The following is a 72,089-nucleotide window of genomic DNA, read 5'->3' on the forward strand; positions in this document are numbered from 1 at the left end:
GGTTTAAATGCCTGTGCCACCTTTCTTTCTCTGGTTCCTGTGTGAGTCACTTACCCAGCAGTAGGTGTCAAGGAGGAGACTTGCCAGGTTTGAACTTAATGTAATATATATAGACCTGGGAAGATAAGAATTATATGGTAAGACTCTTAATTGGCAAGTGGTGAGCATTATTAGATTCTGAGTCTCTGCATCAGGATATAGGGAAAAAAAGGAAAGATACAGAAATAAGGAAATATATTTTTATATATGATATATGCATGAATCTATGTGAGACATAATGTTGGCTGCCAGGCAATCCAGAATAGAAAGGAATTATAACTATGGCAAAGAATTCACAAATCAGTTGTGAATAAGCAAGCCATAGGCTGTGAGTTACTATCTCAAAGGCGGATTTCTCTGTTTTTAGGATAAAAGATGTAGGCTGCAGTGCTCCCTCAGAGCTAACATTGAACATTACTGTATCAGTTAAAGCCAACACCCAGGACAGAAAGGTAGGGGCCAAGGATGGCTGGCTGCACAGGGAGAATCCAGGGGCAGCAGCACTGCAGCCCAAGTGGTGGCTTTCACCCAGCAGCTCCAGACTCTGGCTCTTCAGGGCACCCAGAGGGGAGTATGGGTGAGCATGGTGGGAGTTCAAGATCTACTCCCATGAGGCTGCTACATACATACAGAATGTGCCAGTATGTTCATTTACAGTGAGACTCTTAACTACCACAGGGCCTGGGCCAAGTAGGTCTGCAGGCTCCCTGTGGCAAGCTCACCTGAGGAGCCACTCAAATCAGAAAGCTGCATGGAAGCAAACAGATGGGACTACAGTGACTGAAAAGCTCCCCCACGGCAAAGGAGACTATCAACAAAATGAAAAGGCAACCTGCAGATTGGGAGAAGATATTTACAAACCATATATCTGTAAAGGGGTTAGTATTCAAAATGTAGAAGGAACTCACAACTTAATAGCAAAAACCTCTATACTGTTTTCTAAAAAAAAACTAAAATGAACTGCCATATGATCCAACGATCCCTCTTCTGGGTGTATAACCAAAGGACATGGAATCAGGATCTCAATGAGATATGTGCACTCTCATGTTTACTGCAGCATTATTCACAATACCCAAGGTATGGAAACAACCCAAGTGCCCATTGATGGATGAATGGACAAAGAAATTGTGATATATATCCATAGAAATATATAGTAGAATATTATTCAGACTTAGAAAACAGGGAGATCCTGCCATTTGTGACAACATGGATGAAGCTGGAGGACATTATGCTAAATGAAGTAAGCCAGACACATAAAAATACTGATCTCATATGTGGAATCTAAAGAAGTCAAATACATAGAACAGAGAATACAAGTGTAGTTATCAGGGGTGGGGAAGTGGAGAAATGAGACGTTGGTCAAAGTGTACAAAGTTGCAGTTACGTAGGATGAACAAGTCTAGAGATCTAATGAACATGATAAGTACAGTTGATAATACTATACTGAATACTGGATGTTTGCTATGAGCATGGATTTAAGGTGCTCTCATCACACACATAAAAATGGCAACTATGTGAGGATATGATATGTTGATTAGCTTGACTATAGTAATCATCTCACTATATGTATATGTATATAAAATCATGTTGTACACCTGAAGTATATGCAATTTTTATTTAAAAAGATAAAGGAGGAACATACAGAGATAAAAAAAGAATACTGTGTGGTGAGCATAGATTGAGAGCAAAGGGAGAGAGTTGGTTTAGAGGGCAGAATATCATTGCTCTGGAAAAGCCTAATTATCCCAGTTTTAGCCAAGTGCATTCAAGTACACCTTTTCCTCCATGTCTGGACGGCTATAAATAAACATTAATAAGGTCTGTGACTTACCCCTTTTATTTTTAAATTTTTTATTGTGGTAAAATACACACAAAATTTACCATCATACCCATTTTAAGTGTACAGTTCAGTAATATTATGTACATTAATTTTGTTGTGCAACCATCACCACCATCCATTTTCAGAACTCTTTGTAAAACTTGAATTTTCTTATTAAACAATAACACACCATTCTCCTCCCCACTCTCAATCCCTGGAAATTGTGATTCTATTTTCTGTCCCTCTGAATTTGACTATTCTAGATACCTCCTTTGTCTTTTTGTTATTGGTTTATTTCACTTAGCATAGTGTCCTCAGGTTATCCATGTTTTGCAGCATATATCAGAATTTCCTTTTTTTTCTTTACAGCTGAATAATATTCCATTGTATTATATACCACATTTTGTTCATCCATTAACATATTAATGGTCACTTGGGTTGCTTCTACCTTTGGCTATTCTGAATAATGCTGCAATGAACATGGGTGTACAAATATCTCTTTGAGACATTGTTTTCAATTCTTTTGGGTACATACCCAGAAGTGGAATTGCTGGATCATAATTTTACTTTAAATTTTTTGAAGAACCACCATACTGTTTTTCATAGCAGCTATATTATTGTGTATTTCCCACCAACAATGCAAAAGGTTCTGGTTACTCCGTATCTTTACCAACACTTGTTATTTTCTGTTGTTGTTTTTGATAGTACTCATCCTAATGGATGTGAGGTAGAATCCCACTGTAGTTTTGATTTGTATTTCTATAATTATTAGTGATGTTGAACAGCGTTTCATGTGCTTATTGGCCATTTGTGTATCTTCTCTGGAGAAATGTCTGTTCAAGCCTTTTGCCCATTTTTGAATTGGATTACTGTATTTTTCTTAAGCTTTAGTTCTCTATATATTCTAGGTATTAATCTCCCCTTATCAGATATATGATTTGTATTTTTTTCTCCCATTTTCTGGGTTGCCTTTTTACTCTTTTGACAGTGTCTCTTAATGCACAGGATTTTAAAATTTTCATTAAGTCTAATTTGTCTATTCTTTTGTTGCCTTTGCCTTTGGTGTCATATCCAAGAAATCATTGGCAAATCCAATGTTGTCCCCCTTTATTAATTGAATATTTTATTCTGAGATAATTGTAGGCTAATATGTAGTTTAAGAAATAGTGGAGAGAAATCTAATGTTTCTCCCCAGTGATAACATCTTACAAAACTATGGAACAACACACAACCAGGATATTGACATTGGTACACTAAAAATACAGAATATTTTCATCATTACAAAGATGTCTCCGTTGCCCTTTGCTGTTTTCCACAGTGGCTATGTCTATTTGCATTCCCACCAATAGTGCATGAGGGTTTCTTTTTCTCCAAATCCTTAACATCCTTGTTATTTCTTTTTTTACTCTAGTCATTCTGACACGTATAAGATGATACATCTCGTGGTTTTGATTTGCATTTCCCTGATGATCAGTGATGGTAACATCTTTTCATGTTTCTGTTGGCCATCTATATTTCATATATGCTAGATTTTAGTCTTTTGTTGGATATGTGGTTTGCAAATGTTTCCTCTTTGTGTATAGTTTGTCTCTTCATTCTCTTAATAGGGTCTTTCACAGAGCAAACGTTTTTAATTTTGATGAAGTCAAATTTTTAAAAAATTAAATGTAATTTATTGTCAAATTGGTTTCCATACAATACTCAGTGCTTATCCCAACAAGTGCCCTCCTCAATGCCCATCACCCACTTTCCCCTGTCCCCCACCCCCTCCATCAACCCTCAGTTTGTTCTTAGTATCCAAGAGTCTCTTATAGTTTGCCTCTCTCCCTCTCTGTAACTTTTGTTTTCCTCTTCCCCTCCACCATGGTCTTCTGTTAAGTTTCTCAAGATCCACATATGAGTGAAAACCTATGGTATCTCTCTCTCTCTGACTGACTTATTTCACTTAGCATAATACCCTCCAGTTCCATCCACATTGCTGCAAATGGCCAGATTTCATTCTTTCTCATTGCCAAGTAGTATTCCATCGTGTATATAAACCACATCTTCTTTATCCATTTATCAGTTGATGGACATTTAGGCTCTTTCCATAATTTGGCTACTGTTGAAAGTGCTGCTATAAACATTGGGGTACATGAGCCCCTATGCATCAGCACTCCTGTATGCCTTGGATGTCTTTTTTGGAAAAGTGTCTATTCATGTCTTCTGCCGATTTCTTTAGTGGATTATTTGTTTTTCAGGTGTGGAGGTTGGTGAGTTGTAGCCCTTTATCCGATATGTCATTTGCAAATATCTTTTCCCATTCCATCCATTGCCTTTTAGTTTTGTTGATTGTTTCCTTTGCAGTGCAGAAGCTTTTTATTTTCATGAGGTCTCAATAGTTCAGTTTTGCTTTTAATTCACCTTGCTTTTGGAGATGTGGTGACTCTTAGTGTGAAACCTAAAAACTCTTTGCCTAACCACAGATCCTAAATATTTTTCCTTGTTTTTTCTAAAAGTATTATAGCTTAAAATTTTACATTAAATCTGTGGTACATTTTGAGTTAATTTTTGTATAAGGTGTGAGATCCAGGTTGAAGTGTTTTTGTTGTTGTTGCTGTTGTTTTCTCCAGTACAATTTTTTTAAGAGTGTATTTCCTCCAGTGGATTGCTTTTTCATCTTTGCCATATGTCAATGGACATATTTTTATGGGTAGGTCTGTTTTAGGCTCTCTCTTCTGTCCCCTTGATCTGTGTTTCTCTTTAGATAGCAAAACTGTAAAGTTGATTACTATAGCTATATAAGTCTTATAATTCAGTAGACCAATTCCTCATACTTTGTTCTTTTTCAAAACTGTTTTAGATATTCTAGTTTCTTAGTCTTTCTAAATACATTGTAGAATAATCTTATCTATGACTATAAAATAATCTTGCTGGGATTTTGATTGAGTTAAAAGGTCTTTCAAGAAGTGACATCTTTACTATGTTGAGTCTTTCAACTTATTTAAACTGTATATCCCTTTTAGATTTTTGATTTAGATCTTTGATTTTTTCACCAGAATTCTGTAGTTTTCAGGATATAAATCCTATAAATGTTTGATGTACCCCTAAGTATGTCGTTTTTTGACTAACTGTAAATTGTAAATGGACAGATTTTGTCCACATGTTCTTTGCTAGTACACAGAATCAGAATTATTTTAGCCTTATTTTGTATTCTGAAATTGACGAACTGATTAGTTCTTGCAGTTGTAGATTCCTTGAGATTTCTATGAAGAAAATCATGTCATGTGCAAATATAAAATGTCAAACCAGTTTAAGTACCACTGTGTGCCCATTTATAACACCATTGTCAAAAATATTTCCTCTATGTTCATTTAGAACTGCACTAGACAGTATTAGAATTTTTGCTTCAGTCAGTAGCCTAATTTGGAAAACTCAAGAGGAAAAGGAAAGGCTAATGTATTTACCCCTATTTTTGCTTATTATGGCCTTCCTTCCTTCCTGATGTCCAAGATTCCTTCTTTTATCATTTCCTTTCTATTTAGAGAACTTTTTTCAGCCATTCTTTTAAGATATATCTGCTTGAGACCGTGTCTCTTAATTTTCCTTCATGTGAGAATGTCTTGATTTCCCTTTAATTCCTGAAGGATATTTTACTGGGTATATGATTCTGTCTTTCTTTCCTTTTCCTTTTTTTCTCCCTCCGTCCCTTTTTCTTTCTTTCTTTCTTTCTTTCTTTCTTTTCTTTCTTTCTTTCTTTCTTTCTTTCTTTCTTTCTTTCTTTCATTCTTTCATTCTTGTTGATTTTTTAAAATTTAAATCTAAATTAGTTAACATATAGTGTAATAATGATTTCAGAAATAGAATTTAGTGATTCATCACTTATCATACCCAGTCCTCATCCCAACAAGTGTTCTCCTTAATTATCCTTCCCCATGTAGCCTATCCCCCCCATCCAACACCCCTCCAGCAACCCCCAGTTTGTTCTCTATATTTAAGAGTCTCTTATGGTTTGTCCCCTCTCTGTTTTTATATTTTTGCTTCCCTTCCCTTATGTTCATCTGTTTTGTATCTTAAATTCCACATGAGTGAAATCATATGATATTGGTCTTTCTCTGACTTACTTTGCTTAGCATAATACCATCTAGTTCCAACCACGTTGTTACAAATGGCAAGATTTCTTCTTCTTGATTGCTGAGTAATATTCCACTGTGTGTGTGTGTGTGTGTGTGTGTGTGTGTGTACACCACATCTTCTTTATTCATTTATCTGTCAGTGGATATGTGGGCTCTTTCCATATAGTGCAATTGCTGGGCCATAGAGGAGTTCTATTTTTAATTTTTGAGGAACCTCCACTCCATAATTTTTCTGGAGTGGCTGAACCAGTTTGCATTCACACCAACAGTGCAAAAGGGTTCTTCTTTCTCTGCATCCTTGCCAACATCTGTTGTTGCCTGAGTTGTTAATTTTAGCTGTTCTGACAGGTATGAGATGGTATATCTCATGGTGGTTTTGATTTGTATTTACCTGATGATGACTGATGTTGAGCCTTTTTTCATGTGTCTGTTAGTCATCTGGATGTCTTCTCTGGAAAAGTGTCTATTCATGTCTTTTGCCCATTTCTTCACTGGAATATTTGTTTTTTGGGTGTTGATTTGATAAGTTCTTTGTAGATTTTAGATACTAGCCCTTTATTTGTTATGTCATTTGCAAATATCTTCTCCCATTCTGTCGGTTGCCTTTTAGTTTTGCTGATTGTTTCCTTCACTGTGCAGAAGCTTTTCATCTTGATGAGGTCCTAATAATTTATTTTTGCTTTTGTTTCCCTTGGCACCAGAAGCCTGTCAAGTAAGAAGTTGCTGTGGTCAAAGAGGTTGTTGCTTTTTTTTATCCTCTAGGATTTTGATGGCTTTTTGTCTTATGTTTAGGTATTTCATCCATTTTGAGTTTATTTTTGTGGTGTAACAAAGTGGTCCAGGCTCATTCTTCTGCATGTTGCTGTCCAGTTTTCCCAACACCATTTGTTGAGGAGACTGTCTTTTTTTTTCCATTGGATATCCTTTCCTGCTTTGTGAAAGATTAGTTCAGAATACATTTGTGGGTCCATTTCTAGGTTCTCTATTCTGTTCCATTGATCTATGTGTCTGTTTTTGTGTCAGTACCGTACTGTCTTGATGATTACAGCTTTTAATACAGCTTGAAGTCTGAAGTTGTGATGCCTGAAGCTTTGGTTTTCCTTCTCAGGACTGCTTTGGTTATTAGGGGTCTTTTCTGGTTCCATACAAATTTTAGGATTGTTTGTTCTAGCTCTGTAAAGAATGCTGGTGTTATTTTGACAGGGATTGCACTGAATACGTAGATTGCTTTGGGTAGTATTGACATTTTAACAATATTTGTTCTTCCAATCCATGAGCATGGAATGTTTTTCCATTTCTTTCTGCCTTCTTCAGTTTCTTTCACAAGCTTTCTGTAGTTTTCAGTGTATAGATTTTCCACCTCTTTCCACCTCTTTGGTTAGGTTTATTCCTAAGTATTTTATGGTTCTTGGTACAATTATAACTGGGATTGATTCTTTGATTTCTCTTTCTGCTGCTTCATTCGTGGTGTATAGAAATGCAACTGACTGCTGTACATTGATTTTATATCCTATAACTTTGCTGAATTCATGGATCAGTTCTAGCAGTTTTTTTGTGGAGTATTTGGGGTTTACTACATAGAATATCATGTCATTTTCGAAGAGTGAATGTTTGACTTCCTCCTTGCTGATTTGGATGCCTTTTATTTCTTTGTGTTGCCTGATTCCTGAGGTTAGGACATCTAACACTATGTTGAAGAATAGTGGTTAGAGTGGACATCCTTGCTGTGTTCCTGACCTTAGGGGGAAAGCTCTCAGTTTTTCCCCATTGAGGATGATATTAACAGTGGGTCTTTTGTATATGGCTTTTATGAGCTTGAGGTATGATTGATTTAGAGTTTCATAGTGTTGTGGTCTGAAAAGACACAAAATACCCCTACTTTCTTGAGGGTTTTTATCCAAAAGGATGCTGTATTTTGTTCAAATGCTTTCTCTGCATTTATTGAAAGGATCATGTCATTCTCATCCTTTCTTGTATTAATGTGATGTATCACATTGATTGATTTATGGATATCGAACCAGCCTTGCATCCCAGGGATAAATCCCACTTCATGTGGTGAATAATTCTTTTATTGTATTGTTGGATATGGGTTGCTAGTATCTTCTTGAGAATTTTTGCATCCATATGCATCAGAGAAATTGGTTTGTAGTTCTCCTTTGTACCAGGATCATTGTCTTGTTTTGAAATCAAGGTAATGCTGGCCTCATAGAATGAGTTTGGAAGTTTTCCTTCCATTTCTATTTTTTGGACCAGCTTCAAAAGAACAGGTGTTAACTTCTTTAAATGTTTAGTAGGATTCCTGTGGAAAGCCACCTGGCCCTGAACTCTTGTTTGTTGGGAGATTTTTGATTACTGATTCAATTTCTTTACTGGCTATGGGTCTGCTCAAATTTTCTATTTCTTACTGTTTCAGTTTTGGTAGCTTATACATTTCTAGGAATGTGTCCATTTCTTCCAGATTGTGCAATTTGTTGGCATATAATTATTCATTATATTTTCTTATTGTTTGTATTTCTACGGTGTTGGTTGTGATATCTCCTCTTTCATTCATGATTTTATTTATTTGGGTTCTTTCCTTTTTCTTTTTGATCAGTATAGCTAGAGGTTTATCAATTTTGTTAATTCTTTCAAAGGACCAGTTCCTCATTTCATTGATCTGTTCTACTGTTTTTATTTTATTTCGAAATCATTGATGTCTGCTCTAATCCTTATTATTCCCCTTCTGCTGTCTTTGGGCTTTATTTGCTGTTGTTTTTCCATCTCTTATAGGTGTAAGGTTAGAATTTGTATTTGAGATCTTTCTTCCTTCATTAGGAAGGCTTGAATTGCTATATACTTCCCTCTTATGACCGCCTTTGCTGCATCTCAGAGATTTGGAGCTGTTGTGTTTTCATTTTCATTGGCTTCCATGTACTTTTTAATTTCCTCTTTAATTTCTTGGCCAACCCATTCATTCTTTAGTGGGATGTTCTTTAATCTCCAAATATTGTCTTCCCAAATTTTTTCTTGTAGTTGATTTTGAGTTTCATAGCACTGTGGTCTGAAAATATGGAAGATATGACCTCAATCTTTTTGTACTTGTTGACAGATGCTGATTTGTGTCCCAGTATGTGATATATTTTGGAGAATGTTCCATGTTCACTTGAGAAGAATGTGTATTCTATTGCTTTAGGATGAAATGTTCTGAATATATCTGTTAAATCCATCCAGTCCAGTGTGTCATTCAAAGTCATTATTTCCTTGTTGATTTTCTGCTTAGATGATCTGTCCATTACTATAAGTGGGTGTTGAAGTACCTTACTATTATGGTATTATTATCAATGAGTTTCTTTATGTTTGTGATTGATTTATATATTTGCGTGTTCACGTTGGGGACATAAATATTTACAATTGTTAGATCTTCTTGGTGGATAGACCCCTTAATTATGATATAATGTCCTTCTTCATCTCTTGTTACAGTCTTTATTTTAAAATCTAGTTTGTCTGATAGAAGTATGGCTCATCCAGCTTTCTTTTGGCGACCTTTACCATGACAGATGGTTGTCTATCCCCTTACTTTCAATCTGCAGGTGTCTTTATCTCTAAAATAGGTCTCTTGTAAGCATATAGATGGGTCTTGTTTTCTTATCCATTTTTATATCCTATGTCTTTTGATTGGAGAGTTTAGTCCATTGACATTTATAGTGAGTACTGAAAGATATGAATTTAGTGCCATTATGTTGCCTGTAGAGTTGGTATTGTTCTCTGGTCCTTTCTAGTCTTTGTTGCTTTTGGTCTTTTTTGTTTTGTTTCATCTTTTCTCCACTCAAACAGTCCCCTTTATAATTTCTTGTAGGGCTGGTTTAGTGGTCACAAACTCCTTTACTTTGTGTTTGTCTGGGAAACTCTTTATCTCTCCTTTTATTTTGAATGACAGCCTTGCTGGATAAAGAATTCTTGGCTGCATATTTTTCTGATTCAGCATGTTGAATATATCCTGCCACTCCTTTCTGGCCTGCCAGGTTCCTGTGCATAGGTCTGCTTTGAACCTTATCTGTCTTCCCTTATAGGTTATAAGGACTTTTTTCCCTTGCTGCTTTGATAATTCTTTCCTTGACTATGTATTTTTGTGAAATTGACTATGGTATGCCTTGGTGATGGTGGGTTTTTGTTGAATCTAATGGGAGTTCTCTGTGCTTCCTGGATCTTGATGTCTGTGTTCTTCCCCAGATTTGGAAATATTTTCCACTATAATTTGCTCACATATACCTTCTCCTTTTTCTTTCTCTTTATCTTCTGGGATTCCTATGATTCAGATGTTATTCCTTTTTAATATGATACTGAGTTCTCTAAGTCTTTTACTGTGCTATTTTTCCTTTGTTTCCCTCTTTTTTTTTCTGCTTTATTCTCCATAATTTTGTCTTTTGTATTGTTGGTTCACTGCTCTGCTTTGTCCATCCTTGCCATCATGGTATCTGAGACTGCATCTCGGTTATACCATTTTTAAATTTTGTCCTGACAAGACTTTACTTCTTTTATCTCCACAGAAAGGGATTCTATGCTTTTTTTTTCCAACCCTAGCTAGTATTCTTATGATCGTGGTTCTAAATTCTAGTTCAGACATTTTGCTTATAACTGGGTTGATTAAGCCCCTGGCTGTCATTTCTTCCTGTTCTATCTTTTGGGGTGAATTCCTTTGTTTTGTAATTTTGGAGGAAGAAAAAAATTTAAAAAAATTAAAAATTAAAATTAAGAAATTAAATACAAAACAAAAAATCAAACGAAGGAAGCTAAATCCTGTGTTTTGGTCTGCTTGTTGAAAAGGCTTGATAGAATAGAGAAAAAGGGGGAAGAAAAGAAAATTTTAAAAGTAAGAGAAATTAAAAAATTAAAAAATTATATAATGGAAGAAAATTAAATAAAGAAAATTGAATAGAATTTTAAAAACCTTAAAAAGAATAAAATATAAAGTAAAAAATAATTAAAAAATTAAAAAAGAAGGAAAAGAAAATTTCCTCTTTCTGTATCCAAGAAAAATAAAGGGGAAAAAGGAGAAAAAAAATTCAAACAAAAATAGAAGCAAAAAAACCCCAAAACCAAAAACCCCTGAATAAATGAACCAGCAAACAGAATGAAATGCGAATGAAGTTATATCCAGTTTCCCCTAGAACTGAAAGTACAAAGCATTCTATAGTCTGTACACTAAGCAGGTAGAGGGACTTGTGCTGGCCTTCTAGGGGATGTGCTTGGAAAGCGCAGTTGGGTGGGGCTTGGTGTCATGGCTCTGTTTTCCCCTAGGTGGCACTGCTTAGCTTAATGGGGTTGATTAGCATGGCATGCATGCACATGCATGGGAGAGGTAGCAATGGCTTTACCTGGTTCCTTAGTCTGTGGCACAGGAACTTCATGCTCTCACTGACCTGGGATCAAGCACCCCTCCTTTGGCTCAGGCCTCCATCCACTCCCCACCTATACCCTCTCTGTGTCCAAGCTATCTGCCTGCCAGGTGGTACCTCCCTCCAGAGTTTCATCTCAGATGGGATTGTGTTTCAAAACCCCACGCTTCAGAGACCCCTGTGGCTTGGACCCACACCAACTCTGTGGGAGGGTCTCACTAAGCAATGGCCAGGTGCCAGCTTGCCCCAGAAAATGTCTGTGTGGTCACACAATGGCAGAGGTTCAGAGATTATGACAAATCACAACACACAGCTGGGGCCAGGTTTTACCACACTCTGATGTCTTTGTCCCAATACCAGCAAATGTGGCTGCTCTCCAGAGTCTGCTGAGACCTTTGCCTATGGGGAGGCCATAAGGCGTCTACCATATACTCTTCAAGCAGGGGAACCACTTCTCCTTGTGTGGCACACAGACCCCTCAGACCCTGCTGCCTGCTCCTGGGGATTCACCCTGCTTCCTCACCAGAGCACTGCCAGGTACTGAACTCCAGAACTTCAGACTCTGTGCTCCACTGTTTATAGAATCCTGATGGTATTTAAACCCTCTTCTTTCTTCTTGTCAGTGGTTTTGGGGAACAGATTTCTTGTCCAGTCCCCTGTAAGTGTTTTCACTCTTTCTCTTTCTTTCTCTCCAGCTACTTTTGGAGGGCTGTTTTTCCGGTACTCTCCCCCTTTCTCTGTCCTTTCTCTGCAAAAACAGCTCCCTACCCTCTGTGGCTTTTCTCTCCCCCACTTCACCTCTCCACACCATGTACCTTCCAAGTTCTGTGGCTCAATTTAGGCAGATTATTGTGTTAATCCTCAGATCACTTTGTGTGTGCAAAATGGTTTGGTGTTGATCTAGCTGTGTTTCAGGGATGAGACAAGCTGAGGGTCTCCATGCTGCTCTGCCATCTTGATCACCTGGTTTCTTTTCTTTAAACACTTGAAAAATGTCACACCACTTTCTTCTCGCCTCCATGCTTTCACATAAGAATCTGCTATCATTCACATTGCTATTCCCTCACATATTGCTAAACACTTTCAAGAGTTTGCTTTGTCTTTAGTTTTTAGAAAGTTGATTATGATGTGTCTTATAGATTCCCTTGGATTTATCTTGTTTGGGAATTATTTTGCTTCTTAAATCTGTAGGTTTATGTCTTTTGACAAATTTGGGAAGTTTTCAATCATTATTGAATACTTATTCAGCCCTGCTGTCTCTTCTACTTTTGCAACACTGATGACCCAAATATTAGATCTTTTGTTATTGTTTCACATGTCCCTAAGACTCTATTAATTTGTTTTCCATCTATTTTCTCTCTGTTGTAGAGATTGGGTAATTTCTATTGTTCTGTCTTCCAGTGCACTGATTCTTTTCTCTCTCCTCTCCATCCTGCTGTTAACCCCATTTATTGAGTTCTAAGTTTCAGTTATTGTACTAGTTCTTCATGTATATTCTGTTTCTTTAATGAGGCATTCCATTTTTTTTCTGAGACTTTCATTTGTTTCACATGTGTTCATAATTGTTCACTGAAGATTTTTATTATGTGTGCTTTAAAATCTTTGTCAGGTAATTCTAACATCTCTTTCATCCTGGTGTTGGCATCCATTGATTGTCTTTCTCATTCAGTTTCATGTCTTTATGGGTCTTGGTATGAGATTTTTAATAGAAACTTAGACATTTTTATTATTGTTATGAGGTTGTGGATCTTACTTAAAACTGTTTTAGTCTCCTTATGGCACCATTCTGGCAGAGTAAAAGAAGTCTAAAGTCTAATGTACACAAATCATGTGCCAAAAGTAATTCAAATTTAAAACTTCAGGGAACAATGGACACTCATTATTACCAGGTAGGGGTAGACGTACAGGCTCCATATTTGACCTCTATAAACACCTGTGGCAGAAGATGGTCTTCTTAATACTGCTGGGTAGGTGTGAGAATTCTGGATTTTCACTAGGCCTTCCTTCATTGATAGCTCTTTTGTGGCTCCCCTTTTTCTGGCTTCAACACAGACTTTTCCCCCTTCTATCTCCATATTTTTGTTTCAGATATGTTAACAACACTGATGAGGCTATGACTTTCTTTCATGCTGAATTATGCCTTCGTTAAAGTTTTGGAAACTGAATTGCCTGCTTTGACTCAAAAATGTTCTTTTATCTGCATATAGGAATTCTTGACTATAACATTTGGATTTTTGGATTTTTCTAGCTCCCAACTTTAATCAGACCATGTTTTCCCTGGAAGTTATTGAATAGCTTACTCTGCCCTTCCATGTGCTAAATACAGTCTTCATTCTTAGGATATTCTGTTGGCCTCTCCCCTTCCTATCATTTTCTAAAAAGAAAACTAGGAACCAGTTATCCATTTCAAAGGTAAAGGAATCATAGTCATTCCATTCTCAAATTCTCAAAGTATCCATGTGATGCTCCCCAGGAAAAGCTAGTAGTAAATATAAAATGCTTAGGGATGCAATTCTATATTCCAGATGTAAATGGAATCACTACTACAGTATTTTCATCTGCAAGGAACATAAAACCTGGCTGTGCTGCATGTGAGGCAATATCCTTCCAGCCATGGGTGCTGATAGTCAAGGAGAGACTGAATTGTCTCTGACTCACTAGCACTTAGCACACAGAAGCTCAGTGAATATTGTCTACATTAACTGTTAAGGATCAGACCTTACACAGGATGGGGCAGAGAGAGCAGTGGGAATGAAATGTTGTAAAGTATATTACATAACGTATATTGTAATGTTATTGTTAATTTCCTGTGTACTTCATTCACTCATTCTCTGACCAACTATTAAGGGAATATCTACTGTGCAATAAACACTGCTGGGGTTTGGGTGTCTTTAAATGTGGTTCTCTGGGAAACAGACTCTGAGGTGGAGACTTGTGTGCAAGAAATTTGGGGGGAGGGCTTCCAGGAATATCTATAAGGGAATAAGGAAAGCAGAGGTAGGCAGGATTGCTGGAGAGAATTTGAGCTGTGATGCAGTTGCAAATGAGGACTTAGCTGATAGCACAGAGACCAGGGGCAGGGAAAACCTTCAGAGTTATCCTAAACTGAGGCAGTGAGGCTGGGCCTTTGTGTGTTCACATTGACCAGTTATTGGATAAAGGAGAATGCTTAAGCAGGGCAGCTTTGTTCAGCTGTGTGCATTTCCAGAACAGAGACTCAGCTGTGAGCTGACAGCAGACAGCAATCCCAAAAGCTAGAGAAATGGGAGCCTTGTTGTGAGAGGGAACTGGATGGCACACCACAGCACCCACAATATGAGGTTACAAATAGATGGCTAGGACAGAATTTTTGTTCTCTTGGAACTGGCAGTTGCAGTAGATGAGACAGACATGTAAAAAAATACTTATGATCAGCCATGATAATTTTAAGGAGAGTAAGAAGTTAAAAATGCCATAGGAACTCTCATCAGGGAGCAACCAACTCCTCTGGGTAGGTCAGGAGAGACCTCTCTTCAGCAGTGCACTTACTGTGCTCATTCTAGTTTTGAAGGGAAAATTCCATGTCATCATGTTTCATGGAGTAGGTAATGAATTACAAAAGCTTGAAATTCCTTTGAAACATAGGCTCTGTACTTCACCAAGTAAAGAGAAGTAAATCATGTATTAATGGAGCCGATATTTTCAGGGAGTTAGCACCACAGGCACCCCGAGCACAGATCCAGCAAAGAGATAGGAAAGGTGAGCATGCGGGTTATGTGTAATGTGGAAAATAACCTTTTAAACTTTTATGCCCCTCTCTAGGGCAAGAATGCTATTCTTTAAAAGGTTAGTCTACTACAAAAAAAAAAAAAAAAAAAAAAAAAAAAGGACTACTTCATGTTTCATTCCAGAATCAATTTTTCTATTAAAAATAAATTGCACTTTAAGTAACCTGTGATATGTTCAGCTAGAGCTAGTGGCTAGATGAAACTTTTATGTCTGCAGTCCTGGTGATTTGGAAGGACTGTTGAACTACTCAGAACAGAATGTGAATGTCTCTGATCTTCTGAAACTTGGATTGCCCCATCTAACCTTAATCCTAGTGGAATTTCACTGCTGTTTGATGGGTCTTAGGCCCCCAGTGGTTGCTTTGTGCCCAATGTTTTGTGATCATTAGGAAAATCCAGAGCTCTTCTCCTTTTTATCTCCATTGACAGAAGTTCACTGCCCTTTAGGAGTTTAGAGTTCAGTTGGAGAGTCACAGAAACATAAAACAACTGGAGAATGATTCATAGGCGATATGTAAGCAAGTGTGGGTGTACTACAGAGAGAGTCCTTGAGAAGCTTAGAAGAATATAGGAAACCAGGAAGTTCTCTTAGAGGAGGCCAGCATGAAGCCAGGTTTTGAAAGAGATGATGGACTGGTACTGAGAGGGTGCTGGAGTGTTCAGAAGGGCAGGGGCAGCTGAACACAGGCCCAGAGGAGGAAATGACTAAGATGTCTGCAGGGTCTAGAAAGCACCTCCTTTTGGAAAACAATTTTCTTTGAGAAAGAACTGAACTTGGGGGTAATGAGACTAGTCAGACCCAGGGAAGCTTGTTACTCTAACAAAGAAACCTAAATCTGTGACCTTGGACTCTTTTTATCTATTTGCTCACTTCCTGGAGAAATTATAAAGGGATCAAATGTGTGTTCTGATAAGAAGGTTCTTGGCCTTAAGAGACAGCAAATTACCAGAATGATGCCTTCTGGTTGAAAGGGACCTTAAAGGCATCTGATCTAAACATCCATCTGATACTTGAGTTTCCTTAGCAGTGAATGCCCCAATCAAGTCTTCATTTAGCTGAGACCTGAACAACCCTAGTGTTACAGAATTTACTACATCTTTTTATTCATGAAATAAGGATAAAATGCTGAAATCTGTCACCTTGTACCAGATCTGGTGGTCTTGCCAATGAAGCAACACTGAATGGACCATGGCCTCATTCTAGGCTACAAGCCATATATGTTAGGCAAATTTACATCTATTCTTTTGGTAGCAACATTACAGTATGAACTAAATTAAGTTTAATTTCAAATAAGAAGTCTAAGGTTGTAGGGGCATCTGGGTGGCTCAGTCGGTTAAGTGTCAACTCTTGATTTCAACACAGGTCATGATCTAACAGTTTGAGTTCAAGCCCCACATCGGGCTCTGCACTGACAGTGTAGAGCCTGCTTGGGATCTCTCCCTATCCCTCTCTCTCTGCCCCTCCCTTCCTATCTCTCTCAAAATAAATAAACTTTTTTTAAAAAGTCTAAGATTGTTTTGTTTGTTTTCCTCAGCTGATCTTCATGCATCTGGGATTTGTTTGGACTCAAATGAAGGACCTTATACTTGTCTGGATCATGTTCTACTATTTTAGATTATATTAATTTTGAAAACCTATGGAGTTTTTGGCTCAAAGTCTTTACTTAAATGTGTTTGCCATTTAACCTGGCTTGGTGTAATTTGAAGATTTGATGAACAGTTTTCATGAGTTACCTGATACAATTAATAATCAGGGTATAGTCAAGGAAAGGACCCTCAAACAAGTAGGAAGAGAATGTTACCTTATGTGTTCACCTAATCCTAAAGCCACAGGCGGGCCAGATACACCCCAAAGAGGGAAGTGACTGAAGGGGGTAGGAGAGTCATGGGGAGGTGTGTCCTTCTACCAAAGCTGGAAGACTTCTCAGCAAGAATGTAAGCAGAAGACGATGACAGCCATTTACTGGGCATTGATTATGTGCCAAGACAGAGCTAAGTATATTGCATACATTACAAGCTTAGAATTATCACCACCACTTTACATGTACGAAAATGATGGCTTAGCGACCTGTCATCCCAAGGTGGAAGGGGTAGGGACAAAATTCAACCTCAGGTTTGTTTGGCTCCAAAACATGTACTTCAGTTGCCAAACTGTTGGAAGTTACTGTCTAGTCACACGGAGACATAACCAGAGAACCCCTGGGAAGTCCCAGGAAATGTGAGGACCCTTGGTCTATTCATTGTGAGTGTTCTGAGGTGTGTGAATAGAGAAGGATCTCTGTTTGGCCTCTGTTTGGCTTGTGTCTTACTAATTAGCTTTTATAAGTAGAATTTCTCTGCTCCTTACTGGAAGTCCTAATTGTGTGATTGGAAATCACTCCAAATCTACTAATTGTGATGATACAAAGGATCATTTCACAGGAAGGGTCCTAATGGTGACCAAATTAGTGCCGACTATCCCAAGAAGGCACAAGGAAGCATGAACCACAGAGAAATTGAGTTCCTGTGCTGGTTTCCACGTGACTGAAGGGTCTGAAATGCACAGAGTACCCAGCATCTCCTTAGTGCCTGTGTCTTCTTGCTTGGTTGGGTCATGTCTCAGTGTACAGACTCATCTCAGGGACCCTGGTGCTTCTGTCTCATCTTGACTTTCTTTTCTGGGTCTTATTCAGAGGTTTTCCGTTGGGGAGACAAATAGCATCTCTTCTGTTTCTCCAGATTTTAAGCTCATATCCTTGGATTATGCCGAGAAAAAAAATCTTGATTGTATGAGGGTAACATTTGTAGAATGGTACAGGAGAGTGGTTGGCCTCATGTCACCTTCCTGACACACATACCCTTTAGGCAGGGCCAGCTCGCAGCTGCCTCTCCCCCTCCTCACTGTTTGATCTCAGCACTCCACCCTACAATTTCTTACCAGAGACTGACAAGTGGAAAAGATAAGAGAACTTAGGTTTGAATTCTCCCACCCCTTACTGGTTGTGTGATCATGAACAAATGATTTAATATTAGCCTGTGTCCTGATCTGTTAAAAAGCAACAATTTCTGTCTCTGTGGAACTAGACGAAGTTAAGGAAGAGCTTTCCAAAAGAGAAAAGAGGTGAGCTGAATTCTGCAATCAGCTGACTGTTCAAAGCATACCAGGCTAGGAGTGGAGAAGGGAAAGAGTTGCTGTCGCTGATCATGATGATGATGATGATGGAGAGGATGGAGAAAGACGATAGTGAACATTTCTAAATGTGTAACTGTGGGCCAGGCATTGGCCTCACGCTTTCATATACAGTCTTATTTTACCTTCACAAATTTTTTAATTTATTTACTTTTGAGAGAGAGAAAATCTGAAGCAGGCTCCAGGCTCTGAGCTGTCAGCACAGAGCCTGACATGGGGCTCAAACCCATAAACCTGAAGATCATGACCTGAGCCGAAGTCGGACACTTAACCGACTGAGCCACCTAGACACCCCCAAGGAGATGGAAGTTTTAAAGACATTCAGTAACTTTGACTAGGATCAATCAGCTATTAAAGTGCTAAACCAGAAGCCAATTTGATGCCTGGCTTTTGCTCCTTCCAAGAGAATGCTTGGTCTGCTCCTCAGCTCAGATCATTAGTGAACAACAGAACCTACCCCTACTCCCGAGCCAGTGCTGGTCCTCCGTATCCCCCAACCCCTCCTACTGATGATCTCTGAGCCCTGGGACCTTGAAAAGGGAGTCTGTATAATTTATCATAACTGTATTCCTTCATTTGAGAACACTATTTACATTCCTAAAAATATTTAATATACTGAAAATGTATAATTTACAGTTAGAAGACTGAAATCCTATTCCCAGCTTCTCCATTAACTAGCAGTGTGGCCTCAGGCAAGTCAGTCTTTTTAAGCCTCAGTTTCTCATTTGCGAAATGACAACCACATAGCTTCTAGGATCCCCCTGTGGGATTCTTTAACTCTTTGATGCTACTATGCAGTCAGGAACACTTAGCCTTAGCATGTGAAAATGACATAGAAATGCCTGAACCACAGCACACCATCCAAGGAACAAATGTTGCAATTTCCATTTTTTGCCTTGCCATTATTGTTTTGGACATTCTATACCCTATTTGGGTGACCATACAATTTATTATCCAAATCAGGAGGACACTCCGGGGAGTGAAAGCAGATGCTGTTAATAACTGCACCAGGACAGCAGGCATTAACCAGGATCCTCACATTTTCCATAGACAACCTTGCCATTGCTCCCTTTGTGGCTGCTCCGCCCCTTCCTCCTTCTCTCCTCTGGTTCTCTTCCTTGGGCTGTAACAAGAGTGAAAGGCCCCACAGACAGAGGTGTGAGCTCCCTCAGCCCCTTAATGGAGTGTTAAGTTCAAAGCTGAGGTGTGAGCATTTAAATGCTAACACTTAAGCAAGTTTGTCTGCAACAGAAACACCCTGTTTAAGGTTTATTCCCCACACTAGTTTTAAAAACCATTTTGCATTGTTAATTTCCACTCCACTCAATCAGTAACTTATTATTTCTTTCTGCATGCTCTGTTTAAAATAATTCTTTCATTTCTGTAACTGGCTTGGGGAAGACCAAAAGGACTCCCTTGGACTCCCAACAAGGAGCAAGGTCTTTAGTAATTTCATGGGTCATTTTTCCTGTGTCCTGTCTTGGTGTTTCCTGCATGCTCTGGGAAATGCTAGGGGTCAGCAAATAGATTTTGTGGTAGTCTGTGAGCAACTCAAAGTGATTCTGTTTACAAATATAGTTCCTGTGAACATTTTGTTTTTGGAGGGAAATGTTGGTGAGCTCAGGGTCACGTATCTGCACTCTGTCTACTGACAGTCAAATTGGCCCCCTTTCTGAGGCCACCAGAATCCATGGCTTGATTCCTACTTACTCTAAAAGTATTTTTAAAAATAGAAGATGGAGCTAATGAAATTCCAGAGTAAAAAAAATGCTATTATTATCAAATACTGTATCTAAGTACCTCACAGTAACTTTAATATACTTTTGTTGAACTGAATCACCTTTTAAAACAATTCTATGTAGAACTTGGCCATTTTAGGTGAATGAATGATGAAAATTTTAGCAAAAAAGTAAAAGATAGGTCTTTTTGCTATTAAAATAGTTTAGTGAATACAGTGCTTGGTGACTTGTGTAAAAAAGTCTTAATCATTTTTGCAGTGCTCAAATAAAATTCTCTCACTTAATGATATTTTCTACCATTAAAATCCTCTCTACATGGTTACTATTATTTAAAAGTATGATTTATTGTCAGTGTTTGAACTGTAAAACTGCCTGTGAGATAATTAGTATTTCTGCAACTGTGAAGAGAAGATTGTTGTCTCTATAGTTTGTAAGCTGACGGGTCTTTGTTTTCAAATGGTTTCCTTTGCAGTTGTGGGGAATGTGTACTTTTTAAAATGCAGTTTTAGCCAGCTGCCAGAGGGCCAGGTAGAACAGGAGTTGATACAGTGTAAAATTAATAGCTTTAAAAAGACTTAACGCTCAAATCTTTTTCTTCGGTAACTCTCTGGGAGAGTCTGTGGGTGTGGGGGGGCCCAGGGAAAGGTGGAACCTGATCAATGCTTGATCATCTTAGTCTCTTGTCCATTGTTCCTATCACAGTGCCAGCTGCCTAAGTCACAGGGCTCTCTCTGCACCTTCCCCACCACTGCCGTCACCCGTGTGAAATGGCACTACTTCAGTCTCACAAGAGAGATGCTGAAAACAACATTTTGAAAGCTTTATTTAAAAAGCTTTTTAAATGTTCGTTTATTTTTGAGAGCAGCATGAGTAGAGGAGGGGGAGAGAGAGAGGGACACAGAATCTGAAGCAGGCTCCAGCCTCTGAGCTGTCAGCACAGAGCCTGATGTGGGGCACAAACCCACTAACTATGAGCTCATGACGTGAGCCGAAGTTGGATGCTTAACCAACTGAGTCACCCAGGCAACCCTGAAAGCATTATTTTTTTATTTTTATTTTTTATTTTTTTTTTGGTTTTCTCTTTTTTTTTTCAATATATGAAATTTATTGTCAAATTGGTTTCCATACAACACCCAGTGCCCATCCCAAAAGGTGCCCTCCTCAATACCCATCACCCACCCTCCCCTCCCTCCCACCCCCCATCAACCCTCAGTTTTTTCTCAGTTTTTAACAGTCTCCTGAAAGCATTATTTTTTAAAATATTCACTAAACTCCCTCATCTCTTTTTTTTTTTGTTTTTAACTGTGAGACTGATTTACATGGGAAATATGAGTGAAGGTTACTCCACATGAGCACACATTCACTGACTGCTAATCTACCCATACCACCGCCTTCCCCTGCAATGAAACCTATAGTGCAAGTACAAAAATAATGTCACTTCAGGAGGGTGGGAAGCCACTAGAGCCGAGCACCTGGGGCTCCCTTGCTGGGTGTTCATGAAATATGGTCTTCAGTTTTGTGTATCCAAAAATTCTCAAACATCATTGTCCCTAGAGGTAATTGGTCTCTTGAGGCTGCTCTCCAATGACTGGATGCTCTAGAAGTTGCTGTCCGCATCAGAATGCAAAACGAGTAGTTTACATCAAGAATTATAATCCTACTGGCAGGTCTAAACAACATGTCAAATTATGACCAGAAGGTTGGGGCAAGCAAGGGAAGTGAGAGCTTAATAGCTAAGTCCAGGTTCCAACCCCATCCAACTCCAGGGTCCCAACTTCCACATGACCTTGAGAAGTGACTTGACCACTCTGGGATGAAGTCAGTGCATCTGTAGAATGGGTAAACTTATGGGGATAGGGTGAGAATCAAATGATATTTTTGTCCAAATGCCTAGGAAAACGGTTGCAACATGGTAGGTACTTAATAACCTGCTGACTAAAATATTTGACTCAATAGGAATCATATTGGTGTTTTGTTCAGGACAGTGACTTCAGTAACAAAGGAAGGGTTCATTCATCCCTCTCACCTGTCATCAAATTTGTTACCAAATTTGGCCAATACCAGTACAGTTCATAACCACCACAAGAACACAGGGCACTCACAGTGTTAATTTATAAAAGTTGAGCCCGAATTTTCTGGCTCTGGCTGCCTCTATCAGTGATGGCATTTTAACAGACAGAGAGCTAATGGTGTTGAGAGCAAATGGGGAATTGTCTGATCCTGATGTTTCCTTCCAACCTATTCTAGTTTCTTAGCAGTTATCTTTACAAATTAGACCCATGTAAGAAAGTCTTGGTTTCTTTTTCATGCTTGATTTCACACATGTTCACAAATCTGCCCCGAGAGTTAGGCTTTTTATTCAGTGGCTCCAAGACCTCAGAGCTGGGCTCATTACCATGACATGCAAAGCCTAACATTATCCAGTCAGGACCAGGAGGGTTTGGGTACAAGCAAAAGTCAATGTAGTAGATGTGCCCTATCTGGTACACTAATCATTCACACTCTCATTTCTTCAACAAATATGTATTGGACATTGACTGTGTACGGCTTTTTTTTCTAGAAGCTGAAGATTCAGGGGTTGACAAGGGAATCTTGCATTCTGGTGGGGGTTACAGACAAGAAATGAAGAGAGAGAGGAAATGAAAGAAATCAGTATATAAGAGCTACATAGGGAATCAAAATAAGGTGAGGGGATGCAGAGTAAAGACTTTAGATGAGGCTGTCAAGGGAAGTTCTCTGTGAAGTGATACATAAGCTAAGCTGTGAATCAAAAGGAGGACACAGACATGCAGTGAGTGTGAAGGAAACTGAGGCAGAGGGTGCCATTCATGCAGAAGCTCCCAGGTGGGCACTAGCAGGTGGGTCTGGTGAGGACCAGACCAAAGTCCAGAGTGGCTGGGAGAGGGCAAGAGGAGGGTATAGAAGAGGTAGTCAGGGTTGGTCAGCGACGGTTTTGTAGCCAGAGTAAGGAGGTTGGAGTATTTGCTTAATGTGATGGGAAGCCATTGGAGGGTTTTAAGCAGAGGAATGACAATATTGGATTCATATTTAATAAATAAGCCACTCTAGGTGCTATGTGTAAAAGAATTATAGCTAATAAGAGGAAGCAGGGGGACTATTACAGTATCTCTGGCAGTATATAAGGATAGTGGTAGTGGAGGCAGCATCCTAAGGACTTGCTAATGGGCTGGATGTGGAGAGTGTGGGGGAAAAGAGAGAAATCAAGGATGACTCCTATGTTCTTGGCCTGTGCACCTGCATGGAAGGTGCCATTTCCTGAAATGAGGAAGACAGGAGGAGGAAGGGGTTTATGGGAAGAAATAGCAAGTAATTGCTCTGAGAGCACTCTTGGAGATTATTCATGAATCCTGGGGGTGAATTTTCTATTGCCACCTCTCCACAAGTATGCACTCACTTCCAGGCATACCCTATCTTGTTTTACCTTGAAGCCAAAAATGCATGGAAGACACTCCCCAAATTCGAAAACCCTCAGCTGTATTTAGCCTTTAGGTGAAAGAAGAAACGGAAGAACAAAATCAGAAAATGAAGTTTTATTTTTAAAGCCAGTTTCCATTTTTAATGTTGGGTCACATGCAGTTTAAGTCATGATTTAAATCCGTCAACTTTAAAATTGTACCTCTCTGTGTGTGTATTTATGACAGAAGAAATACGCATACACACAAATATGTCAACCAAAACCATGTCACCTATTCCTTTTCATTATTAACTCATTAATATTTTCAGTTGCCTTTACCTTTTGATGAATTTAGCCAAGCTATGAACAATGGAGGGCAGAATTAGAAGGGGTGAGGCCTTTTTCTTTCTTTGATTAATCTTCAAGTGGTAGGATTTTAGATGTTTTACTTTGTGTTTTTCAATATTTTAAAATACATTCTTTTGGCTCATTTTCTTTTATTTGAGTATAGTTGATGCACAATGTTCCATTAGTTTCAGGTGCACAACAATGTGATTGACTCCATGTTATGCTGTGCTCACCATAAGTGTAGCTACCATCTATCACCATACAACAGTATTACAACAACACTGGCTATATTCCCTATGCTTTACCTTTTATTCCCATGACCTATTCATCCCATAACTTGAAGTTTGTGTCTCCCACTCCCCTTCATCCCTTTCGCCCATCCCCCATAACCATCAGTTCTCTATAACAGTCTCATTCTGCTTTTTCTTTAATCATTTGTTCTGTTTTTTAGATGCCACATATAAGTTAAATCATATATTTTTATTTTTCTGGTGTATTTCACTAAGCATCTGTGATCCATCTGTGTTGCTGCAAATGGCAAGATCTCATTCTTTTTTATGACTAATGGTCTATTTTATATATATGTGTATGTGTGTGTGTATACACACACACACACACACACACACACCTTCCTTATCCATTCATAACACTTGGGTTGGTTCCATATCTTGTCTATTGTAAATAATGCTACAATAAACATAGGGGTGCATGTATCTTCAGGATTAGTGTTTTCATTTTCTTCAGATAAATACACAGTAGTGGAATCATAAGGTATTTCTCATTTTTGGAGAAACCTCCATACTGTTTTCCATAGTGGCAGTACCAATTTACATTCCCACTAACAATGCATGATGGTTCCATTTTCTCTACATCCTTGCCAACCCTTGTTATTTCTGGTCTTTTTTATTCTAGCCATTCTGACAGGTATAAGATGATATACCTCATTGTGGTTTTGATTTTCATTTCCCTGATGATTAGAGATATTGAGCTTTTCACATGTCTGTTGGTCATCTGTATGTATTCTTTGAAAAAATATTCAAGTCCTCTGCCCATTATTTTGATCAAATTATGATTATGATTATGATTACTCTTTATATATTTTGGATATTAACCCCTTATCAGATACATCATTTGCAAATATCTTCTCCCATTCACTAGGTTGCCTTTTTTGTTTTGCTGACAGCTTCCTTCACTGTGCAAAAGCTTTTTATGCTGGTGTAGTCCCAATAGTTTGTTTTTGTTTCACTTGTCTTAGGAGACATTTCTAGAGATATGTTTGACATTCGCTGTAGAAATTACTGTGCTTTCTTGTAGGAGTTTTAGTTTCAGGTCTCACATTTCGGTCTTTAATCTATTTTGGGTTCATTTTTGTGTATGGTATAAGAAAGTGGTCCAGTTTCATTCTTTTGCATGTAGCTTTCCAGTTTTCCCAACACCATTTATTGAGGAGACTGTCTTTTCCTCATTGTATATTCTTGCCTCCTTTGTCATGGATTAATTGACCGTAAAAGCATAGGTTTATATTTCGGGTTCTTTGTTCTGTTGATTTATGTGTCTGTTTATGTGCCAGAACCATACTGTTTTGATTACTGCAGCTTTGTAGTATACCTTGAAATCTGGGATTGTGATGCCTCCAACTTTGTTCTTTTTCAAGATTGCTTTGGCTATTTGGGGTCTTTTGTGGTTCCATACACATTTTAGTAATATTTGTTTAATTCTGTGGAAAATGTTATTTTGATAGGGATTACATTAAATATGTAGATTGCTTTGGGTAGTGTGGACATTTTAATATTCTCCCAATCTATGAGCATGAAATATATATTATCAATGTATTAGAGTTTTCAGAGCGCAGGTCTTTTACCTCCTTGGTTAAGTTTATTCCTAGGTATTTTGTTCTTTTTGATATAGGTGAATTTTTTTTAAATTTCTCTTTCTACTACTTTATTTGTGTATACAAATACAACCAATTTCTGGGTATTAACTTTGTATCTTGCAATGTTACTGACTTTATTTATTACTTTTAATAGCTTTTTGGTGGAGTCCTTAGGGTTTTCTATGTATAGTATGTCATGTGCAAACAGTGAAAGTTTTGCTTCTTCCCTGCCAATTTGGATGCCTTTTATTTCTTCTTCTTATCTGATTGCTATGGCTAAGACTTCCAGTATTCTGTTGAATGAAAGTGGTGATACTGGACATCCTTGTTTTGTACCTGACCTTAGGGGAAAAGCTCTCAGTTTTTTACTATTGAGTACGATGTTAGCTGTGGATTTTTTCATATATGGCCTTTAATATGTTGAGAGGTATGTTTCCTCTAAACCTACTTTGTTTATCATGAATGGATGCTAAGTTGTGTCACATGCTTTTTCTGCATCTACGTAGATATGATTTTTATCTTTTATTTCATTAATGTTGTGTATCCTATTGATTGATTTGGGAATATTGAACTATCCTTGTATCCTCAGAATAAATCTCACTTGATTGTGGTGAATGATCCTTTTAATATGTTGTCTAATCAGCCTGATAATGATTTGTTGAGGACTTTGCATCTATGTTGATCAAGGTTATTGGCATATAATTTTCTTTTTTGTGTGTGTGGTGTCTTTGGTTTTGGTATCAGAATAATGTTGGCTTCATAGAATGTATTTGGAGGCTTTTCTTCCTTTTATACTTTGGAATAGTTTGATGAAAATAGGTATTAACTCTTTTTCATGTATTTGGTAGAATTCACCTGGACTTTTATTTATTTATTTTGGTAGATTTTTTTGATTACCAATTCATTTAATTACTAATAACTTCTCTGTTTAGATTTGCTATTTCTTCCTTATTCTGCTTTGTAAGGTTATATACTTCAAGGAATTTATCCATTTCTTCTAGGTTGTCCAATCTGTTGGCATGTGATTTTTCATAGTATTCTCTTACATTCCTTTGTATTTCTGTGGTGTCAGTTGTTACTTCTGTTATTTATGATTTATTTGGGTTCTCTCTCTTCTTGATGAATTTGGCTAAAAGTTTGGCAATTTTTATTTATATTTTCAAAGAACCGGCTCCTGGTTTTATTAAGACTGTATGCCTTTTATATTGGCTCTGATCTTATTATTTCCTTCCTTTTACTCCTTTTGGGCTTCGTTCTTTCTTCTTTTTCTAGTTCCTTTATGTGTGAAATTGTTTATCTGAACTCTTGCTTGTTTCCTGAGGTAGGCCTATATCATTATGTATTTCCCTGTTATAACTGCTTTCACTGTGTTGCAAAGATTTTGGACTGTTGTGTTTCAATTTTGATTTGTCTCCATGGATTTTTTTTATTTCTCCTTTCATTTCTTGGTTGATCCTTCAGTTGTTTAGTATCATGTTATTTACATTCTACAAAACACATTTGTGTGCTTTTTTCCAGTTTTTTTCTTAGAACTGATTTCTAGTTTCATACTGTTGTGGTCTGAAAAGATGCATGATAGGATTTTAGTCTTCTTAATTAATTTATTGATACTTGGTTTGTGGCCTAACATGACCTATCCCTGGAGAACATTCCATATACATTTGAAAAGAATGTTTTTGGATGGAATATTCTGTATATATGTGTTAAGTCCATCTGGTTTAATGTGTTATTCCAAGCCACTGTTTCCTTATTAATTTTATGTTTGGAAGATCTATCCATTGTTGTAAGTGGGGTATTAAAGTTTCCTACTCTTATTACTGTCAATTTCTCCCTTTATGTCTGTTAATATTTGCTTTATGGATTTAGGTGCTCTCATGTTGGGTGTATAGACATTTACAATTATATTTATGTAATGCTCTTCTTGGTCTCTTGCTATATATAGTCTTTGTTATAAGCATTGCACCCCTGGCTTTTTTTTCCACATTGATTTGCATGGAGTATCTTTTTCCATTCCTTGACTTTTAGTCTACATATGTATATAGGTAGAAGTGAATCTCTTGCTGGCAAAATATAGATGGGTCATGTTTTCTTATACATTCCCCTACCTGTGTCTTTTGATTGGAGCATTTAGATCATTTACATTTAAAGTAATTGTTGATAGGTATATACTTCTTCCCATTTTGTTAACTGTTTTCTAGTTGTTTTTGTAGTTCTCCGTTCCTTCATGATTGATGACTTTCTCTAGTGTTAACTTTGGCTTTCTTTATTCTGTATCTATTATAGGTTTTGGGTTTGTGGTTACCATAAAGTTCATATACAACATCCTAAGTATATAGCAATCTATATTAAGTTGATGATTATGTAAGATCCAACATATTCTAAAACAAAGACTACTCCTTCCTCCATGTTGTTTGTATATGTTGTCATATTTTACATCTTTTTATTCATAATTTTCTTACATCTAATTATGGCTTTCTTTTTTTGTATTAAAATAAGTCCTTTTAATGTTTCTTGTAAGGCTGGTTTAGTGGTGATTAACTTCTGTTTGGGAAACTCTCTCTCCTTAAATTCTGAATGATAACCTTGCTAGGTAGAGTATTGTCTGTTACAGGTTTTTTTCCTTTCAGCACTTCAAATATATCCTGCTTCTAGCTTGAAAATTTTCTGCTGAAAAATCAGCTAATAGCCTTAGGGAATTTCCTTTGTATTAACTACTTTATTTTCTGTTGCTAGCTGTTAAAATTATTTGTCTTTATCTTTGACATTTTAATTATTATGTGTCATGGTGTGGCTCTCCTTGGGTTTATCTTGTTTGGAACTCTGTGCTTCCTGAACCTGAACGTCTATTTCCTTCCCTATGTTAGGGAAGTTTTCTGGCCATTGCTCTGTTCTTCTTCTTGGACCCATATAAAGAGAATGTTTGTGCTTGATGTTGTCCAAGACATTTTTTAGCCTACCCTCACTTTTTTTTTTCTTTTTTTGCTATTCAGCTTCAGTGCTATCCATTATCCTGTCTTCCAGATCACTGATCTGTTCTTCTGCATCTTCTAATCTGTTGATTCTCTCTATTGTATTTTTCATTTTAATTATTATATTATTCAACTATGATTTTTTTTAAAAAAATGCTTTCTTTGTCTTTGTTGAAGGTCTCACAGAGTTCTTCCACTCTTCTCCCCAACCTGGCAGGCACATTTATGATCATTACTTTAAACTCTTTTATCAGGTATACAGCTTATCTCCATTTCATTTAGTTCTTTTTCTGAGGTTTTTTCTTGTTCTTTCTTTTGGAGTATACTCATCTTTGCTTGACTTTCTGTATTTGTTTCTATGAATTAGGTATAACAGCTGTTCCTCCTATATGTCCATTATATCATCTACTAAAATTTACTAAATACTTATTTGATAAAGTAGACTCTGGGTTCAAGGGACCAAAACCCATCATTGCAGAACCAGCACCTAGTCTATATCTGGCCTATACGGGGCATTCAAACTGAAAAATGGAGAAATTAATGACATCTTTGTCAGTCCATAGTTAGGACATCTGTAAGAATATCCTCAAAGTTAAGACTATGCTTTGGCATTGAAGGAGATATGTGACAAGTTAGGAGTAGAGCCATAATTCAATTAGATTTAAACATTTAGTAAGGGCCTCCTATATGCCAGATGCTTACTAGGTATTGGAGATACAAAAAAGAATGGAATATGGTTCCTCCATTAGTGACCTATTCATGCAGCTCACAAATAGGCAATTCAAAGAAAATGCTCCAGGATGTCTGAGAAGATGCTCTACCTGGATGGGGAATATACTAAGTCTGCTCTAGGGATTAGAAAGGGGGGAGCCCAAGATAAAATAAGAGGTGAACAGAAAAGGATTCAGTGAACCCAGAGTGTATGCTCAATTGTTGCTGCATGTGTGGCCTGGGAGTCTTTGATGGGACAAGGTCTGTAACATTTAAGTTACCTTAGCCTATCCATAGTGTGTACTGCATATCTGTAATTATATGGTAATATAATCTGTAATTATATTTAACCTCACTTATCTGAAAATTCAAATAAGAACACATAACGGTTGATGAACTTCACTGATTTATTAGTGTCCATCTACATAACGGCAGGACTTTGACCTTCCAAATATTTTTATTCTCTAAGGGGAGTCCCACTGCCCATGGTCTTCTACCTCTCTCCACTCTGTGGACCTTTGGAAGGAGCTCTCTTCACCATGGCTGCCCCAACCCTTTGTGGGAACCTCCTCTCTGACTCCCTGGTGGACACAGTGGGCACTGCAGCCATGTGTTGCTGCTCCATGGTCCTCCACTCTTCCAAGTGGGGTAAAAGTCTTTCCCACTTTGAATAACACTTGATTATATGGGTGCAGAATCAACACTATTCATGTCCAAAGTGTAGCTTGAAAAAGTCCCTCAGCTTTGTTCTACAGACTCTCTATAAAAAATCAGACTTAATTTTTTGGCCTGATTTTAGTGTAGACATCGCAGCGCTCCTTCTGAATCCAGCCAAACATCCACACACACATATTGTTCTTTCCCCAAAACCAGTTCACCAACATCATTCCTCCTAGCTTATGCCACGATAACCACAGGCCTTGTGCCTATTTCATAGTACAAGTTTTTGTTCCAGCCTCCAGCTGGCTTCTGATGGGTCTTGTCTCCTAGTGTTCACTTCCTCATGCAGTCATCACCCATATTATGCCAGGGTCAGTCTGTGTGAGAAAGCACACAGAAGATGTGATCATACGCCTTGCCAAAGTTAGGTTATAAAGGAAACTCTTTCTCTTAGATCACCTGCTCTAGGAAAAACTAACTGCCATGTCCTGAGCCTTGAAAAGAGGTCTTATTGATGAGGAACTAAGGACTTTAGCCAACAGCCATGTGAGTGAGTCTTCTTGGAAACAGATCTTCCAGCCCAATCAAACCTTCCAGGGATGTAGCACTGGCTGACAGCTTTACTGCAGCATCATGAGAGACCTGTTTCAGAACCATCCTGGCTAAGCCAGTCTCGGATTCCTGACACTCAGAACTGTAAGATAATAAATATTTATTGTTTTAGGCTTCTATATTTTGGGAAAATACATAATACAGTGATAGATTAGGGGGGCCAATTATAGACCCCATATACCTACTCTTCTAAGGGTTCGGCCAGGACCAGCCTGTTCAAGTGATATAAAGTATTTTTAGTTGCTTACTTCAAGGAACATTGCTAATGTATTGGGGAGAAAGAAGGCAAAATGGCTGAAATACATTGCTTTCAATAAAAATGCTCTTGCTACTTAACTATGATCATGGTGATAACAAGAATGCCCTGTCATATAATGGGGTAACTGATGCACACTTCCCACCATTTCTGAAGGTTAACACAAAACTCATAACATGGATGGTTGCCTCTAAGGATGCTGTATAAATCCAGCGTGCTAGTTTTTTCCATTTTTAATGTGAATTGACAAGGGCCACTTTAGCCTGTTAGCACTTCTTTTCTGAAGAAGAACCCCGACATCTTTTAGTGCCCCCAGCAGCAAATGACTTACGCCAAAGCCTATTCTTCTTCTTTAGATAGAAACCCTACTGACACCTGCTATATTGTCTATTAGATAAAGAAGATCTTATAGAATGTGGGTGAAGTGGGAGATTTGCCAAGCAGAAGAAATGCAGGCTATAGGCCTTTCTTTTGTCAGCCAAAGAAAAATTGTGGTAGTCAGGAAAACAGTTGTGAATGCCTGCTTCTCACAGAGAAAGACATCTGTGCCAACTGAAATGCCAGGTTACCTTTTCCTTATTCTCAGCTCTGCAGACACAACTTCATTAGTACTGAGTCTATTTTATGAAGCCTTTTTATAACTGCAGGTTGTCATTCCGACTTAGTTACTAATCCTGGTCACATATTAAGGGCTTTGATTAAGCAATTTGCTTTTTTTCCTTCCTCTCTTCCATCTCATTGAAAGATTACAGAGTTTGAGCATGAGGTTAAAGGATTACATCTGAATCCTGAGAGTCCCGCCACTGCTCCAGCTGCCTGTCATTTCCTGGAGTGGTTACTTATCTGTCAATATTTCTTCCCTTTTTTCCCAAGTCCCAGGCCTACTTGATCTTGTCCATTTGGCTCGGCTGGTGGAGGAATAACAAGGGTCTTCCCATCATGCAACATTCTGGGATACATCATGACAGAGAAATCTCAAAGCCCAGGTCAATTATAACAGAAGATGTGCACCACCTCTGCCCCTGAACGTCTTCTGGGGCTGCAGTTGTTTAAAACTAAGTCACCTGAAAAATGCAAGGAAATGTGTGTCGGGTTCCTGGCTGGCTTTCTGCTTGTTTAGCAGGATACAAATAGCAGAAGACTAATACTCCGTGTGTGTGGTTTGTGGTCAGGAAGAGGGAATAAAGTTGGCAGCTACCTTATTGTGCTGTAATTACTTTTTAATTAGAATTCATTGAATACAGATGGATTCTTCCTGTTCTTTCGCCCACTGATGTTTTTAATATTCCCACATCAGATATTATGAGGCAGTAGCCAGCAGTGAATTACATAAAATAATCCTGTAGCTGGTAGTGGCTTACAGAAAGTAACCAACTTAACCATTTGTCTTAGATGAGAAATGATCTTACACCTTTTTGTGGATTCTATTGCTGGTTTGTTGATATAGTGTTTGTTTACTCTCGTTCCTGCAGGAAAAAAGTACCATAGTTCTTGTATCAAATTACTGTAACTGACTGGAACATTTTTATTTCAAATAATGTACCATCATATTTTTTTTTCATGGTGACATTGATAAATTTGCCGGATTTCTCATTTTTTTTCTCCCTCCTACCAATGAATAATTTGAACCCAAACGTGATTGGAATGTACAATTTCATGCTGTTATAAAAAATCATTGCTCATCACATTCTAATTGTAACTAAGTTTGAACCTGAATAGCTATTTGCAGTATTTTGATAGAAATAAGAAGTAATTTCCATTTTTTTGCTCCAGGGTCTCTCTACATGAACTGACATATGATGCATTTTTGAAGTCACACTTAATAATTCTCTTTTCATTATAAACAACCGCACCCTTGTTGAATAGTAAACCTCAAATTAGGCTTACACAGGCCTATGTAATATACCTAAGAAACATGATTTATTCTAATGTAATAATGGCAGAGATTTATAAAGCTTGACTACTCCAATGCTCCTCGTTATGGTTGTAAAATATTTGTGGCCGCCGTGGGATTTTCTAGATCATTATTTTAAAAAAGGAAAAACCCATTTTGACAGATGAACTGGGGCCATTCTGAGCAAATCACAGATACTTCATATAACAAGGCCTCCAAAGAGGGGAGCATACACTTATTACTATGGCAACCTGGATCAAAACACTATTTTAGTGGAGAGTTTCCAGTTTTACAATGCAATGATGATTGTTTATAGTACCACTGAAACCAGATTCAGCAAAGGTTTAAGAAATGAGCTGACAAGAGGAAAATCATTATAGATAAACTGGGGATACCTGAATGGGATAGCATGGAATCTGCCATTATTTGATCAAATACTGAAATTTATTGCCCAAGACAATAGAAACAATGGAAGAGGATTGAGAAGATGAGGAACATCCTAAAGTTTCTTCTGTTATAATGGTTTAGACCAAGATCAGTCCTATCTTAGGTTAAAACTTTGAAAGCAAAGATTTTTTTTTAAAGGACATATCTTTCACATCCCTTATTTTTCTATCTGCAAAATACCTACTTGTAACTTTAAAGTTGTGGGCTAACACTTCTTTTCCTAGCATATTCCATTTGACAGAGTGTAACATGGCACAACTCAAGAACTATGCTCATCACACAGGGCCGTGTGCTTGCACATGTCGACATGATGTGACAGCTGGTTGCAGTCCTGCTCCGTTATTTTTATATAAATGGAATTTTTACACAGAAAGAGAAAAATTTTCTGGATCATGAGTTGTCCACTTTGCTAAATCTGTCTTAAAATATCTAAAGATACCACTGGGTGGACAAAGTACATTGAAGTGAAGGGTTGAATAATCATTTATTTGTTTAGCAACTATTTACTGAGCATCTCCGGTATGCCAATTGGTGGGTATATGGGTGTGCATGCTGCTAGGTGTGCTGTGGTAAGAGAGTGTGAAAGTGAGGGTTAAAGAGAAATATTGAAAAATGCAGAAATAGAAAATTACTGGACAGGAATTGAATTTGGTTCCATTCCAGTATTTGTTAACCAGAATAGTCTTTCAGTCTTTGAAGGGAGAAAGAAGAACCATATTTACTGAATTTCTGCTCTATGCAAAGCTCTGTGCTAGGAGTTCTACATACTATTATGTCATTTAATATCCTGGGAAACTGTAGATATTATTGTGTTTATTTTTCAGATAAGTAAACTGAAATAAGAAAGCTAAAATAAAAAAGTCAAGTACATTGAGCGAGTACATGTGTAGCACTAAAAAAAAATTATGCATCAGGCACCGTTTTAGCATGTTAACAAATTTTAACTCAATTCATTTAATCCTTGTAGTAACCATGTAAAGCAGTACTATTGTTATTCTCGCTTTACAGATATGGAAGAGGTTGAATAACTTGCTTCAGGTCACACAGCTAGTAAATGGCAGAGGCAAGATGTGAGCCCAGGAAGTATGCCCTGCTACCACTGCGCAGTGGAGGCATGTGCTGAACCTAATCAACAATCTGTAAGTAATCAATAGCTTAAGTAATCAACAACACGATTGTGATCTGAGCCAGGTCTCCTGATTTACCACACACTTACTTGTTTTCAGCTTCTTTGCACAGATACACACTATAACTACCAAATATTTTAGGTATCAAACATATATTACATTTGTTTTATTCACATAACTGTTCCTCTTCAAGTATAAAGTAATGCCTCAAAATCATTTCGAAGATTTTACTTTGCTTGAGTAACGAAGATCACAAAATTACAATTTGGTTCTGAGCAAATGATGAAATCCATAAGGTATTTCATAATGTCAGAAAATTTTGAAGACCTTAAGTAGCCTCATACTGTGTGAGGTAAATGGCTATAAACTATACCAGCTTTTGTTCAACTGAATGTGTGCATGTTTATAAATAAATAAATTTGTGATTTCAAATAGAGAATCATCTGTCTATACTGATGTGACATTATTGGAAATGTGTGATGAAAAGCACCATTGTTTGGCCACCAGCACCTGTTTTCCCCTTGCTTTGATAGTGGTACCCTGAATTTCCTGTGGAGAAAAACCTTCATACCCCGTCTATCATTTTTTCATGTTGATGTATTGAAAATGGATTCAAGGCTGTGTGGTATTTTCTGTGGAGAGAACCTTTTTCTCTTGGACTTGTTGATATGGAACTACTGACTGTCCCTTTACCACCACATGGGGGTTTTGAAAATGAAGGCTGCATGGAGGGAAGCAGAACCAAGAATAGGAAAAAGGTCAAGTCTGATAACATCATTTCAGGCCCAGAATAAAGTGGCATCTCATTTTAGATGTATCTCAGGACTTTTCAGTTAAAGCAGCAGGTACTTTTGCTTTTTTGTCAAAGCCAGTTTGAGTTTAGAACTGGTATCATTTGCAATCTATAGAGTCCTAATTAATACATTACTTCCTCTCATTCCCCTAAGATCAGTAGCCTCTTCCTGCCTATCTTAGGATATACTTTAACATCCTTAATAATTGCTTTGTGGTCCTGTGTGGTCTGCCTCTATCTACTTTCTGGGCACAGATCTAGGCCATGGGTCCCTTCTTTTCTCCACATTACAAATAGGTTTTGATTTCAGTTTTCAGCTTTAAAAATTCACCTTTGGGAGCCTGGGTGGCCCAGTCAATTGAGCATCCAACTCTTGATTTGGGCTCAGGTTATGATCCCAGGGTCATGGGATCAAGCCCCACATTGGGCTCCATGCTGAGTGTGGAGCCTGCTTAAGATTCTCTCTTTCTCTCCCACTGCCCCTCTCTCCCAATCACTCACTCTAAATAAATAAGTGATAGATGATTCTTCATATTCATTATTTCCTACCACTTTTCTCTCATGGTTCCAACTTTATTTACTCAGTCACAACTTTGTAGACCATCTTTAAATAATCCAAGTGGTAAGTCTTTGCAGATTCTTTGTCAAAGGAGTTCTTTGAAACAAGACCCACTTCCCACCTCCACCTGGTGGAATGTGTGGGGAAATACAACAGGGCAATTAAGTACATTTGGAGTTGGAGTATCTCTTAGCTTTCCCAGAATCTCTTCTCCAAAGTAAAAGTGCATTTCAAAGCAGTATGCAGATTCTTTGGGCACTGTCTTATCTTTAGGATTTTCTTCTTAAAAGTTCCATATTTCACTATTTTGGGGGCCTTTTGTCTGCTCAGTCGTTTGCTTCTTTAGAGTTTTGTTCAGCCCTTCCTCTGTTTCAGGATGCCTGCTCTTCACACTCATCTCTGTTCGTTTCACTTGCTGCTATTTTGTTTGGATCACAGCCTCTTTTTGCCTTTCCTCTTCATAGTGTTAATTCTACTCTCGGTGTTTTCCTGTCTTTAGCCTGGGGGTTCTCTTTCCTTCCCCCTCTTTCCATGTTAGCTGATTTGTTTGCCCTGAAAGGGAACATGTGGTCTCTTAGCAACTCTGATGAAGGCTTGACCAAAGTATCAAATGTAGATTTTTGTGATATTTTTTATCATATTTGGGCAGAACCTGGGAATACCCCAGGTTTTCATTTCAGAATCAAATCCCTTATCCAGGAGTATGAAATGTGGTCATGTTAATCAGTAAATAGGTGAGGGCTGATTACAAAGTATATTTTTGTGCTAGAAAAAAATGAGGGCTAGATAATATAATTTTTGTCTCAAAGACTTGGGAACAGGTAGCATCATGCTCTGGAAAGACGACTTGCTCAATATTTGGGATATCTGGCTTTTAAGTGTAGACATAGATCATGGGCTTTGGTGCCATGCAGGCTTGGGTTCAAATTCCAGATTCCAAATATTAGCTGTGTGTCCTCCATTTTCAACTGTGAAATGATGGAAATGATATTTCTTAAAGGAAAGTATGTAAAGCATTGCCTGGCATATAATAAGTATTAATTTAATTTTTATTTCCTCTTTTCTAATTTGCCTGATGTATCCAATTTCTATGGGCCTCAGTACTTATATCTGAATCTCAGCAGTTTGGATGATTTCTGAGACTAAACTATACCAAAATTCTTTTCACAGTTTGGTAGTAAGTCAGTGACAGTCAGAAATCTATAATAGGTATGTTCACAAAAAAAGAAAAAAGGAATCCAAGCATAACGCTAAAGAAATCCATCAAACCTGAAGGGAAGAGAGCAAGAGAAGAACTACAAAAACAACCACAAGTAAGTAAGAAAATGGCAGTAAGTACATGCCTATCAATAATTACTTTGAATGTAAATGGACTAAATGCCCTAATCAAAAGATCTAGGATGACTGAATGAATAAAAAAGCAAGACCCATCTATTTGCTGTCTACCAAAGACTCACTTCAAACCTAAAGACAAATGCAGATTGAAATTGAAGGATGGAAAAACATTTACCATGCAAGTGCAGTTAAAAGCTGGGTAGCAATAATTAAATTAGACAAAATAGACTTTAAAACAAAGACTATACCAAGAGAAAAAGAAGGGTATTACATAAGAAAAAAAGGAACAATCCAACAAAAGGATATACCAATTATAAATATCTATGCACCCAACATGGAAGCATCTAAATACATATAACAGATATTAATTAATAGATATAAAGGGAAGAATTGAAAGTAACACAATAATAGTAGGTACTTTATCACCCCACTTGCATCACTGTATTGATCATCCATACAGAGAATCAATAAGGAAATGTATCGTTGAATGACACATTAGATCAGATGGACCTAACAGATATATACAGAATATTCCATCCACAAAAGGCAGAATATACACTTTTTTCAAGTACACATGCAATATTCTTCAGGACAGGTCATACATTAGGCCACAAAACAAGTCTTACTCAGGAAGACTTTATATTTTGCATCCTTCTCAACCACAATGGTATGAAACTGGAAATCAATTATAAGAAGAAACCTAGAAAGAACACAAATACATGGAGAATGTGTAATAATACAACTTGCTACTAAACAATGAATGAGTCAACCAAGATATCAAAGAGAAATTTTTAAAAAATACATGGAGATAAGAGGAAGACCTAAAATGTTGGAGTAGTAGGAGGACCCTAGGCTTACCTTTGAACATAGCTAGATAAATATCAAGTCATTCTGAATACCCAAGAAATGGATCTGAGGGCTGACAGAACAAACTGCACAAGAAGAGGGAGAGAAGAAACCACATTGTGGATGGCAAGAGGTGTGGAGATATGGCTTGGGGGAGAAACAGATCATGGGTGCTGTGGAGGGGAAGGAGCTCTGGTGGTGGAGAGAGTTGAGAGGGAGAGGAGCACACGGGGCACTGCACAAGGAAAACATTTCCCCATAGTCATTGACTAGGAAACAAGAGGCATTTATTTTCATGAGATCTTATAACCAGCAGGGCCCAAAGATTAGAGTTGTAGAGGTCCCTAGCATGGCTGGTATAGAGCCCTAAGAGCACTGCAGTGCTCCTAGAGAGAAGGCAGCAAGTAACCCGGGGGCAGATGTCATGATCTGAGGGTCACCTGAGATGCACTGGGGGGGGGTGGGGGGACAGTTCCCCCTTCTTGGAGTGCATCTGAGAGAGGGGCATTGCCTCTCCAGGGACAAAGCCAATGGGCACCATTTCCGTTCCCAGCATGGTGCAGAGACACCTGCTGAGGGTGGCTAACCTGGACACTGGCCCTTTAGTGTGCTTGCTCCAAAACTCATGCTCCTGTGCTCTGGTGCAACTGTTCTTCTGGTCAAACTTGCATCAATCCTAGCACAGTGAGACCCTTTCCCAGAAGACCAGGACAGGTCCCCACCACATCAAGTCCCTGAAGTTTAGAGTTTTAAAAATCAGCCAACACGGCTGGATAGAGCCAAAAGGATACTGCACTGCTCCAGGAAGGCAAGCATCCCAGACACAGACAGTTTGAAAACAGTGATCTGAAAAACACCTAGGATGCACTAGGAAAAATTATTCATTCTTCTGGGAGGGTTTCCCTGACAGCTGTAAGCAGGTTCCCCTCTCCAGGGAAAAAGGAGCTGGCTGGTGCCATTTCCCTTCCCTGCCCCTCAGCATAAACTAACTTCAGTAAACAGTACAGCCCCAACATTGGCTGCCTAATCTGTCCACACCAAGCTCCCCGCAACACCCTGTGCTCTGCTTGTACTGCTTTTCTTGGGCAAGGTGCATGAGACACAGTGCAACAGGCCCATCCCCCAGAAGACCAGCACAAACCCCCACATGCACCATATGTATTACCATATGTATTGACCATAGAGTTCTGCAAAGCTTCAGCTCTAGTGGAAATAACATCAGGTCTCTTTTAACAAGCAGACAAGAACACACCTAGTTAACACTCTCCACACTCTGCCCAAGGTCCAAACACTCTCTACTGCAGGCAAGGAGAAACTCTGCAGAGGACTGACCTGAGGGACAGAGCACCCATAACACAGCAGCACAGTGCATGCAGCACACACCAGAGATATTTCCTTAAGTGTCAGGCCCAGGACATTAATGCCTTTATGAAGAAGAGGTCATATAGTTTCAGGAGCATGAAATATAACAGGCTTCCCTGACACACAGAAGAAAACAGGCCTAGACAAAATGCCAAGACAGAGGAATTCATCCCAAAAGCAAGAACAAGAAAAGGTCATGGCCAGGGATCTAATCAGAACAGATATAAGCAATATGCCTGATCCAGAATGTAAAGCAACAATCATAAGAATACTAGCTGGGCTTGAGAAAAGCATGGAAGACATTAGGGATATACTTACCACAGAGATAAAAGAGCTAAAAACTAGTCAGGCTGAAATGAAAAATGCAATAACTGAGATTCAAATCCGACTGGATGTAATGACCACAAGGATGGGAGAAGTAGAGGAAAGAATAAGTGATAAAGAAGATAGAATTATGGAAAATTATGAAGCTAATCAAAAGAGGGAAAGAAAAATCTTGGATCACAAAAATAGACCTAGTGGACTCAGTGACTCAATGAAACATAATACATTCATATCATAGGAGTCCCAGAAGAAGGAGAAAAGGGCTCACAAGGTTTATTGGAAGAAAGTATAGCTTAAAACATCCCTAATCTGGGGGAAAAATGGACTTCCAGGGGCGCCTAGGTGGCTCACTCAGGAGTCCGACTTAAGCTCAGGTCATGATCTTGCGGTTTGTGAGTTTGAGCCCCGCATCGGGCTCTGTGCTGACAGCTCAGAGCCTGGAGCCTGCTTCTGCCCCTCCCCTGCTCATGATCTGATTCTGACTTTCAATAATAAACGTTAAAAAAAAAAAAAAAAGAAAATGGACTTCCAAATCCAGGAGGCAGAGAGAACTCCCATCATAATCAAAAGCAGGCCAACATCAAGACATGTTGTAGTTAAATTCTAAAATATAAAGAAAAAAATCCTAAAAACAGCAAGACAGAAGACCCTAATTTACAAGGTTAGCAACAGATCTTTCCACAGAAACTTGGAAGGCCAGAGGGGAGTGGCATAATATATTCAACGTGCTGAATGGGAAAGAGCTACAGCCAAGAATATTCTAACCAGCAAGGCTATCATTCAGAATAGAAGGGGAGATAGTTTCCCAAACAAAAACTAAAGAAATCTGTGACCACTAAATCAGCCATGCAAGAAATATTAAAGGGGACTCTTCAAGTAGGAAAGAAAGACCAAAAGTGACAAAGACTAGAAAGGAACGGATAAAATCTCCAGAAACAATGACAAAACAAGTAATAAAAAGGCACTAATTCATATCTATCAGTAATTACTCTCAATGTAAATGAACTAAATGCTCCAATCAAAAGACACAGAGTGTCAGATAAAAAAAAAAAAAGAGAACCATCTATATGCTCCTTACAAGACTTATTTTAGACCTAAAGACACCTGCAGATTGAAAGTGAGAGGATGGAGAAACATTTACCATGCAAATGGACATCAAAAGAAAGCCAGAGTAGCGATACTTATAATCAGACAAACTTGATTTTAAAACATAAATGGTAACAAGACATGAAGAAGGGCACTATATCACAATAAAGAGGGCTATCCAACAAGATCTAACCATTGTAAATATTTATGCCCCCAACTTTGAGGAACTTAAATATGTAAAAGTGTAACAAGCATAAACTCATTGATAACAATACAATAACAGTAGGGGATTTTAACACCCACTTACATCAATGGACAAATCATCAAAGCAGAAAATCAGCAAGGAAACAATGGCTTTGACACACTGATCAGACAGACTTAACAGATATATTCATAACATTTCATCCTAAAGCAGAATACACATTCTTTTCAAATGCATACGGGACATTCTTCAGAATAGATCACCAACTAGGTCACAAATCAGTCCTCAACAAGTACAAAAATATTGAGATCACACCATGCATATTTTCCAGCCATAACACTATGAAACTTGAACTCAACCACAAGAAAAAATTGAGAAAGACCACAAATTCATGCAGGTTAAAGAACATCCTACTAAAGAATGAATGGGTCAACCAGGAAATTAAAGAAGAAATATGAAAAAGAAAACATGACAGTCCAAAACCTTTGGGATGCAACCAAAGCAGTCATAAGAGGAAAGCCTACGGCAATACAGGCCTACTTTAAGAAGCAAAAAAATCTCAAATAAAGAACAAATGAAGTCTAAGGTCAGCAGAAGGGAAATAATAAAAATTAGAGCAGGAATAAATGATACAGAAAGAGACAAAAAAAAAACAGTAGAAAAGATCAATGAAACCAAGAGCTGGTGCTTTGAAAAAATTAATAAATTGATAAGCCCCTAGACAGACTTATCAAAAAGAAAAGAGAAAGGACCCAAGTAAATAAAATCATGAATGAGAGAGAAGAAATCACGATCAAAACCACAGAAAAAATACATGGAAACAAATGAAAATGAAAACACAGCAGTCCAAAATCTTTTGGAAGCAGTTATAAGAGGAAAGTTTACAGTAATACAGCCTCGCCTCAAGAAACAAGAAAAATCTCAATTCAACAACCTAATCTTAAACCTAAAGGAGCTACAAAAAGAACAAACCCCAAAGCCAGTAGAAAGAGGGATATATTAAAGATTAGAGCATAAACAAATGATATAAAAACTAAAAAACTTAAATAAAACCAGGAGCTCGTTCTTTGAAAGGATGCACAAAATTGATAAGCTTTTAGCCAAATTCATGAAGAAAAAAAGAAAGGACTGAAAAAAAATAAAATCAAAAATTAAGGAAGAGAAATAATAATGTCCCCCACAGAAATACAAAGGATTAAAACAGAATATTATGAAAATTATATGCCAACAAATCAGACAACCTAGCAGAAATGTATAAATTCCTAGAAACATATAACCTCAGGAACTGAATCAGGAAGAAAGAGAAAATTTGAACAGACCAAATTACTAGCAATAAAATGCAATTAGTATTAAAAAAAAAAAACAAACCCACAAATCTCCCAACAAACAAAAGCCCAGGGCCAGATGGCTTCACAGGTGAATTCTACCAAACATTTAAACACAAGTTAATGCCTATTTTTCTCCAATTATTGCAGAAAATAGAAGAGGAGGAAAACTTTCAAATCCATTCTATAAGACCAGCATTATCCTAATACCAAAACCTGACAAAGACACTACATAAAAAGAAAACTACAGGCCAATATGTCTGATAAACATATATGCAAAAATCCTCAACAATGTATTACCAAACCAAATTTAACAATACATTAAAAAAATCATTCACCATAACCAAAGTATTTATTCCAGGAATACAAGTGTGGTTCAATATTTGTCAATCAATCGGCATGATACATCACATCAACAAGAGAAAAGATAAATAATCACCTCAATAGATGCAGAAAAAGCATTTGACACAATACAACATCCATTCATAATAAAAAATCTAACATAGGTTTAGAGGGAACATATCTCAACATAATAAAGGCTATATATGAAAAACTTACAGCTAACATCATACTGAATGGTGAAAAACTGAGAGCTTTTCCCCAAAGGTCAGAAACAAGACCATGATGATGACTCTCACCACTTTTATTCAACACAGTATTCGAAGTCCTAGCCACAGCAGTCAGAAAACAAAGAAGAAAAATTATACTATTTGCAGATGACATGATACTTTATTTAGAAAACCCTAAAGACTTCACCAGAATACTACTAAAACTGATAATTGAATTTAGTAAAGTTCCAGGATATAAAATCAATGTACAGAAATCTCTTGCATTTCTGTACACTAATAATGAGGCAGAAAAATTAGGAAAAAAATCCCATTTACAAGTGCACCAAAAACAATAAGAAATCCAGGAATAAATGAACCAAAGAGATGAAAGACCTATACTCTGAAAACAGTAAACATTGATGAAAGAAACTAAAGACAACACAAAGAAATGGAAAGACATTCCATGCTCACAGATTAGAAGAACAAATACTGTTAAAATTTCTATACTACCCAAATAAATCTACACTTTTAATGCCATCCCTATCAAAATACCAACAGAACTATAACAAAAATATCAAAGAACTAGAACAAAAGTCCTAAAATTTATCTGGAACCACAGAGGACCCAAATAACCAGAGCAATTTTGAAAAAGAAAAACAAAGCTATCAGTATCTCAATTCCAGACTTCAAGTTATACCAAAAGCTGTAGGAATCAAAACAGTATGGTACAAAACATACATATAGATCAGAACAGAACAGAAAACCCAGAAATAAAAGTATGATTATAAGGTTGATAAAGCAGCAAAGAATATACAATGGGAAAAAGTCTCTTCAACAAATAGTGTTGGGAAAACTTGTCAGCTACATGCAAAAGAATCAAACTGGACCCCTTTCTGACCCCATCCAAAAAATAAAGTGGATTAAAGGTCTAAATAGGAGACCTAAAACCATAAAAATCCTAGAGGTGAGTACAGTCAATAATGTCTCTGACATCAGCCATAGCAACAGTTTTCTAGATATGTCTCCTGAGGCAAGGGAAATAAAAGCAAAATCAAAATAGAAAGTTTCTTCACAGGGAAGGAAATAATCAACAAAACTAAAAGGCAACCTACCAAATGGAATGAAAGAAGATATATGCAAATGACATATCTGCATATCTGATAAAGGATTAGTATCCCAAATATATAAAGAACTTATATGATTCAACACCCAAAAAACAATCCAATTAAAAAATGGGTAGAAGATATGAACAGACATTTCTCCAAAGAAGCCATCCAGATGGCTAACAAACACATGAAAAGATGCTCAACATAACTCATCATCAGGGAAATGCAAATCACAACTACAATGAAATATGACCTCACACCTGTCAGTATGGCTAAAATGAAAAACACAAGAAACAACAGATGTTGATGAGGATGTGGAGCAAAAGGAACCCTTGTGGACTGCTGGTGGGAATGCAAACTGCTACTGCTACAGCCACTGTGGAAAAGAGTATAGAGGTTCCCCAAAAAGTTAAAACCACCTTTTACAACCCAATAATCGCACTACTGGGTATTTACCCGAAAAATGCAAAACACTAATTCAGAGGGATACATGCACCCCTACATTTTATAGCAGCATTATTTACAATAGCCAACTTATGGAAGCAGCCCGAGTGTCCATCACTAGATGAATGGATACAGATGTGGAATATATACACAATGGAATAATTTTCAGCCATAAAAAGGAATGAAATCTTGTTATTTGCAATGACATAGATGGAGCTAGAGAATATTATGCTAAGTGAAATAAATGAGTCAGAGAAAAACAAATACCATATGATTTCACTCATATGTGCAATTTAAGAAGCAGAACAAAGCAGCAAAGGCAAGAGAGAGAGAGAGAGAAACCAAGAAACAGACTCTTAACTATAGAGAACTGATGGTTACCAGAAGGGAGGTAGATGGAGGGGATGGGTGAAACAATGATGGGGATTAAAGACTGCACTTGTTGTGATGTGTGGGGAATAAACTTAGAAATTTCCTGGGTTTACACCAATAGGTTAACAAAGCATAAAGAAGTACAAAGCCATAGGATGCTCACACCCAAGTTTGGGTAAACAAGATTAGGTAAATAAATATACAGAAGGCAGGGCACAAGCCCCAGTATAGAATATATGAAATAAACAAGATTAGGTATTCAGGGTGGAAGCGGCCCCCAATTTAGTACTATAGCAGAAAGCTGCTTTCACCAGAAGGAAGTACCAACTTAGGTAAACATAAATAGGGCTATAGACCACCACTGCAGGTGAAGCAGCCCAGACCAGAGATGATTAACAAAAAGAAGGTGCCTTGTTAACCCTGAGGTCACCTGTCCTATGTCTCATCCCCCAGGCTAGCTAAGATAACTAGAGGTGGTGCCTCATGTCTGCTGTATAACAACCTCCCACCTGGCTGCCCAGCTCTAGGATTTTGTTTTGTATTAACCCAAACCCCTAACTCCAAATATCTTCAAGACCCTCTTTCCCTCACGTCCATGAATTAATGTTCACAGATTCATTGTAGCTTTGTGCACATCCATCACCATGTTTGTAAACCTTCTGATCCTAATAAAAATGTGGCAAGGACCCGGACATCAGCCATCTCTCGCTTTTAATCCTGCTTCCCTCTCTCTTGCTAGACAAGAGAGAACTTTAGACTTAGTGATGAACACTGGGTGATGTATGGAATTGTTGAATCACTGTATTGTACACCTTAAAATAATATAACATTATGTTAACTATACTAGAATTAAAATAAGTGGAATTATTATATACAATGGAATATTACCCATAAAAAAGGATGAGATCTTGCCATTTGCTACAACATAAGAGAAATAAGTCAGAGAAAGACAAATACCATATGATTTCATGCATATGCAGATCTAAGTCAAAACAATTGAACAAACAAGGAAACTGTGACAAAAAAAAAAACACCCAAAAAACCCTGGTCAGAGGGGATGTACGTGGGGGATAAGTGAAATAGATAAAGGACATTAAGAGATACAAACTTCTAGTTATAAAATAAGTCATGAAGATGAAAAGTAAAGCATAGGGAATATAGTTAATGATATTGTAATATCATTGTTTGGTGGCAGAGGGCAACTACACTTATCTTGCTGAGCACTCAGTATAGAATTGCTGCATCATTCTGTTGTAAAGCCGAATATAACACTGTATGTTAAACTTCAATAAAATCAATTGCCTTATTTTTCTAAGCTGTTTCAAGTTGAGTTTCTGTCACAACTAAAAGAGACCTACATGCTTTTGCTTCCCTCAATATGTTGGCTTCATTCCCTCCAAGTAGAGTTCCCTATGAGATGAGACCTACAGTCACAGGCAACTCCTACCTATTTAATTTATTCCAACTCTACCACCAGTTAGAAAGTTGTTCTGTTTCCTTAGTTCCCAGGGGAATAATACTGGAGAAGAGCTCTGATTGGTCAATCTTGGGTCATGTGCCCTTCTGTGGCCAGGGGGATAGGGTTCTAAGATTAGAAACCACCCTAAAACCTTAAGACTTGGTGCAAGTAATGGTTCTATAAAACTGAGAGAAATGTTCCCCCCAAAAGGCAAGGTGTACTGGGCAGACAATACAATTGGTGTCTCCCACACCTATACTTACCTATCTAATTCTGAGGTTTATTGAAATGATGCATGTGAAATACTTGGAAAATACTGCAACATAAAATCTTATTATTGTTTATTTTTATTTTGAGAGAGAGAAGAGAGAGAGAGCACACACGAGAGCTGGGGGGGGGGGGAAGAGAGAGAGGGAGGGAGAGAATCCCAAGCAGGCTCCACACTATCAGTGCAGAGCCTATTTCAGGGCTCGATCTTACCAATAGTGAGATCATGACCTGAGCCAAAATCAAGACTCAGATGCTTAACCGACTGAGCCACCCAGGTGCCGCTGTAAAATCTTATTCTAACTTATTACTAATTGGGACTATATAGATGACAGAAACTCAAATGTATCAACATAATATTTTCTCCTGAATATATTTTTTCAGACCACAATATTGGCCCCAAATAGTATTCGTATTGCTCCACTTGCCCACAGAGAATTCTCGTTTATAATAGAAAACTGGGAATTACTCTGACACTCACATCAACTACAGAGCAATTCTCTTATGAGTCACACAGACTCTGTTAAATGCCAAATTCTTCCTTTCCCACTCATTCACTTTCTTGTGCCTCCCCTAGTAGGATATACAGGTGATTTCAATGACCTCGTGTTTTCAAGGCCACCAAATAGCTGCCACTGTCCTTGAGAACTCAAGGAGCAGAGATGTCTCAGTCTGGTTGTGCAATGCACTCTTGACCCTTGACCCAGTAGCGTTTAGTTAGGTTGGAAGGGGCAAAACAAATGTCTATGAAAAAGTCACTTATTAGACAAATATGGAAGTGTACAGAGTGAAAATATGTAGTCCTTGCCCCTTAACTGGTCCACAGTCCACTACAGAACATTAATAAGCACACGATTCTAACAATGGAATTATTGCCACGTTAGAGCAGAATTACTGTGTAAGCTCTCAGAAGGGGCAGTGTCTTAGTCGGTTCCAACTGCCATAACAAATACAATAGACTAGGTGGCTTAAACAACAGAAATTCATTTTCTTGGAGTTCTGGAGGTTGGGAAGTCCAAGGTGAAAATGCTGGCTGATTTGGTTCCTGGTGAGGCCTCTCTAGTTTACAGACAGCTATCTTCTTGCTGTGTTTTCATGTGGTGGAGAACATGGTGTCTCTCAAGGGCAGTCATCCCATCATGAGGGCCCCAGCCTCATCGTCTCATCTAACCCCAATTACCTCCCAAAGGCCCCATCTCCAAATACCATCACAGTGAGGGTTAGGGCTTTCTCATAGGAACTTGGAAGGGAAATAATTCAGTCTATAGCAGGCAGCAATTTCTGCTAAACGTTTCTGCAGAAGATGGTTCAGGATAACATAATAAAACCATAAGGCCAAAAACATTGCTAAAAGTATTCAAGGTTGCTGCTTCTAGGTAGGTGGATTTTACACATGTGTATTATCCAACTCTAGGGGGCACCATTAAGTAGACTGTTGCAGACTTGTGTGTTTACCATGATTTTGTGTGTGTGTGTGTGCAGAAGTCAATTGTTTTAAGGAGTACGTTTTCAAATAGAACTGAACATAGTAAAAATAACAGCCTTGAATATGACTACTTATAGTTGGCAACATTTATTGTAGCTTATTGTGTGCCAGGGACTATGTGAGATCCTTTATATATTTTATTATTTCACAGAATGTCAGATAAGTATATCCCCATTTTACACCTAAAGAAACTGAGACCTAACAGAACGAGGCACACAGCTGCTAAGTACTGGCTGAGCAGGAGTTTCCATGTAATGATCCTACCTCTCACCTGTAACTGTAAGCCACTCTGCTCTCCTCTCCATGCCTTCCTTTGCTGGTTGACAAACCTTTCACCCATCCCTGAACTGGGTGCCAAGTCACACAAACAGACTTGGGTCCCTTTCCTGCTGCTGGACCAAATTTCCTACTGCAAGGGACAAATCTCTGGCCATGCTACCCCTGGCCCATCGTATGCTACCCTGATGCAGAGTGTGCCTGGAGCTGTCAGCATGCCAGGAAACATTTAGCAGGGCGAAAGGAAAGGGGAAATAAGTACAGTGTATGTGTGTTGCCAGTTATTTAAAATAGGCCAATTACCTCAAACTGTAAAAACATACTCAAGTTTAAATACCTACAAATCACTTTAACAAATTTAGTAACAGAAAATTCTCACTGCTTGCTCTATTTGTGCTGTAGCAAGTGCAGTTTGTTTGAGAAGCATGTGGTTGAGTAACTGTGGGTTATATTAGCAGCACTTTCTCTCTTAAGTGTGTATTCATAAGTTCTGCAAAAAAGGCCAAAGCAGTTATGTTTGTGCCACCCACGTGCTGTTATCTTGTGAAGACTGGAAATAAATCTCATCATTTCCTAATCTGATTTTCTACATGTTTCTGGGTGGCATTTTTATTCATGAGTTTTGGCCCTGAGTGACCAATGGGAGGTTTGTAGGTACAGAGGGGAGATTCTCACTGAATCCACAGGAGCTGCAATGTCATAGGTCAGGGAGTGGCCTGCCAGCAAGCCACAGGAACACCCAGGCCGCTAGAAGCCAGTCATGAACATAAATGGAGTACTACATGGCAAGGACCATGCAGAGGTCAAGGAGAAAGCGGCCAACCCACAGCAAACAGTTCCTCTTCTGCTGTAGCCCAAGGGGAATCAGTAAGGGGGAGGGGTGAGCTTCAAAACAATTACGCTGTGCTCATTCTAGAGTTATTATTCCATTTGGGGGTTAATTGCTGTAGTGTGAACCCAGACACTGTCTAATTAGGAATAAGCTTGTACTCGGGAACAATTACCCAGCTAATTGGTCTAGTGCACGTATAACTCTGAAGACCGGGTGGAAGAAACAATGGTGAGAGACAGAGTCCTTCCGAGTCTGGGGTGTTTCATAGAAATAGCACAGAATGTCAGGGTTGGAAGAAACTGTAGAGATCATTTGAGTTACAGGCTCATTTTGCAAATGAGGCCCAGGCACACAGAAGGTTGGTGGCAGAGCAGTGCTAGAATGTAGTTCCCTCCTGTCTCTCAGCCCACTACTGGCTGGCTGATACCCACACTGTTTGACTGACAGGATCCAAATAAGTAGAAACAGTGGTATCAAGTGGAGGTTGGAATCCAGGCCCTACACCAGGAGAGTTTTGAGAAGCAAGGGTGGGTTGCATGTCAGTGCATCACCCACCCTGTCCACCGGATTCCAAATTCTCTGGAAGATGTAAATGAGCAGGGGCCCACATCTACCCAGCACTTCCAGTTCTCATCTTTTTCAACAAAACCATTCATACTCTGACCATTTACTGGGCCTCTGTTATGTGCTCCGCCATGTGCCATGCCCTAGGCTAGGTGCTAGGGGCAAACTTAAGATGTAGTCCTACTCTCATCTACAAAGACAAGGGTCAGGTGGGAAGCTTCTAGCACAACTGGCTTCCATGGGATGTGGCAAATGGACAGATTCCTAGACTATTTTCAGAGGAGAACACTGTTTCTCTGTCCATATTTCCTCTACTACTCATGATGTTTAGCAGAGTCCCTTGTAAGGGGGGAAAAGTGCTTATGAATCCACCTGTAGAAGTTAGGGAGAGTTGAAATGCAGAAAAATATCTTCTGGCTCAGAGAAAGCCAGTACATTTTCTTATATTTTCAGAATATATTCAGTACTACCATCCTGCAATATATATACATAGATTTTATTTCAGCTTGCCTGAATGAAGAGAAAATAGACTCAAAGTTATGATAGGTCCTTTTAAGTCCCTTGGCCATTTGAAGACAAGCTATTCTTTATTGGAAAGAAGACATTTTAAGAGTATTTGTTTTTTTCTCGGGAGACTAAATACTTATAAAGGGACTTTTTTCCTAGGAATTTTTGAACCTTACATAGCAACTGCATATATATTTCAAGCGTGTCAAAATTAAATGTCTGCTGAGAGAGTAAGGGAGGAGGTGTGGAAGGTGTAGAGGGGTGAACAATGGAAAGTGACAGTTGATTAGTTTTACAAAAAACTACTTGCTTAGAATGACAACACGCACCAAAAGGTAGCCTTCATAGGCTGGCTTGTGTGTTAATACATTGCTTCCTGATTCATTCAACAAATATTTGTCAAGTCCTTAAATGTGCCAGGCCTTTTGCTAGATGCTGAATAAAGACCGCAAAACAAAGCACAATCCCTGGTTTCATGAAATGGATGGTACAGTGGAGAGAAAATATTACATAAGCATATGTATTGGTCAACCTAGGTTAAGTTATGCTGCAGTAACAAGTAACCTCCACATCCTAGTGACCTTTTGGTTTACTTTTTGTTCACATTAGGTCCATTGTAGCTCTGCATCCTGCCCTCTTCATTTTGGACCAAGACTGAAGGAGCAGCCCCTGAGACATGCCCTCTTGTGACAGAGGAAAAGAGTGATGGCCGAAACCACACAATGGCTCTAGCATTTTTTCCCCAGAGCACACTCTTTTGCCCAAAGCAAGTCACATGGTCTAACTTGATGGCAATCAGGTGGGGAAGTTTAATCCCCCAAATAGAGAGGGGGATTAAACATTTGAGCAAGTAATGTAAGTGTACCAAAAATTACAAGTAAAAATGTTAATGATAATAAAAGCTCTGGGGACAAGAAGAGAGGGCTGCAATGGAGAGTAACAATGGAGAATGATTTAGACTGATGGTGGTGGTGTTGGCAGCTCTGGAAAGGCTTTTCTGAACAAGTAACATCTCAGCTGAAACCCAAGAGATAAAGAGAAGTTATGCAATACAAGGGTTGAGAGAAGAGTAAGAGAGGAACAGCATGTGTAAAAGTCCTGAGGCAGAGAAGAGTTTGGCATGCTTGAAATGTTGGCAAGAGGCAGTACCATGTATTGGCCAAGAGTGGAGGCATCCTGGATTTCAATCCTAGGTCTATCCCTTACTAGGCATGTCTAACTGACCTATCTGTGTCTCATTTTCCTCATGTGTAAGTATTGGGTGTGCTTGGCTCATGACAGTCATTATTACTAATGGAAAGAAAACCCTGGTGGCTGCAGTGTGATGACCAAAAAGTAAAAGAAATGAGGCTGGAGGGTACCCACATCTGTGGGGACCTGTACATCTTGGAAAGATTTGAATCTTAGTCCTAGAAGGTACTTTAAACTAGGGAGTGACTTAGTTCAGTGTATACTTTATATTTTCCTATCATATTCTGGGGAGATATTCTCCATCTAAACAACTATCTGTTGTTGGAACATAATGAAATCCTAGTGAGACCCTGATGGACAAAGGGAGGCAGGGGTGGGGTGGAGAGAGAAATGAGCTTCAGACCAGGAAAGAATTGAGAGAGGGATGAGAGATGGGAGAAGAGAGCTGTCCCTCTCCCCAGTCTGCCTGATATGAGAAAGAAGGCATTTATTTTAACAAGCATGGGGAGAGGACAAAAGGGAGGCCGAGGGCTATTCTTGTTAAGGCCTCAGCAGCCGAGCAGCAGGCACAGTGAGAGGCAGGAGACTGATGGGGCGAACTGCAGCCTGGCTCAAAGGGGGTCCCCTGACCTCCAGAATGGTGAGGGGAGAAGGGGGCTCACCACTGCTCCAATGACACCTCTATGGAGATGCTTTAACACTTCCAGACAGTCTTATTGCAAGTGGCCTGGTCCTCTGGCTTCCTCTGAACCAGTGCATCCTCAAACAGCCTTCCCACCCTGGGAGCCATGGGTGCTGCTGGGACACGGGGGGTGAGGGGTTGGACAAGGCTCCAGAAAGTCTTGCACTGCAGTGCTTCCGGGGAGATGGCGCCGCTGCATCAGCTGGATGACAAAACACTGTTAATGGCACCAATAAAGAAGTGTGAATGTAATTTTCTCCTTCTTGTTATTTCCACAGTATTTGGCATATTATTTAACAGATCAACTGGCCAGTCACGATCCCTTCTGAAGCCAAGTCTTTCTTTTTTGTGCTGGAAGATTCCTAAAATGCAGGGCTGCTCAGCTATAAGCTCATCAGTTGGAAATAGGCCATACACAAATGGAGCACATGACTAATACCAAATGAGAAAGTGATTGAGTTCACTCCAAGTTCTGAAAGCTTTCGAGGAGAGTAGTTATAGCCTTTGAAGTACCAGTGCTTTGGAGGAAAGAGCAGCTAGGGAGGAAATGCAGAACTCTACATCTTATGCCACATTAAAATATATATGTATGTTAAGTTGGAGGAAGTATAAAGCTGAGGATATATGTGATGAGAATAAAGGCAATATTTTGGAGCTTTAGAGTGAGAAGTCTGGCTATGGTCATAGCTACCATTCCTAAGAAATTATTCTGAACCAGGAGCTGTTTGGACACTGCTATATTCAGTCACTTAATGCTCCCATCTGAGCACTCTGCTTTCTAGGTGAATAACTAAGGTGATTTACCTAGGGTCATACAGTTTATAAGCTTGGGCAATCTGGCTTCAAAATCTAATGTTAGCGTCACACACATATCCTGTCTGATATACAAAATGATGAAGAGAGGCAACTCGGACCTGAGCACTCACATCTGAATATACCCCTTAAATGCAAGGGGATAGGAAAGATACACACATAACTTTTTACGTATATAAAAAATGTTATATATATATAATTTTATATATAGACATGGACATTTTCAGAAAGGAAAAACAAACTCTTATCTTTGCAAAGCAGTGTGAGGTGGGTGGGCTTTTCATCTTAATCTGTGCAGTTATAATTTTAGCCATGGCCATGTTTTACTACTGTGATTAAACATGTTTGGGTTTTTTTTTTAAGATCTAATTTTTTCCCCTAATTTTATATATGTACTAAGCCATAAATAACTGGAGGGTTGTTGATTAATTTTCAACAGAAAAAAAAAAACAAACTTGAAAAGATATGCTGATACATCATTTCCATGTGTGCTCATTTTTAAACAACCAAGATGGAGGTTGTAATTCCCAAAGCAGGGTGTTACAGCTTTGAAGTTTCAGGGTTGTCTGTTCATTAATTTCTCAGGGAGCAGGAGAAAAAAGATATTCAAGCCTAACTTCTCAAAGCTTTAGGATATATTCCTCCCTTTGCTTTTTTCTACATTCTGTATCCAACCCTTTGGCTTCAGTCTTGCCTAGTACAATATTTTAATTTTTTTTTAAAGTCAAGATTATTTGAAGCTAACTTAGGGGTAAATCTAATAGAAAAAATTATGTTTGACAACTTTATGAGTAATATTAAAAATGATGATGCATGAGGGGCGCCTGGGTGGCTCAGTCGGTTGAGCGTCCGACTTCGGCTCAGGTCATGATCTCACGGTCCGTGAGTTCGAGCCCCGCGTCGGGCTCTGTGCTGACAGCTTGGAGCCTGGAGCCTGCTTCAGATTCTGTGTCTCCCTCTCTCTCTGACCCTCCCCTGTTCATGCTCTGTCTCTCTCTGTCTCAAAAATAAATAAACATTTAAAAAAATGATGATGCATGTATAATCAAATAAAAACAAATCCATCCATAATCACTTTCCAAAAATACCAGGAAAAGTGATAGAAAAATGGACTCCGTAAAAACATATTGTCATCCATGTTGCCAAATATAATTTCATTGAGGGCACTGTTGGATCTCTTTTATGCAGATCTTCCTTATACCTTTGAAATCAGTCCCCTCCTCTCTACCTGTGGCCAACGAGATGGAGACCAGAGCAATTAGCCAGCTTAATTTGACAGTTATTTTAAAAATTGGCTCTTAAATTAGGAGACAGCCCTGCCTAGGCATGTGGTTACTTCACAGGGGAGTTTTCCCCCAGTGTTTACTTGTCTATGTGATTCCTGCTGTGAAACTAGTTGCACTGTTGAGTTGGGCCAGATAATAAGTCAGATTTGTTTTCCATGAAGAAAACTGCAGCAAGATTCGGATCATCCTAAGCCAATCTATGAGCTAAATGCACAAATTACCACCTAATTGTTCCAGTCTGAATAAAACTGACAAATCCACTCCCATGTTGCCAATTAGGAAGACAAGTCCATGCTGACAGTATCAAACATTACAAATAATCTTCGAAATTAATTTTCTATCCCTAATCTATAGATTCACTCACAGCCACCAATATATTTATTGAGTTCCCATAACGTGGCAGCCCCACTTATAGACACTGGCTATTCAAGGATGAGTCAGACATGAAATGCCTTGTAAGTCTTAGAGTCTGTGTGCTGTGAGTATGGACCATGGGGCACAAAGGAGGAAGAAATAAACATCCTTGGGCCAGGTGCTCTGCTATAAGCTTTAAACTGACTCTCATTTAATCCTCCCCCACAATACTGCCAAGTGGGTTTTATTATCTCTCCATTGCACACACACTTAGAAGGCAAATAACTTTCCCAAGAGCACACAACTGAAATGGGATTTGAACCTAGTGCTGCCTGACTCCTTGCCCACTAGCTTGTATTTTATGGTCCCTTCACAGAGAAAAAGTCCCCTTTCCTTCTGGTCATTTCACAACTTTGCACGCTTATGATTTCCTTTGTTTTTCACAATATCCTTCTGAGGTTGGCAGGTATGGTATTACAATTTCCATCGTACTTCCCAGGAAGCTGGGCCTTGGTGATGCTGAACAAGGACCTGAAGGCCTGAGGCCAGTAGGGAGGAGGACATGAGATTGGAATGAAAACCATTTCCTACTTCCTCATCCAAGGCTTTCCTCAGCATGCCAGACCTGGATCTTACGCTGAGCTGAGCACGGATTTGAGTTCTAAGAAAGCAAAAATAAAAACATACAACCCAGAATTGAGAAATACCCATAGGGAGTAAGAGTTATCAGCATTCTTGTTAGCTAAAAGCCACTGTTGATAAGTGATATACTGAACTGCAGTGGAATTTCTAGTGTGCATTACACGTTTATTCAGCTGAAAAGGAGGTGAGGTGGGGGATAATCAGAGGTTAGGGAGAAGGACTAAGAGCCAAAAATCAGTGGGTTGAATGCTTTACACCCCCATGTAAATGCCTTGACCTCCTTGTCCCTCTGTGTGACCCTGTACAAGTCCCTTAACTTCCTTATCCATCTCAGCTAGGAAATGTGTTTGTGAGGTGTGTGTGTGTGTGGCAGCGTGTGGGAGATATGTCACCATACATCAAATGCTGTGGTTGAAGTGAGCTCCTTGGGGAAAATGTATCGCCATCCCCTTGCCCCCACCAGAAAGATTTTCTCACAATGTGGCGAAAGGTGCCACTTTTTAATAACATCATTGGAATATCAGCTTCTTGCAAGATACAGTGGGACAAACTGTGGCGTGCCATCTTGTGACATGATAAAAGAAGAGGCTTCAGTGTGAGCTCCCAGGCAAAGTCCCTTCAGGAAGGAGGGCCTGGTCCTGCTGGGGTCACGTGAACCAGGGGAGACAAACTGGTGAAGGAATGGAGACAGGAAGCTTGTCATACTGTAGAATACAAGCACAGACCTCTTGCAGTATGAAATACCTTCACTTTCCATACCTGGGGGTAAGTTTTTACTCTTTCTCTTTGAATTATCCCAGTGGTCGTCAGAAAGGTGGGGGAGCACCTCTATGAGCTGCTGGAGCCAGCCGTCTCCTTTCCTAGCTCAGAGTGCTGCCATTGCAATTCAAACAGTGAGGCATCCCCAAATGGAGGAGGGCAAGGGCTTTGTTTACTCTTCTTCCCTTGGGGCAACAGCGGTATCTGACATCTGGGTAGATAGGTATGCATTGTTAGCCAGATGATCACGTACAGTTACAGCCTGCATGCCAGCCACTCACACAGGCTCAGGGCTATGAGCTGGCCAGGAAGATGGGAGAGGGTGGCACGGTCTCTGGGGCATCTGCCCCTGATGGCCGGAAAAGAAGATTGCACTTTCCTGTGGTCAGCGTGGTATGTAGGGCAGACAGGATGGAACCTGATATAGAAGGTTGGGTTTTCTCTTTATACGGGACCACAGGGTAGGTTTGTGGGCAGGTAAATGCCTCTTTCCTACTCTCGCCACCAAGTGCCACATCAACAAGGCAGACTGGTTTAAGACAACTCTCCAAACGAGGAGGAACACTCTGACATTCAGGAGCACTTTATCCCCTAGAATCCTGGAACTCCTAACCTAGCTTTTAGCTCTTTGTTGGAATTCTGGTTCTGCCTATGGGATCTTAGGTGATTCACTTAGTCTCTGAGCCTGTGTCCTCATCATAAGGTAAGGATAAGAACACTTGTCCTATCCAGTTGTAGTAAAAGGATCATTTGAGATGATATGTATGAAAGTGCCTGACAAACTCTAAAACTCAGTGTGCAAATGTAAGGGATTCTTAGTATGTTTTTAAAAAGTGAGGGACTGAAAGGGAATGGAGGCTGCCATAAACTAGTTACTACTTCTGCTATTGGCTGAGCCCCCAGAAAGCATTGCCTGGCTTGTGCTGGAGGTTCTTAGGGCCCTATACAGACCTCAGCACTACCAGAGTTCCACTTCTCTGTCTACTAGATGCTAAGTGCCTTACAATCACAGGAAATCCAAATTGCAAGGGACTTTAAGGTCATCTGGAACAAGTCCTGTTTGATGCTTCACTCGTCTCTACAAGTCAAAAAGCACGTATATCCTTTACTCCCCACAGAATCTCACAGGGAGCTCAGCAACATGCCAATCGTAGAAAAGATATTTCTTGAATGAATGGTTCAATTAATTAATGAAATAGGGTAAAGAATAATGCTGGCCAGAAATTCTTTACACATACCCATAGAGCATGTGGCTACATAGGAAGATAGCTGTGCGAATAAATGATAGTGCTAAGCCCAATAATCATTTTAAACACTGAGTGCATATCATATCCTAGGATTCATGCTAAGAACTTTACAGAAAGATTTCATTTAATTCTTAGCAGACCCCACTGAGGTAAGCACTATTATCCTCTGCAGCTGAGGAAACTGAAGCACAGGGAAGTTAAAAAGTTTGTTCAAGGGGTGCCTGGGTGGCTCAGTTGGTTGAGTATTTGACTCGTTTTTGGCTCAGGTCCTGATGTCACAGTTTCCACACAGGACGTGAAGCCTGCCTAAGATTCTCTCTCTCCCTCTGCCCTTACCTCTCTCTCTGATTGATACACACACACACACACACACACACACACACACACACACACATATACATATATATACACACACATATATATATACATATACACACACACACCTATGCATACATACATTTTTATAAAATAAAAATGGTGTCTGGCTCTTGATTTCAGCTCAGGTCACAGTCTCACAGTTCATGAGTTCAAGCCCTGCCTCAGGCTCTGTGTTGACAGCGTGGAGCCTGCTTGGGATTTTCTCTCTCTCCTCCTCTCTCTGTTCCTCCCCTGCTTGTGCTCTCTCTCAAAATAAATAAATAAACTTAAAAAAGAATCTGGGTATTAAAAAAAAATCATCCAGCCGGTAAGTAGAGGAGCCAAGATTAAAAATCCAAGCCTGGCTCCTGTGTTTCTCCCACAGGTCTTCTTTCACTAAAACTTACTTCCTGTAATGTCCCTCTAAGACATCAGAATTCTTTTTCTTTCTTGGTTCCTGGATCATTTGAGTCAACTATACCCTTTGCTTTATTGCCTAGAGAGCAAAGAGAAGAGGAGATAACACCACGTAAACTTCAATTTTATTCATGAGAATTTTGTCTCAACTGATCCTTGGTCATGTGGTCAATTATGAACTTGACAGAAGTGTCCAAATTGTCACAACTATGGTTACACAGGCAAAACAAGTGTGATAATTCAGGAAAAGCCTCCCTGGTCAGGAAGGAATGGGAATTGTGACCCAAAGGAGCTCATATTCTTCAATGTCACCTTTTTAGAAACCTTCCCTAACCACCTATATAGAAGAGCACACTGTCTCTTGCACTCTTGATCCCCTCCCCTGCTTTATTTTTCTTCACAGCACCTATCACCACCTGAGAGGAGATAGGATCCTCATTGCCCTTGAGAAGATGGGCTCCATTAAGGTAGGAACTTTGTTTTGTTCACCACCATATCCCTAATGTCTAGAACAGGGCATGGAATATAAGAAACACTCAGCAAATGCTTGTTGAATGAATGTACTGAATTGTTTTAGAGAAATATATAAAGACTTAGGGTAATGACTTTGTTCTTTATGGATTGGATTGTGAAATACTTGAAACAAAGATTCTTCTGGCTCTTTTCATTTCCCTGGTGCCTGATGACTAGGGTTTCTTTTTGCACAACCTTCAAAACCAGCTTCACTCTAAGTTTCCTGACATGCTGGTTTGTCTCAACATGTGTAGTGCCCCATGATACCCACAATTTGACATTTAGATTATTTCTTGCAAATAGTTTGAAACAGCATCACACATCATGGGGTGACAGGACTTCCCCCAGAGTAGCTGGAATGTGGGAGATACAATGAGAAATTCTCATTTGATCAGCTACATTTTCCCCACTTCTGGAGATTTACCATCACATGCCCTGGAACTGGTCATACAAAGGTTTACTTCCCACTCACAGGCACAAGGCCAGCCAAAGATGGGAACAGTGTTCACACATGCCTCCAAAGGAAGACACTGCTTTAGGTTAAGGGTTATACATGCTTTGCTAGAGGAGCTGGAAAACAAGGATTTTACGGGCCACAGTGACATCTCCCTGCAAATGAATTGGTGATGTTAATCTAAAGGTTCATTAATGAGATACAAATATAAAATAACTGTAGCTTCTTTACTAGTTACTGTCTCATACCACTTGTACCTAATTATAGAAAGGCTTGTTAAAACAACATGAAAACCCTAGAAAGTTCAATAGTCAGATAGTCAATTAAATGGATTGCTTTAAGGCATATGGAAAATGTAATGTGTTTCTCCCCAAAGTTGAATGGATCCCACATTCCTATGCTTCAGTCACTACTGATAACAGCACTTCCAAAAACCAGCTTGTGCCTCTTTAGAACCAAAGGTATATAGAGAATAGTTTTCTGTAAGATAAGCCACACACAAAAATTAAAATATTAGTTTCTACATTTCTTCCATAATTCTCTTCTTTTTTCTCCCCCAACATCAGATAGACAGAGTTCTTATAAATTGAAGGTAATAGTGAGATTGGATCATTTGCAGAAATCAACAGACCCTTTTGGATTAACATTTTTTCATCCTCCCCCCACCCCACCCAAATCTCTTAACTCCATAAGCAGGTCAATTGTTACAAAAGACAACGGCTCATGTCTTTAGTCTGGATTAAAATCTCTATCCTAAGAAAATAGACTATTTTGTCCTAAATGAATCACAAAGTCAACAACTACTTTCAGAGTGCCCATCTAGTTTGGTAGCTAGATGCTGCTGAGGATACACAGGAGGTATGACACATGGCCTCTGCTTTCAGTGTATTTGAGTGACGATTAGTCACCTTTCCAGAGCTAAGCTGTACAGTACTAACAAGACTATTAGTTAAAAGCTCATGGAACTGTAGAACTGTGACTCAGAAGAGACTTAAAATAATAAGGATGCTTAAAAAAAGAAAGAAGTTACTGCAAATTGTAGTTCATGGTTTCCTGGTGCTTACTTAAAAATACCCATAAGCAAAAACCCTTCAAGCCTCAGTGAGGTTGTGTGGTTTTCAGCTTCCCAATCAGCTTGGATATCCATGGATCCCGCAGAGGGTTGCAGGAGGAGCAGCCACAGATATAAACAGAAGTCTTTGCTATCACATGGCAAGTAAGTGTCGCATCTCTTGAGCATCCCAGGTATCTGGGGCAGCCCCCTGACAATGGTTGAAACGATATCACATCCAGCCAGAAAACAACCCAGCAGAAACAGTGAGATGACACATAAACCCACAAGCTCGGCTTATAATGTGAAGCAACAAGACATGAGTGCACTGTACTTCTGCAGCCACTCTAGAGAAAGAGAGAGAGTAAAATGTGTGAGAAAGCCACAGTTAAATTACTCACTATTAGCCCCTATAGTGTGCTTCCAACCTATGCAGATATGTGTGTGTGTATCTACACACACACATGCACATGCACACACACACACACACACAAGAATATCACAGTTAAATTTTTTACTAGCATAATGAGGAAAGAGACCAACAGAAGGAGCTCCCTGAGCTAATTTCCTAGCCAGCAGCCACTGCAATGTTCCCACTAGGAAAGTGAGAAGGAGTGAGAGCAAAGTATAATAAATAATGACTGGCTCTGCTGGTCAGGAGAAATTATCACTATGCTTGAGGGATCTGAGCATATGCTCATCCAGGAAACAAATCAGAGGTGGGTGGAGACTGAAGAGAGGGAGAAAAGAAAACCCAGAATGGTTTGGACATATCTTTAGGACATATTCATTTAAATTAAAAAGAAAAATTTTGAAACCAATAGCATCACCAAAAGTTACATATGGCCAAACCTAAAACTGTCCAAACATTGTAGTCCTCCCAAATTTAAATTGCTTTTTAACTTGTAGCTTTATATGGCTTTGTAGGAGGAAACCAAGCTATTTTACATTTCTCATAGGCATCTGCTCCAATCCATTATATTTCCTTTGTGTCCGCTTCTATGTCTTAGCACAACAAAAGACTCAGAATCCTTACTCTATGCTCACCTACAGAGATCTGTTCTGTGTAGCAGGAAAATAGGACCTAGAAAATACAGGGAAATGCAGAGGCAAAACATTACCCAGCTCAGGAAAGTCGGTTTTGCCCAGGTTTCAGGGCTAAAATTTACTTTGATGTGTCAGAAGCAAATAAGTCAGCATCAAACCAGGGTGGGCTTGAATGTTCATAGGATAAAAGGAAAGGCTAGGCATTATTCATCTTATACGACTTTCCTATAAAATGAAGAAAACAAAACCTATAGGTTAAAGGATTTTTTTTTTACCTAATTGATAGTCTGTGCCCAGTGTGTGACCATGTGTCTTGCATATAAAGAGACTCAGACATACCAGTAATATATTCCTCAACAGCCAGAGGAGTAATAGGGTCTGGGTTTACACTGCTGCCTGAAACAACTGAAACAAATGAACAAAAACAAGACAATAAGACACTAGATATTAAGCAGTGAAGGAGAGGTGAACCCTATGAGGGCCCAGATTAGAATTTGGAAGGGTTTCTTGGCTACAGTACAGGGAGGAAGGGTATCCAAGATATCACTTGATGGACTTCCTGATACAAAGCTGGGAGTCTAGGGGTAGCAAGGCAACTATTGCTTGCAGGGCAGAGTAGCAGAGGGAGAGCTGTGTAGAAAGCAAGTCCAGGACATCTTTGAGGTTTTTTCTTAAGTATTCAGCTAAGTAATGAAATATTAGAAGGAATAATATCTTAGTTCATACAGGAGCAGGGATAGTGCCTGTTACCAGCAACCAGATAATGTTGAATTGAAGAATTAGAAGGGGAGTAGTACTTTTGTAGTGGGAAAGAAAAAATTAACTCTAGACTTGTTCTACCTAGGGCTTAAAAGCAAGGTAAGAAAGGATCAAACTGTCTGCAAGTGACTTAACCAATCCTTAAAAATGCTCAAGAAGATTTACAGGAATACAAAATATACAGCACCTAATAAGACAAAATTCACAATGTCTGACATCCAATCAAAAATTACCAGGCATGAAAAAAGCAGGAAAATAAGACATAACAAGAAAAAGCAATGAATCAAAACTGACCCAGAAATGACACAAATGACAATATCAGTATACAAGAAATTAAAATGATTACTATATCTCAGTTTCATATGTTCAAGAAGCTAGAGGAATGATTGAACATAATAAGTTCAGATGGGGAAGCTACAGAAAAGTTTCATAGTAATTAAAAATACACCATGTCTGACATGAAAAATACACTAGATGGAATTAACAATGGATTAGACATTGCATAGGATTAAGGAACTAGAATGCACAGCATTAGAAACTGTCCAAAATGAAACACATTTCATTTTGAAAGGTGAAAAAAGACTAAAGCAGAATATCAGTGAACTGTGATATAGCCCCATTTTATTTTATTATCTCAGCGGGACAAGTAAAAGGAAGACAGAAACTGAAGAAATTAAAGGCAATATGGTCAAAAAATCTTCCAAATTTGATGAAAACTTTAAATCCACAGTTCCAAGAATCTCAGAGAATCCAAGCACAAGAAACATAAGTGCACATCATAATCAAATTGCTTAAAACAAATTATAAAGAGTAAACCTTAAAAACAACCAAATAAAAAAGACAGTGTTTATGGAGGAACAAAGATAGTGATGACAGAACATTTTGCATCAGAAACAAATCAAAATAGAAGACAGTGCAGGTAGATTTTTTAAAGTGATGAAAGAAAAAATCCTCAACCTACAAGTCTTTACCCACTGAAAATATCTTTCAAAAATGAATGTGAAAGTTTTTAGTGTTTCTGGAAATTTTGTACAGAGATGAATAATGAATAAACAAAGTTTGGTATAGAAAAAATGTGAAAAAAACCTTTTTACGACATGCAAAAGCTGAAAGAATTCATCACCAGTAGACATGTACTACAAGAATTGTTAAAGGAAGTCCTTCAAGCAGAACAAAAATGACACAAGATGTAAATTTCTATCTCAAGAAAGGAACGATGGGCATCAAGAAAAGGGACTATGTAGGTAAATACAATCTCCTGTATGCTTTATAACATATATTAAAGTGAAATGTGTAACAGCAATAGCTGAAAGGTCTGGAGGGGGAAATGCAAGTACAGTGTCATACAATTCTTAATTATATGGGAAGTGGTATAATATCACTTGAAAATAAATTGTGAAATGTTAGAGATGTATACTCTAAATGCAAAACTATCCTTTAAGATAACCAAAGGGTTATAGCTAATTTTCCAAAGAAAGGAAGTAAAATGGAATAATAAAAAAATTCAATCCAAAAGAAAAGAGAAAAAGTGTGAAAAAGCATCACAAGCATGGATGACTAAACAGAAAACAGATAGAAAAACGGTGGTTTTAACCTGACCATATTAGTAATTCATATTAAATGTAAATGATCAAAATACCTTTCAATGTCAGAGATTGTCAGACAGAATAAAAGAAGCAAGACCCAACTATATACTATCTACAAGAAACCCACTTTATTTTTATTTTTTTTAATGTTTACTTTTGAGAGAAAGAGATAGACAGACAAAGTGTGAGTGGGGGAGGTGCACAGAGAGAGGGAAACACAGAATCAGAAGCAGGCTCCAGGCTCCGAGCTGTCAGCACACAGCCTGACGCGGGGCTCAAACCCTACAAGCGGTGAGATCATGACCTGAGCCCATGTCGGACGCTCAACCGACTGAGCCACCCAGGCGCCCCAAACCCACTTTAAATATAAAGACAAAAATAGGTTAAAAGTAAAAGAAAAGAGAAAGAAATAAATTTTAAAAAAAAGCTGGAGTGTCTAGATTAATATCAAAGTAGATTTCTGAGAGGAAAAAAAAATATATAGATATATTATCAGGGATGAAGAGATTTTTTTTAATAATAAAAAGAAGGCCAATTCATGAAAAGTTCATAAAGTATTAAATGTTTATGCACCTAATAAAAGGAAGGAAAAATTGGTAAAACAAAAAGGAGAAATAGATAAATCCACAATTCAAGTGGTCTGTTTCAACACCCCTTTCAACAATTAGAATAAGCAGACATAAAATCAGCAATGATATAAAAGACTTAATGCTATCAACTAATTTCAGCTGACATTTACAGTGCATTTCACTGAACAAGTAAATACATATTCTTTTCAAATGCATATGTAACACTTACCAAGACAAACCAGATTCTGAGCTGTAAAATGTCTTGATAAATTCAAAAGAATTCAAGCAATACAGAGTATGTTCTCTGACTGAAATGAAATTAATAATAACTGAAAACTTCCTGGAAAATCTCCCAAATATTTAGAAGTCAAACAACACAGTTCTACATTACTCATAAGCCAAGGAAGAAATCAAAAGGGAAATTAGCAAGTATTCTGATTTAAGTGAGAATGAAAAGACAATATTACGATTTGGGGGATGCAGCTAAAGCAGTATCTAAAGTGAAATGTGTAACACTAAAACGTCTACAGTAAAACATAAGAAAGGTATCAAATAAATGATCTCAGCTTCCACCTTAACACCTTTAACTTAAAAATATCAGTTAAATTAATTCCCAAAGTAAGCAGAAGTAAAAAATAAATATAAGAGCATAAATAAGTGAAATAAATAACAATAAAAGCAGTAGTCTGTTCTCTGAGAAGATCAATAAAATTAATAAATTTCTATTTGGCCTAATCAGGGAAAAAAAGAAAAGACACAGATCGCCAGTATGCAGAACAAGAGAGATGACACCTCTGCAGATTCTACAGGTAGGAAAATAGTCATATTATAAACACTTTCCCAATATATTCTATTCCTTAAAAAAGGGGGTGGGCTAACGCTCTGGAGATGTATACTACTGAATAGGTGCAAAGTACCAAGAACTACAAAACCTGAATATCCTATCAATTAGTAGTGAAAAACTACCCCACAAAGAAAACACCAAGCTCAGATACTTCACTATTCTACCAGAGAACTAAGATGGAAATAATACCAATTATAGGCAAATTCTTCCAGAAAATCAAAAAGGAAGGTATGCAATCCAACTCATTCTAAGAGGTCAGCATTACTCTAATATTTTGATAAACCAAAGATAGTACCCACAAGAACACAGATGCAAACATTCTTAACAAAATACTGGCAAATTGAATTCAATAATACAGAGATAAATGATAGAGCATCATGATCAAGTGGCAGTTCACTCCAGAAATGCAAGATTGGTTTAACACTAGAAAATTCTTCTGTGGACTTTCCCATATTAACAGATCAACTCAATATATGAAGAAAAAACATTTGACAAAAAAACATTTATTCTGACAAAAACTTTGTACACTGCGAACAGAAAGGAACTTCCTCAATCTGATTGGGACACCTACAAGAAAAAAAAAAAAAACAAACCTATAGCTAACAGCATAATTCATAGTGAAAGAATAAATGCCTTCCCCCTAAAGTCAGGAACAAGACATTTGTATTTGACATTATGTGGGAAGGACAGATGGCAAAAGGAACACAAGGAAAATTTTTAGGGGTGATAGAAATGTTAATTATCTGGATTTTGGTGACAGTATGGGTTCACAGGTATATATGAATATGTCAAAACTTACAAAATGTACACTTGAAATAAGTGCAGCTTACTGTATGTCAATTTTACCTTAATAAACCTGGGAGTGGGAGAAGAAGCAAGCCACATAATGACCATCATTACTGTCAGATAATCTGTTTCCATAAAGCAAAAAGCTTTGCTTTTGTGAATCAATAAAACATAGTAAATTCTCACATACACACATCTACTCTGTAGAATATTGCTTCTGTGGGATATGAAATTATTTGTTTTGGACAATTAATTTTGGAAATTCCGAATTGCACACAGTTAAACATGTTTCCCTAATACAAGACTTCTCAGAGCCCTTAAATATTTTACACAGTGAAACTTATAAAGAGGAGGAACTAGTGCACAGTGTTTCTTAAATGTTTGCCCATATAATCTGTTTTTCTACGAGTAGTTAAAATAACTAGTGATCAGTAGATCACATGTGGAGAAATATTTGGATAGACTGGTCAGTTACCATTAAGTACAGAAGACCCAATTCTGGAGAAGTCACATGTGAACTGTAGTTTCAAATGTCAAGATAGTTTTATTTTAACATCCTAGCACCAAATTCAGCCTTCCTTATGAATTTCTGCTTTGGATACAACCTCCAAACTTTTAAAACCTTTAAAAGTCATATCCAGATTATCCTAATTATTACTTATAAAAATATTTTAGATACATTTGGATAAAAATCAGTCCATCAGTAACACAACTCCCTTCCTTTATACTTTTTAAGGTGTGTGAGGAAATTAATACCCCATTAATAAAGGGTATGAAGAATCTTAACAAATAGGTAGCTTGTTCATCTTCTATTTTAAATAAATATTGAAGACAAAGTTTTTTAATTATTCACAAACCACTCTCCACAATAGAATAGTACAAAAGTAATGACAAGTATCATCATTATATAATAAAAGTAATAATAATAATTGCTGTAGCATACAATGGGTTAAAAAAAACCCTTTGTACACAGCACAGGGAATAAAGTCAATGATGGTGTAACAACACTGTATGGTGACAATGGTAGTTACACCTGTGGTGAGCACAGCAAACACAGAACTTGTATACCTGAAACTAATGTAACTAATGTAACATTCTGTGTCAAATATACCCAAATAAAAATGTTTAATCATTTCTAATTTAATAAAACTTGCTTAATTTTTGCCCAAATACTTTATCTGTGTTCAGGTATACAGAAAACTCAACATTATTTTCTTTAATTGCACTATTTGTCTGCTTAACAATAAAGAGCTCAAAAGACAATACCAGAATGGAATTGGTTTGGCCGTAATCAACAACAAACTAACCAAAGATTTAAGTACCATAATTTTCCCTTAATACAGGAGAAACCCTGGTCTGCAATAAAAACTCTTCCAAGAGCTTTTTTGCATGGCATAAAGAGTTCTTGCCAACAACTTTATATGAATGTATAAGTTAATTTCAGACTTCTAAAGTTGATCCCTACTGGGTAGATTAAAGTTGCATGAATTTATAATTAAAATACCTCTAGGCCTAACTCTTTATGCTCATAAATGCATGGTGTGGGCCTTATAATTGCCAGTTTCCTGGGTCACATGCATGGCATTCTCAGGATCAAGATCTATCTCTATTTAAAGCCATTTAATAACCCTTCTACTCAAAATATCTTCCCTTTTACTTTGATTTGGGTACTGTGATTGCTTTCTGACCATGACATCTTAATTTGTATGATATGTGCTTTAGGATTAGGACATATTCCTGACTTGACTTATACCTCAGTTCCCCTGTTCTGGATTCTCAAAGAGAACTTCAAGCATATACCACACAGTCAATATTTTAAATAAGGTCATTCCATGTTGACAGTCATTTTCATTGCATGGAACTTTGACCTAGATGATGGTGAGTCTAGATTCTGCTAGTTTTGGTTTGTAGCACTTTTTTTTCCCTCAATTTCCTCTGGTGGAGGGAAGGCAAAGTCTATGTCTCTGTTCGGAAAGACTGCCCTGCCTTTGTTTCACTTAATGTCACAATAGGGAGAGTAGAATGCAGTTGGTTACCAAATGGCTTTGCTCTAGGGCAATCACTACGATACATTTTTAAAAAATATATAATCAATATGCTAAGAAGGGGAAGAAAATGGAATCATATAAAATGCTAAATTAGAACCACGAAAGGCAGAAAAAGTGTGGAAGACAGAGGAACAAAGAACAAGGGCAACAGTAGAAAACAGTAAAAAATATGGTAGATATTAATCTACATATATTAATAATCATCTTTAATGTCAGTGGTCTAAACACATCAATTAAAATACAGAGATTGTCAGAGTAAATAAAAAACAAGACCCAAATATATGTTGTCTACAAGAAAACCACTTTAAATATAAAGACACATAGATTAAAAGTAAGGGGATGGGGAAAAATATACTATGCTAACATTAATCAAAACAAAATGGAACTAGTTATATTAATTTCAGTAGGAAAGATTTGAGAGCAAAGAAAGTTATCAGGGATAAAGAAAGCGATTACATAATGATAAAAGGCTACATACTCCTAACAATCTTTAATGTGTATGAACCAAACAACAGAACGTCAAAATACATGAGGCAAGAACTGATAGAACTGCAAGGAGAAATAAATGAAACCACTATTATACTTGGTGACTTGACATCTCTCCATTACAAACAGATAGATTCAGCCAGCAGAAAATTAGTAAGGACACAGTCAATCAGCTGGATGTAATTGACATCTGTAGGCTACTTAATTCAACAATAGCCAATTACAGTCTTTTCTTTTTTTTTTTTTAACATTTATTCATTTTTAACAGTGAGAAAGACAGAGCATGAGTGGGAGAGGGACAGAGAGCGTGGGAGAGACAGATTCAGAAGCAGGCTCCGAGCTGTCAGCACAGAGCCTGATGCAGGGCACAAACTCACGGACTGAGAGATCATGACCTGAGCTGAAGTCTGATCCTTAACTCACTGAGCCACCCAGGCGCCCCTGTTACACAGTCTTTTCAAGCTCTCATGGAAAATTCACCAAGATAGACCACATACTGTTCCATAAAACACACCTTAACAGATTTAAAAGAACAGAAATCGTCCTGTCTGTTCTAAGAACACAATGGAACTAGAAATCAACAACAAAAAGATAGCTAGAAAATCCTCAAATATTTGGATATTAAATAACACACAGGTCAAGAAAGGAATCTCAAGTTTAAAAACATTAAAAAAATTTTAATTTTATTTAAATCCAAGCTAGGTAACATATAGTGTAATAATAATTTCAGGAATAGAATTTAGTGATTCATCACTTACATACATTACCCAGTGCTCATCTCAACAACTGCCCTCCATAATGCCCATCACCCATTTAACCCATCCCTCCAACCAACACCCCTCTAGCAAACCTTAGTTTGTTCTCTGTATTTAAGAGTCTTTTATGGTTTGCCTCTCTCTTATTTTTTCTTCCCTTTCCCTATGTTCATCTGTTTTGTTTCTTAAGTTCCATATGAGTGAAATCATATATTTATCTTTCCCTGACTGCCTTATGCTTAGCATACTACACTCTAGTTCCATCCCCGTTGTTGCAAATGGCAAGATTTCATTCTTTTTGATTGTCAAGGAGTATTGCATTGTATATATATACCATATCTTCTTTATCCATTTGTCAGTCAATGGACATTTGGGCTCTTTGCATAATTTGGCTATTGTTGGTAATGCTGCTATAAACATTGGGATGCATGTGCCCCTTGAATCAGCATTTTTGTATCCTTTGGATAAATACCTATTAGTGCAATTGCTGGGTCATAGGGTAGTTCTATTTTTTATTTTTTGAGGAACCTCCATACTGTTTTCCAGAGTGGCTGCACCAGTTTGCATTCCCACCAACAATACAAAAGGGTTCCCCTTTCTCCACTTCCTCACCAGCACCTGTTGTTTCCTGAACTAAGCCATTCTGGCAGTTGTGAGGTGGTATCTCATTGTGGTTTTGATTTGTATTTCCCTGATAATGGAATGTTGAGCATCTTTTCATGTGTCTGTTAGTCATCTGGACGTCTTCTTTGGAAAAGGGACTTTTCATGTCTTTTGCCCATTTCTTCACTGGATTATCAGGTTTTTTTGGGTGTTGAGTTTGATAAGTTCTTTATAGATTTTGGATACTAACCCTTTATTTGTATGTTACTTGCAAATATCTTCTCCCGTTCTGTCAGCTGCCTTTTAGTTTTGTTGATTATTTCCTTTGCAGGAGCTTTTAAAAATATTTTTAACTAAATGAAAATGAGAATAGAATTTACCAAAATTTGTGGGATGCACTCAAGGCAGTGCATAGAGGGAAATTTATAGCACTGAATATCTAACACTAGAAAAGAAGAAAGATCTACAATCAATAATCTAAGCTTCCACCTTAGGAAGATAGAAAAAGAAGATAAAATTAAATGCAAATTAAGCAGAAGAAATAATGAAAATTAGCTCAGAAATCAATGAAATTGAAAACAGGAGATCAAAAGAGAAAATCAACAAAACTAAAGGTTGGTTCTTTGAATATATTGGTATAATTGCTAGGTTAACTAAGAAAAACAAAAGAAAAGACATAAATTATTAATATCAGGAATGAAAGAATGGATATCCTTGCAGATCCCATGGAAATTAAATGGATAATAAAGGAATATTATGAACTCAATGCCCATGAATTTGATAAACTAGATGAAATGAACCAATCCCATGAAAGGCACAACCTGCCAAAACTCACATAAGAAGAGATACACAATCTGCATAGACCTATATCTGTTAAGGAAATTTAATCAATAATTAATAACCTTTCGGGGCACCTAGGTGGCTCAGTTGGTTAAGCATCCGACTTCGGCTCAGGTCATGGATATCACAGTCCATGAGTTCGAGCCTTGCGTCGGACTCTGTGCTGACAGCTCAGAGCCTGGAGCCTGTTTCAGATTCTTTGTCTCCGTCTTTCTCTCTCCTCTCCTGCTCATGCTCTGTCTCTCTCTTCTCAAAAATAAATAAACGTTAAAAATTTTTTTTTAAATAATAACCTTTCAATACAGAAAGTGCCAAGTCTAGATGGCTTCACTGATGAATTCTACCCAACTTTTAAGGAAGATATTATACCAATTCTCTATAATCTCTTTCAGAAGATAGAGGCATAAGAATACATCCTACCTCATTCTGTGAAGCCAGCATTATCCTAATGCCAAAACTAGACAAAAACATTACAAAAAAAGAAAACATCAGATCAGTATATAATATAAACATAGATGCAAAAATAATAAAACGTTAGTAAATCAGATGCAACAATGTATAAAAAGAATTATATACCACAACCAAGTGGGATTTATCTCACTTATTCAGAGCTGATTCTACATTCCAAAATCAATACACTCTGTCACATTAATAGGCTAATGAATAAAAATTCCATGGTCACAGCAATAGATTAAAAAAAATCCTGAAAAAATCTAGTGCCCATTGATGATACTCTCAGAAAATCAGGAATAGAGAAGAACTTCCTCAACTTGATAAAGAACATCTACAGAAGTCTTAGAGCTACAGCTAACATCGTACTTAATGATGAGAAACATGAAGCTAGGATAAAGAACAAGGCATAGATCTCCCTTCTTGCCACTGCTTTTCAACATTGTAATGGAAGTCTTGGCTAATGTAATAAGATGATAACTGGCAATAAAAGCTAGAGAAATTGAGATGGAAGAAATAAACTTCTCTTCACAGATTACATAAGTAGTATATGTAGAAAATCCAAAAGTGTCAAGAAAATGCTCCTGGAACTAGAAAGCGATTATAACAAGGTTGCAAGATGCAAGGTCAATATACAAAAGCCAATGACTTTTCTAAATTCAAGAAATGAACAAGTGGAATTTCAAATTAAAAACACAATTCCATTTATATCAGCACATAAAAAGTGAGAAAAGTATGAAAAATATGAAAAAGACCTCTATGAGGAAAACTACAAAACCCTGATGAGAGGTATCAAAGAACTAAGTAAATGGATAAATACATATGTTCATGGATAGGAAGACTCAATATTGTCAGTTGTTTGTTCTTCTCAATTTTATCTATAGATTCAGTGCAATCCCAATCAAAATCCCGGCAGCTTATTTTGTGGATATCAACAAATTGAGTCTAAAGAATAGCCAATTAATATTTAAGGGCAAGAACAAAGTCAGAGAAGTGAACTTCATGACTCACCCTAAAACTACATTAATTAGGACCCTGTGGTCTTGGAGAAAAAATAGACAAATAGATTCATGGAATACAACAGAGAGCCCCAAAATAGACCCACATGTATATAATCAACTGATCTTTGATAAGGGAGCAAAAAGCAGTACAATAGAGTGAGGATCGTATTTTCAACAAATCGTGCTGTAACAACTGGACATCTACATGCAATCAATCAATCAATCAATCAATCAAAACAGCAGCTAGATAGAAGCTAGACACAGACCTTACACCTTTCAGAAAAATTAACTCAAAATACACGATAGATCTGAACATAAAGTGCAAAACTACAAAACTTCTAGAAGACATTACAAGAGTAAACCCAGATGATCTTGGGTATCTGTTTTAGATACAACACTAAAAATCCAATCTATGAAAGAAAGAATTGATAAGTTGGACTTCATTAAAATTAAAAGGTTTCATTCCACAAAAGACAGTGTGAAGACTTAGAAGACAAGCCACAGACTGGGAGAAAATATTT

General features: G+C 38.1%; 1 long non-coding RNA gene across 1 annotated transcript; it reads left to right on the forward strand.

Moving 5' to 3' along the window:
* Window positions 1-11,223: 11,223 nt before the first annotated feature.
* LOC128313923 (uncharacterized) lies at window positions 11,224-50,854 on the forward strand. Its single transcript, XR_008295042.1, has 3 exons — window positions 11,224-11,885; window positions 34,217-34,347; window positions 50,638-50,854. It is a non-coding gene; the product is annotated as an uncharacterized LOC128313923 (long non-coding RNA).
* The last annotated feature ends 21,235 nt before the right edge of the window (window positions 50,855-72,089 follow it).

Source organism: Acinonyx jubatus, chromosome C1 (genome assembly GCF_027475565.1).
Source record: "Acinonyx jubatus isolate Ajub_Pintada_27869175 chromosome C1, VMU_Ajub_asm_v1.0, whole genome shotgun sequence".
Lineage (NCBI taxonomy): Eukaryota > Metazoa > Chordata > Mammalia > Carnivora > Felidae > Acinonyx > Acinonyx jubatus.